Consider the following 72,089-nt stretch of genomic DNA (forward strand, 5'->3'; position numbering starts at 1 on the left):
GAGTTAGAAATCCTGCAGAAAGGACAAGGACCTTTTGAGAAAGCCATCTGTTCTCCTGAGTGCCTCCCCCAGGAAAGATTAGCACAAACCCAGGGTGGTCAGTTTGGGTATGTCACCGAAAGTTGGGAGAAAAACTCCTTAATACCAATGTAGCATTAAGAAGCAGGTATTATTTATTATGGTCACAAATACACTCCCAGATAGCAGCTGAGTGCCAGGGAAAATAGACTGGCCTCATCATGTCTTAAGAAGCTGTGGGACAAAGTAAAGCCAAAGCACAGAGTGTTTTGGAGAGGACTGGATTAGTGTTAAGACTGCATGGCAGAAACCTTCATGTATCCTGAAGGAAACCAGTGGCAGCAAATAGATCAGTCAAGGAGGTCACTCTAACAATTGTTACATTTGCGTGTCATTTTAGCTTTAATTTCACCACAGGTTTTTCAATTCCAGTGGAATATTAGAAATTTAAAATTTCATATAGCAAGGGAAGGTGTTTTCATGAGCACAGATCTACAAAAGTGTGGGAAGTAGATTCATGATTGAGTAACTTGTCAGTGGTCACTGCAGTATTGGTGAGGATGGAGACTGCACATGCTAGTAATTTTGATTAGTGGAGGATTTGGTACTGTCAAGAAGTTTAAAGAGTTTTGGTTTTGTTCCAAGCTCTTCAGACTCAGGATGGATTGAGATAGTCTGAGGCTTTGGCAGTCAGTGATGGGTTTGCACTTGGACCTCATTTCCCCTTTATCTGTAAATGATAAAGTCACCCACACAACATCTATCTTCTGTGTTGATGTCTCCTTGGAAAACAGTATGTTTTAACCAACTGCTGTTTATCTTTGGGCAGGGTGAGGTGTGTCTTAGAGAGCTCAGCCCCACAGCAGTGAGATGGAGGCCATGCTGGTGACTCCTGCTGACCCTGGGAACCACCATGCTGCATCTGTTCCAGGAAGCATTTCAGCCCATTAAGAGGGCTGGCACACCTTGACATCCCAGATGTCCATAAAACTGTTAAGGTAGGTAACATTTTCAGGCACTATTTACCTGTGAAGCTTAAGGCATGTCTTACTTTTATGTGAAAATTGGACTCCTCATGCCAGCATGTGACTTTGGGAGCTGTGATAATAATCAGGGACCTATAATACATGTGCTCTGATCTTGTTACTTTTTAATACGAAAGCCTTGCAGATGTCTATTATGCAGGCATACAATGTTTCACTACAGATTTACAATTACTTTTATTCCTAGTAATAATCAAATTGAAATCAAAGACCAGTAAAAAATTTATTTTGGACTGTCATTCTTGGCCATCTCCAAGCTCATTCAGAAGAAATTAAAAATCATCAGTAAACTAATACTGTATCTTTTCAGAGGACACAGGCTTTTAGTTTCCATGCAAACTGCTTCTGCAGCTGACATTTGCTTATGAAGCCAAATCCATATCTCAGGGCAGACCAGAGGGAATGTGTCTATTCCAGTTCCTGAGAAAAAAAAGCAGACAAGAGCTATTTCTAGTGGCCCTGCAGGTCCAGTGTGGCTGGCTGAGAACTTTGAAGCAAAGTCTGCCCTTTCAAAACTGAACCCAGTGATATGGATTTTGAACAGGGCTCACAGACTTAAACCCATAAAGGAGGAAATTGAGACACTTTGTGATGGAACAAGCAGCTTCTCCGCCTCTTGGAATGAGAATTATCTTCGAGAAATGGGAAAAGAAGTACATAAGAAACTAACTCAGTAGAATGAATCTATATATTAGAGGACACTAGGAAAAATGCCCTGGCTTGTTTTCTTCAAAACATTTCGATAGGCTTCTGGTAAACTAGGAAAAACAAAGAAAAAAGCTGTCAGCATAGGCCAGCAAACAAACGATAAATGCTGTCAGATGTGTGGAATGCTCACTCTCTTACTTTTATTTACAAGGCTATACAATAAAACATCCAGCCAGTGTATGTGACTATGATATGGGAGAGGAGGGAATGAGGGAAGGTGTAGAAGAAGGTTGAAGACTTTTAAACCTGGATACTTAATTCTAGGTCTCTAAATCTGTATTTCTTATACAATTATTTTGAGAGGTGCTTCTACATCTCAGAACTCCCCCCCCCCAAATCATTTAAGGTTGAATTATCTTCTTAAGATGATGTGATCCAATGTTCTTTATTCAGTGAAGGGAAGCACCTATAAACCATTTCTTTTTTGAATGACTCTATTTCTGGATTCTTGCTTCCCCTAAATAAGAAGATCTGAAATGCTTTCTCATGAACATCAGAGGATGCAGGAGTAGAGGGCATGCTGTGTTTTCTAAAAGGCAGTCAAACAATAAGCAGTGATACATCTTAATGCTAAAAATGAAAGCATTTCAAAAACATATCCAGTCTGCAAAGAAAGAGGAAGAAACTGGTAGATATTTCATTTTCTATCAAACACTAGCCATTCATAAATTGTTGAACAATGGAAACTGCATGCAGTGGTAGCGCCTGGACTTCGAGTGAACCATAACATTCCACAAACTTGCAGAGCTAGGCATGAAGCGCTACTATTGGGAGGCTGCATCTGCGAGTATCTGCTCACTTAAACCCCAGGGTAGAGGATAAATTTTCATGGAGCTTATAGTGATTTATCATGGGAAGCATAGGCTTTTTCATAGACATTGTTCTCAGTGACAGTGTAAAGAAAGAGAGCACTAAATCTCTTCTCATCATAACTAATGATTAAGTCAGCAGCTTTTTGGCGAATACAGAATACCCTTCTACAAAAAAACAAAGTATTCTATTGTGATGTATTACATTTAAAACCCCCATAAGTATCCCATAAGGCTATTGCAATATTTTTAACTAGATCTTCCCTCTTTGTCACCATATTGAAATAAATGGAATGTGTCAGACTGAGTAATGCTCTTTCAATAAGTTTTTAGGAGCTCACTTAGAAGTTTGGCAAAATATAAAGAAACGAGGAAAATTTCTCAGGATCCTCTATGGCCTGAATGAAAGATCAGTCCATTAAGGAGAAAAGCTTATGCTGATGCTGACACTAATAAATGGGACAGGGAAAGATATTTCTGCCTAGTTTGGGCTACCTTGCTCTAAGCCTGCTGCCTCAAGTTGCCCTGCGAAATAAATCAGCCAGCTGAAGATGATTCATTGCATTACAAAGTTCCCATCAATATAATGGGGAAATCAGTTTTGTGTGAGTGTTCAAATGTGAACCCAACCTCAGCTATCAGGAGTGACAGGGACAGCAGCTGCTCAAAAATTAACTCCCCTGCACCCACTGTTCAGTCCTGGATTTGAGCTGTGGTACTAGGAATGCCTCTTCTTTCAGAGTGCATTACTGTTATTCAGTCTGGATGCTGAACTTGCCTCAGCATCATATGTTATTTGGAAGAAAATACCATGATTTTGGTCAGCTGTTCCTTCTGCAGTGTTTTAATTTCAGATGCAGTCTCAGCCCTGTTGAAGCCAGCCATCACCAGGGCCAGGCTTTTATTCTCTCTTTTGAACCTTGAGGCAAGTTTTTAGAAGGTGGACCTTCAGAGCTACATCTCGCTTGGATTTTAAGGTTCTCTTATAGGGAATATAAATACATTTTCTTTTAGAAATACACTCCCTAAATATTCCCTAAAATATTTTACACATCAAACCACTTTTAAAAAATAACTCCTCGGTGCTCCTCGGATGGAAAAACCTGCAGTAGAATGGCAATGGGAAAGAGCTGTGTTTAATCATTAATCATTGATGATGGTAAGACTTGAGGTCTCCATTGGTCTCCATGTTACAAGTGCTGTATTTTAACACCATCCATCTTTCATTCTTTAGGAAATAAATAGATTAAGGAGAATCCATTTTCAAGAGTTTCTTCTTTTGTGACGCTTGATCTTACAGTGTGTTCTGATATTAGCTATTTGAAACATTTCTGAAATGTTTGGAAATCTTGCCTTGTAAGTCCTTTTTTATATCTGTGTAACATAGTCTTTCTGAGTAGCACATCTGGAATCCTAGCCACAATTCACAGAATTTATAGTTGGGTAAAGTGGGCCCTCCTCAGACTTGAGAATCTTCCAGTTTTCCTCCCCTTCCCATCCCCCTTTGCCTCACAAAGGTCCTACTCAAGAGTGGGATTAGAAGGAAATCCCATTAAAGCCTAATAGTGCTGCTTCTTTCCAGAGGGAGTCACTACAAAGTAATTTATTTCTCCAGCATGCAACTGGAGGTACTCCTTTGTCAAAGGCTTGTGCATGCTGGTGCTGTGGCCTTCGTTATCCCAGGAACAAGGGACCCAAAGAGTCTATTCCTGCTACCAGGCTAGCCTTGTTTGTTCCTTCCTTACTCCAACATCACATACAAGTGCACAGGAGGTAGGTGGCTATGCTTATAGCTGGAATTTGGAGAGTATGTATAAGGCATAAAAAGCCACAATTCTGCTGCCTTCCCATATTAGCACCAGTAAGAGGCTCTGGGCAGTGTACAGCTATCAGCTGCTTTCATCCCCTGAGCCATAGGCAGCTCTAATTTTCAAACATGCTTTTCTTCTACCCCCCTCTCCCCCTGCTTTTCTTTATTGTTATGTCTTTCCCATCAAGGCAATTCACCCTGAAGTTCAGATGACACACACTTAGGAGATGTGGTGGAGAATCAGCCCTTTGTGAGCGTGTGAAGGATGCTTTCCTTGACCTGTCAGGGAACATATTTTGCTTGATGAGAAAGAATGCTGTCCCAAATTCCTCCCTACTGCAAACAGGCTGCTAGAAGTGGACTTACATTAGGGATGAATATGGCCTACTCCAGCTGGCAGAAGGTCTCCTGAGCAGATGACACTGTTTACAATGTATTGGCTGCTTTCACTGCTCTGTTAAGTGATGGTAGGTGTTTCTACCAAACAATGCAAATACAAAGTAATTTGTTTGTGAGGGCCTAATCCTGAAGATCTTATTTGGTGTTTACAAAAGTTAAAATCAGCATTTACTCAGCTAACCTCCACTTGAGTTCACAAGGAGTTAGCCATGGTGAGGACAAGAAGAGGACTGTGGGAGCATGCTGTTTGTTTTTGGCCATAGCACAAAGATGCTTTACATTAAAAACACATACTGAAGAAAATAGAGGTGCACACAATTACTGCCTATATGCATGCGGCACTATATGTGTGCACACGAACACAATTGCACGCTAATCTAATCAATACATTCATTTCTGATTAGAACATAATTACGCATCCCAGGAGGCTGGAACAGAAAAGTCCCATTAACCCCTCATGCCCTTTTCAGCTTTCCTCTGCCTTTCCATCTAACAGACCTCTGTGTCACTCCACTCATTAGCAGTTACTGTCTATGACATTGTTACATAAATAAGGATGTCGACCTGTCAGAATGGGTCACCCAATTCAAGGGTGATGATAAATATCTGTCCCTATGAATTAGGCTAAAGACACCAGAGTACAGGACAGCTACTGTTGATTATTGGATAGTTAATGTATAGAGGACAAAAGGTGCTGAGGCCTGGTCACTTTTTGGATCATTAATATGGATTTAGGCCTATTGTTAATAAAAAAAGAAGCACACACACACACACAAAACTAGGTTAGCAAGAACATGCAACTTTGATTTGGGACAGGATGCATAGATAGTGGGGAGATTCATGGTATGGAAGGTGTGGCTTTTACATCAACCCAATGATGCTTTTCATAATCAAACAAAATATCTGGGGGTCAGGCTGAAAACAGATTGTGCTGCCCCATGCTTGCAAATGCATGTAATAGGAAGTAAAAGCCACAGTGGATGCCTTTAACTAAGCAGAAATGACTCCAGGAAGGGGAATATGCAAAAAAGCATCATTCAATTCAGGAGCAGCTTGAGAGCTGCTGCTGAGGCTCTTCTCATGGTTTGCACTGAAAACCATCCGTTATTGCCAAGACTCTTAGGAAACCCTGCTTTATTTTCAAAACACCTTCTTTTACTTACACAGGGAAAGGACTGGAGGGTATCACTAACCCCAATTCATTCATTTAGTGATTGCTATCTTTCCACATTAGTGACAGGTTTTTCCTTGCAGGTAGAACCGAAGTGTGATGCAACACATAGCTGTGATTTTAATAGCTGATGATGTAAAAATATCAAGGCAGTCCGTAGACAGAAGCTCTTGCCGTTCTAAATAAGATTGAATTAAGACCATTAAGACTCAGTGCTGTAACTTGCTGAAAATATTAAGTGCTGGGCAGGAACATCTCTTAGGATTTCTTTATCTACAAGTCTAATCACAGCACCCACAACTTTCCTGGAATTCAGTGTCCCACAGGATCAGACTGTCATGCCAGTGTCAAGAATTTATTACGACTTGCTCTGAAGGGCAGATCCAGTCTGGAAGGGAGCTAAATATCCTGTAAAGCAGTCAGTGTAAGTACACCATGTCTTTGTAGAGTCAGGCCCTTCAGTTAGTTTTACTAACTATTGAATTATTGAGTTCTATGATTCTATGATTCTAGCTTTGCCACTGAGCTGCAAGAGATGTGGCTGTAGCACTTTCCTACAGCAAGCTTCTGCCAAGTGATGATACTAGCTCATGTGCCAATTCAGTAGTGCAAGGTAGCTGTACTTCACTCCGTTTTTCCCTTTCTAATTTGCTCTACCCTCAGGGAGCAACTGTTGCAAGGAGTATCCCTGTTTTACTGGCACACCAAACTATGGAAAATTTCTGCTAGTTATTGTAGTCAAAAGTCTCAGCCTCACTGGTGGTGCCAATGACCAAGTCTGCTCAAGTTTGCTGAGACAACACACCACTCCTGAATTGCTGATTTGAGCTGAGACAGTGAGTCCTGGCTTCCTGGAGAGCATTCACAGGTTCAGCTATGCAAAGCTGCAAAAACAAAGCGCAGGCTGATCAGAAATAGTGATGCCTACAGCTTCTGAATTTCTCTTGCTGGAATAAGACTTTGTTCCAGCCCTTTGGAAAAGTGTATTTGTGTTGATTCAGTGTTGGCACACGGGAAATATGAGCAAATGAAGTTGTCTTTTGAGCTCAGTGGGGTCTTCCTTTTCATTTGGCAAAGGTATAGGTCGCTAAAAGGTACAAGGGAGGGAAGGAGCAGGAAGAAACAAGACTGAATATTGTCCCATGAAAGGAACACTAAAAAACATGGAAGAAAGGCACAGTCTACTCACTGGGTAAAGCACCTACTTGCATCTTCAGGTTCAAACTTTAGAGTGTGGAGCTGTCATTTCCCCATCCCAGAGGCCTTTGGATTTCAGTGGTAGAAGAAGTGGAAATTTTCAAGCCCTCTGTGGTGAGAGATGGTCTAATGTACTGCAGTCACACATGCCATTTTATTTAACTGCAGTAGATTCTACTACTTTGTGATTATTATTTGTAAGATTCATACTCCTCCATTAAATCAATTTTTAGAATTAATTTTCCGGAACAGATGTGTCTGTACATGAACCTGCAGATGTGTTTCTGCTGGAATATACAACATTTTTGACTGATGCCTTTGGGGTCTGAAAGTTGTAAAAACCTTAAAGAGTCAGCCTTTTTACCTTTTTGTATCATTATGACAATTAAAATTTGAAGATGCTTTTATCTGGGATTTCCCAATGTGTTTTTTAATATGTGTTGGAGATGTGATGATATAGGAAAGACAATGTTATTGCATATTTGGAAGTGCACAATGTAGCAAGGTTGCTGTTTCTTAAAGGCCCAGTGTTCTGAATGATATCATCAGATATTCTTAGATACCAACACCTATTCCATTATAATAACAGATTTGATAGTCTATGGGAAATATGTAAAAGCTGTAATTCAGAAAAATACGGTTATTCCCTAAGTATTTCACAGGACCAGTGTGACTTTATTAGCTTGATGCCTATCAGAAACCAGAGGCAACCACGTCAAAATATAAGTTAAAAAAGGAAATTATACTTCTTTCCCCTTTAAGGTTGATTGTAAAAAGCCCTTGTGCATACACACACTACATTTATAAAAATAACTCCTAACACCCTCTAAAAAATTCTAATCATAATATCTCAAATATGTGGCCAATATAGATGGGATTATTTTGCAGCAGTGGGTCAAGCATATTGCTGGCAAAGAACTCCAGGATACACTGATATAAATTCACAGAAATAGGGCTTGCTAATGTAGTAAATGACGACAGCTGCTGTGGCTGCTGAACTAAAAAGGAGCTCTGTCCAAGAATAATGAGTATTTCCCATTGCACTGCAGAAGCACTTGCTTTGCACGTGGGAGTTTGGATCATAACTCAGTCAGCCCTATGTAGTATCCCTTCATTTAGTGCATGGTAACATTTAGATGCATTGATTAGAGGTCTGAAGTTCATTGTGCGCATAGTCAGTGTAAGAATTCCAGTAAGCAGCCCCTGGCCATGCCTGTCTCACCCCAGACTGCAGGAGGCAGGAGCACTCTTGCCCTAAACTGCCAGGGCAAGGAATCCATTTGGCTTCTTGTTGCAGTCCCCTAACAATCTGCCTATTAGTGCTGGTAGTTTTTGTGCTGTGACTACCTTTCCAACAGGAACTGGACTGAGATCACTGGCTTATTCCAGTCTAGACACTGAAAGGCTGCCTGTTTATTAAAACCATGCTCTGTGTGAAATGCATCTTTGTCTATGAAATGGCATGGCCATTACATAAGGAGTTTGTGATTTACTGTCGTCAGATAGCGTGTTTGCAGTAGGCAAAGCAGTAGGCCTTGGAGGATCAGGATTTGCTAGCGCAAGGCTGTCCATCTCCAGATACTTTCACGCTTGCTTGCTTTGTTGAAACAATAATTGATGGGACTTATTTTCTTGAGGAGTGAAAGGCGCTCTTTCTACTGCTGTGCAAATCCAAACCAGCAGCTACAGCATAAAAAGCATCAGAGGCCTCTGAAGTACCTGTCAGAGTGATGTGGAAATCTACCTGGGTTACCTCTAGAGCTCAAGCATTGGTAGCAGTCTAACTGTGGTAACATGGAGCACCATGGACGTAAATCTACCCAACTGAAAAGCGCTTGAGGCTGTGGTTCCACAAACATTTCTCTCTGTGGCAATTTTTGGCTCTAGCAGGTCATGCTGCCACTGCCACAGGCTGTTTGAGGCAGCCCCTACACTGCCCTCTTTGTCCTGCTTGGAGGGCTGGCAGGAGTGTGGGAGCAAGAAGCAGCAAGGCACGGTGGGCATCCTTGGCCTGGAGAAATGTGTGTGTAGCCACACCCGAAGGGCAGAATGAATAAGTTTATGTGGAAGCCTGTGACTAAGTCATTCTGGAAAAGAGGCTTTAGGCTCTTTTCAAAAGGTTACCCATTGCTAGTAGGGACTAGATGTCTTAAAGGAAAGGCAAGAGGTCATTTAGTCTAATCCTTTACATGAATAAAAGAAATCACCAGCACAGCTGCTGTTAGCTGGAAGAAGTGAACTTCCTCAGCAAGTAATTGATAGCTGTAAAGATTCCTCTGCCCTCTCTGAAAGGGTTCCTGGTGTTCATCTAATCAGTGGCAAGTACAGTAGCTGTTGATCTGTGCCAAGAACCTCCCTCTTCTGTTAGCAGGACTAAGCCTGTTTCTTGGATGCTAAGGTAGCATTTCATAAGTGTTGAAGCTGAAGCAAAACATGAGAAGGTGAGTGTCTGTTACAGGGAGTGAGGAAAGAGGTTCGTTGTGCTTGTTGTATGAGTTTAACAGAATATTCTGGAGGTGAAACCTTCCTCACTCATTTGATTGGTCTAGTGGAAGGTGTCCCTGCCTGTAGCAGGCAGTTGAGACAGAATGAGCTTCAAGGTCCCTTCCAACCCAAACCAGCCTGTGATTCTGTGATTGTATGACTGTGTGTTGTCAAAGGGTGTGTGTGCGATGCATGAGAACAGCAAACGAAAATAAAGTCTTGTGAGTAAATTACCCACCGTTAATTATGCAACAGCTGCATACCGGTGAAGTTACAAATATTAGTATACATTGGCATGCATGTTACCAGTGTGATATCAGCTGATGTTAAGGTGTGATTCAGTAGATTCATCACAGAATACTAGAATGGTTTGGATTGGAAGGGGCATTAAAGCTCATCCAGTTCCAACCCCCTGTCGTGGGCAGGGACACCTTCTATTAGACCAGGTTGCCCCAAGCCCCGTCCAACCTGGCCTTGAACATTGCCAGGGATGGGGCAGCCACAGCTTCTCTGGGCAACCTGTGCCAGTGCCTCAGCACCCTCGCAGGGAAGAACTTCTGCCTAAGAGCTCATCTCAATCTCCCCTCTGTCAGGTTAAAGCCATTCCCCCTTGTCCTGTCCCTACAGGCTCTTGTCCAAAGCCCCTTCTCCAGGTTTCTTGTAGCCCCTTTAGGCACTGGAAGCTGCTCTAAGGTCTCCCCAGAGCCTTCTCTTCTCCAGGGTGAACAGTGCCTCCAGCCAAGTGGGCCCCATGCTGTGAGCTCATCAGTCATGTGCTAACTCAATGCTGCATGGAGAGCCTTTATAGTGTGAGTTGGGAGCACTGTTGGTAAGTGCCATACTTGCATCTTAATCTGTCTTAAACTCAGTATTAGTGGACACTGTAGGTGCGTACTCCAGTAGCAGTCTTGCTATCAACCTCTTCTGCTGCTGTGGCAATTTTCCATCATTTTTCCAAAACTGCATATGATAATATAATTAATGACTATGTTTCTGGTGGAAGCAAACAAGTGCTGCAAGGTGGATCTCATATCTAACTGTATAGGGCAAGTGTACAGTCAGGAAACAGAAGGACATGATATTCCCCAGCATCAGGCAATCCTCATTTTTTGCTGGGGCTATGGGAAGTGCAATGTGAAAGGGGAAAAGACTAAGTGAGAAGAAAGGGAAGCCGCAGGCATGTGCTGAAGCTGTGGTGAATACAGGGTGAGGACAGAATGACTGATTCTTACTGTAGAAAATGTGTGTGATAGAAGGAAAGCACATCAGCAACTAGAAAGTAAGCAAAAACAAAATCTGAGAAATGACCCTTTTCCAGGCTATAGAGCCAAGTTCAGATTCTTTCAGGACTTGATTCCATTTACATCGATGAGGGAGAAAATTCCTGCTCACAATGAAACAAGTGATTTCCATTGCTGAATTATGGGTTTATGCACTCCAACATATGGCCCATGTCCCCCCGACCCCAACAGAAACACAGTTGCACAGCTTCTGTCATAGCTGGATTGCTGTGTTGGATTGGCAGGATTTCCAGGTTTGGGATAGAAACTTTCTGCTTTATGACCCCACCTTTTTCTCAGCCCTTCTGGTATGTACAGAAGGACATCCCTTCCCTGCACGCATAGCACACCATGAGTGAAATTCTCAGTAATTTAACAAAGAACAGATCAGCCCCTTAGAATCATAGAATGGGTTGGAAGGGACCTTCAAAGGACTTGGGTTTCTCTGTGTTAGGTTTCATGCATACAGCATCCAGCTTTTGGCAGCAGGTATGATATGCAGGCTTGCATTCATTACATACATGGGCTTGTATCCTCTTGTATGAACCTGGTTAAACAGCAGCATTTTAAATTTAGCTTAACTGTCTGTAACACCTTGAACTCAGCTCTTTCACAAGAGTGGTGTACAGCTCGATCCATTAACATCCTTCTGAACTACTGCAGGAATTCTTGAAACAAAAGACATTTTTAAAATTAGTGAAGAATCATAACCCAGTTGTTAAATAATAGCATAATGAATTCAAACTTTATTAATATTTGCTCCAATTGTTCTATACTTCCTCTGTAGAGCCAGATATGTACACATGCATACACACACATGCACAGATTTAGAATCATAGAATCATAGAATAGTTAGGGTTGGAAAGGACCTTAAGATCATCTAGTTCCAAACCCTCACACTAAACCGTGTCACCCAAGGCTCTATCCAGCCTGGCCTTGAACACTGCCAGGGATGGAGCATTCACAATTTCCCTGGGCAACACATTCCAGTGCCTCACCACCCTAACAGTAAAGCATTTCTTCCTTATATCCAATCTAACCTTCCCCTGTTTAAGTTTGAACCCGTTACCCCTTGTCCTGTCACTACAGTCTCTGATGAAGAGTCCTTCCCCAGCATCCCTATAGGCCTCCTTCAGATACTGGAAGGCTGCTATGAGGTCTCCACGCAGCCTTCTCTTCTCCAGGCTCAACAGCCCCAACTTCCTCAGCCTGTTTTCATATGGGAGGTGCTCCAGTCCCCTGATCATCCTCGTGGCCCTCCTCTGGACTTGTTCCAACAGTTCCATGTCCTTCTTATGTTGAGGACACCAGAACTGCACGCAATACTGCAAGTAAGGTCTCATGAGAGCAGAGCAGAGGGGCAGGATCACCTCCTTCGAACTGCTGGTCACACTCCTTTTGATGCAGCCCAGGATACGGTTGGCTTTCTGGGCTGTGAGTGCACACTGAACCCGGCTCATGTTCATTTTCTCATTGACCAACACCCCCAAGTCCTTCTCCGCAGGGCTGCTCTGAATCTCTTCTCTGCCCAGCCTGTAGCTGTGCCTGGGATTGCTCTGACCCAGGTGTAGGACCTTGCACTTGGCATGGTTAAACTTCATGAGTTTGGCATCAGCCCACCTCACAAGCATGTCAAGGTCCCTCTGGATGGCATTCCTTCCCTCCAGCGTATCAACTGAACCACACAGCTTGGTGTCATCGGCAAACTTGCTGAGGGCGCACTCAATCCCACTGTCCATGTCACCAACAAAGATGTTGAACAAGACCGGTCCCAACACCGACCCCTGAGGGACACCACTCGTTACTGGTCTCCAACCGGACATTGAGCCATTGACTACAACTCCTTGCATGCAGCCATCCACCGAGTGGTCCATCCATCAAACTGATGTCTCTCCAATTTAGAGACAAGGATGTTGTGTGGGACAGTGTCGAATGCTTTGCACAAGTCCAGGTAGATGACGTCAACTGCTCTACCCCTGTCCATCAGTTCTGTAGCCCCATCATAGAAGGCCACCATATCGGTCAGGCAGGATTTCCCCTTAGTGAAGCCACGCTGGCTGTCACCAGGCACCGGAGGTGAGACTGACTGGTCTGTAGTTCCCTGGGTCATCCATTTTCCCCTTCTTGAAAATGGGGGTTATATTTTCCTGTTTGCAGTCGTCGGGAACTTCACCTGACTGCCATGATTTTTCAAATATGATGGCCAGCGGCTTAGCAACTTCATTTGCCAGCTCCTTCAGGACCTGCAGATGGATTTTATCAGGTTCCATGGATTTGTGCATGTTCAAGTTCTTAGGATGGTCTCGAACCAGATCCTCTCCTACAGTGGGTGCAAGGTCTTCATTCTCACAGTCCTGTGTCTGCCTTCGACTTGGGTGGTTTGCTCAGGGCCTTTGCCAGTGAAGACAGAGGCAAAGAAGTCTTTAAGATCCTCAGCCTTCTTCAAATCCTGTGTAGCCAGTTCTCCTGATAGCTTCTGGAGAGGGCCTACATTGTCCCTAGTCTGTTTTTTATTTGCAGTGTACCTGTAGAATCACTCCCTGCTATCTCTCACATCCCTGGCCAAGTTTAGTTCTAACTGGGCCTTAGCTTTCCTAACCTGGTCCCTGGCTTCCCAGACAACATCCCTGTACTCTTCCCATGCCACCTGTCCTTGCTTCCACCTCTTATAAGCCTCTTTTTTCATTTGAATTTTCCTCAGCAGCTCCTTATCCACCCAAGGAGGTCTCCTGGCCCTCCTGCTGCACTTCCTTCTAGTTGGCATGCAACACTCCTGAGCTTGTAGCAGGTGATCCTTGAATATCAGCCAACAGTCTTGCCCCCTGCCCTGCCCTCTAGGGCTGTATCCCATGGAACCTTACTAAGCAGGTTCCTAAAGAGGCCAAAGTCTGCTCTTTTGAAGTCCAGGGCAGTGAGCTTGCTGTACGTTCTTCTCACTGTCCTGAGGATCTCGAACTCGACCATCTCGTGATCACTGCAACCAAGGCTGCCCTGGAGCATCACATTTCCAATGAACTCTTCCATGTTGGTGAGCACGAGGTCAAGCATGGCACCTCTCCTTGTTGGCTCCTCTATTACTTGCAGAAGGAAGTTGTCTTCCACACAATCGAGGAACCTCCTGGATTGCCTGTGCTGGGCCATGCCGTACCGTCCCTCCAACAGATATCAGGGTGGTTGTGAAGACAGACTAAGAGACTTGGGCTTGTTCAGCCTGGAGATAAGAAAGTGACAGGGAGAACTTAGAGCAGCTTCCAGTGCCTGAAGAGGCTACAAGGAAGCTGGAGGGAGGCTTTGGAAAACGGTCTGTAGGGACAGTACAAGGGAGAATGGCTTTAACCTGACACAGCGGAGACTGAGATGAGATCTTAGGCAGAGGTTCTTCCCTGTGAGGGTGCTGAGTCACTGGCACAGGTTGCCCAGAGAAGCTGTGGCTGCCCATCCCTGGCAGTGTTCAAGGCCATGTTGGACAGGGCTTGGGGCAACCTGGTCTAGTGGAAGGTGTCCCTGCCCATGGCAGGGAGTTGGATCTGGATGAGCTTTAAGGTTCCTTTCAATTCAAATCAGTCTGGGATTCTATGATGATTCTATATATATGTGTGTGTGTGAATATATATACACACAGGTGTGTGTGTTCCATATTTACACATATGTATGTTTGCCTAGAATGCATATAAAATGATGGCATGTCTGTGCAATGTTCTCTGAGCTGTTTTGGAGTTCATCAGTGATATGTCATTATTGATGATTTATTTGCATTACAGAAGTGCCTACAGAACCTATCTAAAGCTAGTATCCAACTGTGTTGACCAGTCTTCAAATGGTCCCTACTTTGATGTAAATATCTTAGAGAAGAGGTGAAGAGAAAGATGTACAAGCTACAAAGCAGGTTAGTGGTTTAGCTAGAAATAAGTTTTAATGTCTTGACTAATACCTTCTGATTCTCCTTGGCTTCATGTATTGCAGTGTGATGAATCATGTATCAGTAACAGAATTTGTCTGAATTAACATTATCACAGATTGCTCTGATGCTCAGCCGTGTGGGGCTCCAAGCGTTTGATGGCAGCCTCCAGAAACTCCTGCTCTCCTGGATTTCAGAGTCCTCACACTGAATTTACTCTGCTTGTGCTGTAATTAGATCAATCTGTGAACAGGCCTTGCCCTCAGCCCTCAGTCCAAGGTCCCTCTGAAGTTCCAAAGATGTGAGTTGCAGTTTATTCCCAATATTCCTCATTTTCACGTGCTTGTTACCATCCAGGTTCCAGAAGAAGCTTCAAATGGAAGTGCCAGAATCTTATTAGGGCAAGATGTTGTCCTTTTACTCCCTGAGGAGGTCTGGTGAGATTGTAAAGACACAGCAGCAGTCTCCTGCAGAAGGCTGAGAAATGAAGGAAGCAGACAAGATGGAAAAGTTAATAGGAAGAAGGAAAAGTATAAAAGAGGTACAGTGCATGGGAACTTTAAAGTGACCTTTAAATGATTATTTTTATTGCATTTATACTTTTCATCGCTTATTGATGATTCTCAATGTAAGCTTGAAAGAGTTCACATCTTGATTTTTTTTAATATATTTCTTTTTGTTCTGTATCTCAAGATTTTTGTGTACACAAAATTATTGCTAACACATCTAAATTAGTTTAGAGTGATTTTGATATATTAATATACAATCCCTCTCCTACAGACACCCAAAACCTTATCAGCATCTGGGGGACACACTTCAATTGATGCACTCATTTTCAATAGCTCTAGTTTCTGTCCATAAAAAATACTCCAAAAGTGGCAAAGCTCTTAAAATGTCAGGAAGATAGAGAAGAGGGAAGGGGGAGAGAGTGGAATTTTACAGGCAATACTTGCGTGTGCTAAATAAAAAAAGGGGGGGGGGAGGATTTATTTCCCTGCCTCAATTCCCTTTGCAGGACACCTTTAAAGGAAAATATTTTTTAATGCACATGTATTAAACGTGCTCATGTTCAGTTATGATTGTTGTTTAATGAATAGGATATTCATTATATTTAAGTACATTGAGCTCAGAGAAACATCTGGAAAAATATTTTAAGCGTTCATTATACACAAGTGAAGAAACAAGTGTGTATGTGTATGTGTTTATGTGTGTGTGCACATGTTTATTAAACACCATTATCTAAGAGAGGGCCCTTATATGCATATGGAGGACATATATGCATGATGGATTTAAAATAACAGAGTAAGAGGTGAAAATAAATCCAAAGATCAAACAGAAACAGACTAGAAGAGAAAACAGGAACAAACTGAGAGGAAGTTATGCTAAAATCTGGCTATATGCCATACTAGTTATTCACATTTCCAGATTAAGAGAAACCAATTTTGTTATTTCTTCTTTTGTTCTTTAATTGAAACCAGATACACCTTAACTCAAGGAGATGTTTAAACATGTGCTTAACTTTAAGCATATAAGTAATCCTAGTGAAGTTGGTTTACTGAGCATTCAGAAAAGCCGCAATTAATAAAGACATTGGTGTAGTTATAAAGATCAACAAATTCTAGGTTAGTACAGAGGGGACAATAACTATTACATTTATATATATTTAATTATGTAGGTGAAGAAGAGGAAGCTTGTAGCAATACGTATGAGTAAGAAGCTTAAAATTGCAGAAGAATAAGGGAAACATGAGAACAGCCAGATCTGTATTTACCAGGCTCAGGTTTTAATATATTAAGCAGAAAACCTAAACAATACTAATCTTTTTCACTAGCTGAAGATAGTAGAACAATCAGGCAAAAGTGATAGAACTGGCTTTATTTCAGAAAAAAAATCATATTGTGTAACGAGTATAGGGATCATTAAATGCTTTCCTTTCCAATAATAACTTTAATAAAGTTCCAACAGCAGCTTATTAAACACAAACTACTGAAATCAGAGTTAAGATATTCATATTCTAGATAACTTTTATAGAATCCCAGGCTGGTTTCAGTTGGAAGGGACCTTACAGCTCATCCAGCTCCAACCCCCTGCATGGGCAGGGACACCTTCCACTAGACCAGGCTGCTCCAAGCCCCATCCAGCCTGGCCTTGAACACTGCCAGGGATGAGGCAGCCGCAGCTTCTCTGGGCAACATGTGCCAGTGCCTCAGCACCCTTACAGGGAAGAACTTCTTAAGATCTAACCTGAACTTTCCCTGTTAAAGTTTAAACCATCACCCCTTTTATTTGTTTGTTTGTTTAAAATATTCATATATCTGTACCCAGGAATTCTAAAGGAGCTCAGTGGTTTCCTGGAGTAGCAGTGCAACAGGTATCAACTAGAAATAAGCTACCACAAACACTAAGTGGCAGCTACCAAAAGAAAATAATTTCATTGTTTTTTTTTCTTGTTTTTCTCAACTGCACCATCACTTTTTCATAGTAACAATCATAATATGTAGATTACTAATATTTCTTCCCTTGCAAACTTCCGTGAGGCTGAAGGTATTTACATTTGGTCATACATTCAGGGGCTAAAATATTTTTCTCCTTTGTGTTAAAAGGGAGATTGAGCCAAAAGTTGATGGTATCTTCTTTGGTCCTTCCCAAATCTGATAATCTAAACGAGGAATAGATGATGTTTCTCAACTTCTTGCTCACTTCCTTAAATGAAACAGTATTGATTTATAAGCTGCTGAAATGCTTAAGTATTGTCTGGAGACATCAGAAGAATGGGGATCAGACTGTGTAGGTAGAGGACTATAAAACGTGCTTGTTACTGGTTTAGTTGTGTGAATTCAGGGTTCTGAATAGGCTGCTCTTTTCCTCTGGAGAAAGAAAGAAAAGCAAATACATTATAACAAGGAGATAAATTTAAAGGTGGATCAGCAGAGAAAATAAATCTTAGCATTAATTTAGAAGCATCTTTATTGATTCTATGAATTTGGGTTCAAAAGAGAATGTTTGGAAAATCAGAGCTTTCCTTTGTATCTGCATTGCCTGACTGGCTATAGGTTGCCAGATACATTGAGTGGCTCTTTAAAGAGCTGTCTATGGATTTAAACAGCTCACAGCATGTCGGTCCTTAATTTTTCTCAGAATCTACTGTCTGTCAGAAATTCACAAGAGTTAAAAAGCCTGCAAGTAACACAGAGATTCAGTGGAAGAATTACAGTTGGCTGCTTGAGCCTCTAATTGCTCAGTGTCCTTGACAAGAACAAACACAGAGCCATATCATTCGATATCTTGAGCCCTAACCTGCAATAATCCATGCTCCTTAATCCTTCATAGAGCTGTTGATATGTCATCACAATTTATTTTAAAATGGCATTCTTTAGTACTAACCTCATTCCTAATCATTCATATTAATGGTAGCATTAGAGTGAATTAGGACATTATTTGCCTCATATGTGACACTGAAGGACTTGCAAGTAAGTGTGTATCAGAGAAGACAGCATTAAATGTGTATGGCACAGACAATATGAAAAATGGAAGAGACCAATATTAAACTTTTAATAGAAATAACTTGCAGCAAAACTTTCCCACAGGCAATAGAACTGCGGTATTTTTAGCTGGTTGAGGCCCATGTATGTTAAGAATAGCATTCACTGCAGTGGGAAAATACACAATTTCTATTACAGGGCAGTCAGAATAACAGCATACTGATGATACACTGGTATAAAATATGTAATTATCTAGCATGCAAAAGAATAAATCACATAAACTATTTACAGTAGGAATTGTGAAAGGACAATGACACGTTGTCTTCTTTGTGTAGCAAGGATAAAATTTGGCTTATAAAACTGCAAAATCTAATTCATGGTGTTTATGTGATGCTTCCTGCAAGAAGACTCTGATAAGATATTTTTTTTCTTTCTAATAAATTAGGTCAGATATTAGCTTGGTTGAAATGACAGAACTGGGTAAAATTAGAAAGATGTTAGCTTGGATAACATCTTGTGTTTCTTCATGTTGTATCATTAGTGTAAAATTATACAGAATAGTCCTCCTTTCCCATGCAGCTGCAGCTAACAGCAATTTCACTTCCAGAACCATCACTGGATTGGAACTTATAGGGTGTAAAATTCATAACCCTACCAGAAGTGAAGCCAGGCACTTTCAGAGCTATGCATGGAGTGATTATTCTTATTACAGAACTACTAGTCCATCATATTAATAATTATTAATAATGCAGAGAACAAAGGCTTTGCATGTCCTCATCTCTCATCACATGTAAAGCTAGTTTTAATTGATAAGCCCCGTCTGTTCCATGTGCTCTTATTGTATCACTAGAAGTTGTAAAAATAGGGTGAAATCAATATTTGTTATCTGTCCTCCTTGGTAGCAAAGAAAGACCTAAGCTTTAGGATTAGCAGGATTTCTCTTTGAAGAGGATTTCTTTGTGATACAAATCTGTATTAATTGATTTTTCTTGATGTGGATTAATTGCAGTTCTTTCTTAGGAATAATATCACAAATAAACTATAGACAAGTATAGATTGCTAAGCCTAGATTTCAACTGAATGAGGCTAATCAATATCTAAGTCTGTAAATTAAAGCAATTCATTAAAGCCTAAGGAAAAGCTAAGTGAGAAATGCCTCATCTGGAGCCTTACAGGAGTTTTTCCCTAAATGGAATAAATACATTTGTAATATATAATTATTGCAGATTAAGCTTGCTCAAATGCTTTTCACTTGCCATCTATTTTGCTGAGGGTGAGAAGAAGCACCTCTGTTGTGTTACCAACATCCTGATGGGCAAGAGCCCCCCTCTGTGTTCATCATCAGGCTTTCAATCCAGGAGGACAGCTGTCATGTGATGCAACACCTCAAGTAGCTCTTCACCATTTTGGGACTGAAAGCGTTCGTCTTCTCATTGTAATGTAACATCATTCACTCACTGTGGTTTCTGATTGCCTACACTAAACAAGAGAAGTCTACTTCAGTTTTGGCCAGCATGTTTAAGCGCAAATGATAGCCATGGAGCACAGCCTGCAAACTACTGCTCTGCCAACAGGTAGGGAGGAGTGTTTCCTATGGGAACACCAGTCTCTGGCCCAGGCATGAGAGGAAGGGAAAGGGAATTCTTCCTCTAGGGAAGGGTTGACCAGCTAGGGCCCCTCCTGGCTATGCCTTCTGCTGGGAACTTGCAAGCTGCCTTTGGGTGCCAGTTCTTCACTATCACCCCTGTACCTTTGTGCCAGCTTTGGGAGTGCTCAGCACACAACTGGGACTCTTGGAAATACTTGTGCCTAAAATGTAGACTCACATAGGACTAATTTTCATCAGTATTGTATAATAGATACATTTTGTGTCTTGCAGGTCATTAAGAACTTCCCTTGTCTATTTTACATGTAATTAAACAGTAGATCACATACGACTTGAGGTTGAAGTTAGCCTACAGTTAGAAAAAATACCAGGAGAGCTTAGTGCGTGTGTTAATTTACATTTTTCATGTACAGCCATACAATGTGTGTAGTGACGTATGTATTACCATGGCTTTAGACAGAGGTTGGGTATCTATAACAACTTTCAAGCTGTTCGGTCTCTGACTGGGCTCATAACTCTTGCTGTCAGTTCAGTCAAACGTATAGTTCAGGTTCTGATCTTAAGCATCCATTTGAAGCTAAATACATGAGCAAACCTCATTAAAATTGCTACTAATAACCAGCCTTCAGGAAATTATTTTAGTGACCTTTAGTGAGTGTGTATTATGCAAAATGAATTCCAGGGTTCTGTGACTTAAGAGCTTTCATAATATGAACAGTATCATAAAAGAAGGAAAGTGGCTGTAGCACTTAATTAATATGATTGCTATAATACTTGAGACAGATCCTAGGTTTAGAAGCACTAAATGTAAAACCTAGGACAGATAAAACACCTAAGTCAGTGTAACAACAATAAACAAAAAAAGAGATTCATTTCAAAATAATATTATAATGAGTGTATTCTGAAAATACTCTTACATATTTGCATATGTTCATCCTGGACACATGCGTGGATAAGACAGAAACACTCTTCAAGCATGTACCAGTAGTTCTGTCTAGTTCAAACTGTAGCACTTACCAAATTCCTGAACTTTGAAGTTGCGAAGGAGATCTGTTTGCTTTAGTAGTTTCATGAATGTTGCACTTAGAATGTTTCCTTTGTTTTGCTTGAGAAATTTGGGTTTAGAGCTAGAAATTCCAAATTTCTATATATTTCTATATAACTCCCAGCTTTCAGTGTGGCTACAGCAGGAATAAACGCAAACCGTTTCTGCTGGAAAACTGACCACGACTGTCTTTACAGTGGAATAAGCCAGGCAAAACATTCTGTCAGCTCTCCAGTGTGCATGTACTGTTCACCAGTGCTGGTGCCACTCTAAGCTTTGCCCTTTTTTTCCCTTTGCCTAGGCTAGTATCTGCCCTCTGGATACCACCTTGACTTCCAGTGCTGCAGCCTCCATGTTCCTCCTGTGGAGATAGTAGACTTGACTGTCACTGTGAAGATACCATCGGCTGTTAACTCACATGCAGTAAAGATAACCTAACCAGGTATTCAACTTGGTTAAATGACTTGACTTTGACTTCTGATTCTTATAAAAGTAGTTTGTCCTTGTTCTTGTATTGTTTTGACAGCTGAATCATCTAAACCTGACCTAACTAACTACCTCTTCCAGGCAATACTTAGCATGATCTGGGACTGATTTTCTGCATATTAGTAGTCCCTTTACACTACTCTATGGGAAATATTTATACTAAGTATATTTAATTGCTATAGAAATAATGACCTACAGAGGACAGACATTTATTGCTTTTTCTCAGTCATTTATATTTCTTAGACCCTTTCTTAATCCCATGCTGCTTCCATAGCATCACCATAAATCAAAGCCTAAATCTGAACATGTGTGGAAATGGTAGGGCATAAATGCATCCAGGACAGACTGCTCTTGCATTTGACAGCTAACAAAGCCAAGAGAATAAGCATCATAATAAGTCTGTGTGCCCTGTATCTGGCTTAGATTATCTGGAGGCCGTCTGAATAAACTGTCAGCTGAAACAGGAAGCCCTGGGATTAGATCTTTCACATTCCTTTGACTCTCATTTTCCAATTGTTTTAATTTTTCAGTGATGCCATCACTTGTTCATTGATGTTCCATTTTGGCCTTGACTGTGCCAGATCCACCCAGAGAAGTCAGAAGTCAAGAACAAATTTGGCCTAAATTACGAATGGGCTTTCCTTGAGGCATTCTTATACATAAGGTCCTGTAGTAAGATCCAGGCAGTGCTGAGGTTTTGTAGAAGTGATCTTAAGACAGGGTGCTTCAAGTTCATCAAGCTTCTTGAGCAGATAGACATAGTATAAGTGCACAGGCAGATACCCCCTAAATCAAGGATACCAACAACAGATCCATTACTGTGAAAATGCACTAAAAGGTGTCTGTATTTTTTCTTTATTTCCAAACTAGAAAACTATCACAGCTGACTACATAGGGAGAGACTTTGCTCATTTTCTAGTCTCTGATATTAGCCTGGTAGTGCAAAGGAAACATAGTACCACAAAAAAGGTGGCAAGGTGTAACAACATAGCAAGTTCAGCTCCCTTTCCTCTCCTGTTCTCCCCTTTTCCCTCCATTCCCCTCCCCTCCCCTCTCCTCTCCTCCCCTTGTCATCTGACCAAAACTACTTGCTCTTTGGGAACAAGAGAGGGAGTTAAGAAGGCTGGGCTTTCTCAATTTTACATGTGTCCTGTCCATTTTAAGTTTGGGACTGGTTGTCAAGGAAAGCAAACCTATATCCACTCATCTATTTTTCTTGTGCAAAAGATTTCAATTGCCCAGTTTGGCACTCAGCATTAACATCATTGTTTAGAGAGGAAAGGCTGTTCTGGAATGGTCAGACAGAGAAAGTAATCCATGTATTTGCATTTTTGTGCTACTAGCGATGCTGCATTCAGAACAGCTCTCTGGTCTGAGGAGAGATTTGCAGGGTAACTGCATTTTTGTAGTTTTCCTTTGAAACAGAAACCAAACAGAAAAAGCAGCAGCAAACCACAATTTTAAAAATAAGATGCTTTAAGATGCCTCTTGAAAGTCACAGGCTGTCCTTATATCCTTCAATTTTTGGAATTCTTCAGGAGTGAGAACAGAGTTGGTTGTCAACAGAGTGCTGTTCACAGAAACAGGGCAGGGAAATGAAAGAAGGCTAGCTATTGTTTGTTGATGTGGTGTAGGCTGCAAGAATGCCTTGGGAATGCAGTGCCTGCATGGCAGGCAGAGAGGGCTTTGTGCAGAGACACTGAGGCAGAATGTCAATCATATAAATAACTCTTATCTCATTTTATCTTGATCATTGCTATCACACTCCTACAACTGCAGTCCATAAGGATCCTTAGTTATCATTTGTTGGAAAGTAGAACCCTAGAATGGTTTGTGTTGGAAGGGACCTTAAAGCTCATCCAGTTCCAACCACCTGCGTTTGTCAGGGACACCTTCCACTAGACCAGGTTGCTCCAAGCCCCGTCCAGCCTGGCCTTGAGCACTGCCAGGGATGGGGCAGCCACAGCTTCCCTGAGCAACCTGTGCCAGCGCCTCAGCACCCTCACAGGGAAGAACTTCTGCCTAAATATCCCTTCTGTCAACTGGTGCCTAATGGAAGCTGTCCAAATAGTGCATGCAGGGTTGCTGACCTACCATGAAGTGGGGAGCAGTGCATCATACCTCCATGCCTTCTGCTTTGCACCACTTTCTGACATAGTCTTGATCATACTTTATGAGTAGGTAACATACAACCACCCTGCTCTGCTGCCACTTAGAAGTAGCATTGTTTTTCCTAAAATTCAGATGTCTATATCATTCCCCATAAGAACATACATGGCTTGAAATATTCATAATGGGAAAAGGAAAATATTGGCTAATGGAAAGCTCCACACTAATACAAATGTAAAAAAACATGTTTTATCTCACAATGGTTAACATTGTGTCTGAGTGCAGTGATGTAAAGGCACTGTTATGAAATTCTTCAAAGCCCTGCACAAAATAGAGGCAACATGCCTGAAAAGGGTGCATTAGTGATTAAAATAATCTTACTCTTTAAGCAAATTAACGCTCCAAACAGAAGCTTGCAGGGCTGAGAATAACATACCTGTTAGGACCTGAATTCAATTGACCTCCTCTGAAGTCTCACTTCTCACGGCTCAGTGTTACTTTGTGATGCTTAAGGCAGATCTGCCACTGAGGTAACACATCCCTGGTTTGCTTCCCAGGAATGGGAGGAGATCACATACTGGGAAGACCCACCCTGCTGGAAGGCGTTGAGCCAGTATTTCCTTTAGCCTAAACCATGTGCTGTGGAGCAGTCATAAGGGATCTGCTTCAGTGGAGTCACAGAGTCATAGAATCATAGAATCAACAGGGTTGGAAAAGACCTTTAAAGACCTTTAAAGATCGTCAAGTCCAACAATTCCCCAGCACTGCCAAGGCCACCACTAAACCATGGCACTAAGGGCCTCATCTGCATGGTTTGTGAACATGTCCAGGTTAAACCCACCCAGTCTTCTGCCAAATTAATTTTAACCCTGTGTGATTTGGGGGGGGCAGTGGACCATCTAGCTGAATGACAGTGATATTCATGAGAGAGAAGACAGCATGGACAGGAGAAAGAGGCAGTGAGCAGCTTGGAGAAAGCAGGGTACTTGTGCTTCAACTCCATCTCAAGCCAGCACCACCTCTGAACCTCGGTACCTGCTCCAGCACCTGGTAGCTTCAGCTTGTCATCCTGATTCTCATCTGTCTCCTTTGTGGCATCATTTATCCACCATACCTTCTACACTATTTTTCACACTGTACCTCATGTTTGAGAAGGCCTTCTTAAATGATCCTTAGGAATGTGGATTTCAGGGCAAATCCTATTCTTTCACCACAGTTCGTTCAGTTTAGTGAATAAACCATGGGCCATATCAAAACCTCTGTTTAAATCGGTGGAGCTCTCATCAGTTCTGTAAGGCCACGCTGACTTGTACCAGCTGAAGATTTATTTCACCCCCTCAGATTTCTTCTTTGTTTTTATAGCAACTGTAGCTGTATAGCACTTAATAACAGCACGTTATTATGGTAGAGTTTCCATGATTCACTTCAGGAATTAAAAGTGCACATAACCAATTGTACTTACTGCTCAAATGCTTTGCTGAAAATCATATTGATTGTAGAAGCAAATCTCATTTTTGTGCAAAAACGCTGTTTATTTGGCCAAAAGTGGCAATTTCGAAAGTGACCAGAACACAGGAGCCTACAAGGTGGATGTACCCTTGTGAATGGCTCATAACTAAAGAAAGATGTATTGTTTCGCAAGATTTGGAAATAAGTTTTTCAGACTAACCCATGAAAAATATTCAGTTTCATTCTAGAGGATAAAAACCTTCCAAGAAAAATCTTACATCTTTTCTATTTTGGTTACAAAACCAGTAATCTCTCTTTTTTTATTTTTCCCCATTAAAACACAATTCAGAATACTTTAATATGAAATCCTGCAAGATCTTACTGAAGATATGCTGTTTCAGTTCCTTGGCTGTTTCTTTTGCATTTGCCTTGTGGTGTGAGGGCGTAAAGAAGAAAATTTCTTCTAACAGCAATAGTTTAGTCAAAAACTATTTTAAAAAGAAACATGATTTGACAGAGATAGTGGCCAGCTCTTGATTTAGATGTTTTAGCATTTAGTGGCACTGTACAAAGCGAACACTCCAGTTGGGGTTCCAAACTACAACAACCAAAACTCTCTCATGACTAACACTTCCTGGCTGCACTTCATGCTGGCTCAGAAAGAACAAGACTACTTTTTGTCTAAGCCTGTACTAGTGTTATATAAAAGGTTGTGGAAAAGGTCATGTAGGTCCATCCACAACCATCCATCTTTTGCATATATGCTTGTGGTGGTTTTTGCTGGTGCCTTTGGGGAGAGTTAATCTAATGTTTAATTAAATCATGTAGCTTTAGTCGAAGCATACTTCTTTAGCTGACCATTTTTCATGCAGGGATCTGCTGCAGTCCCAAAAGAAGGATGAATAATGTTTCCTAGTTTGACCACAGAGTGATCTGGTTAAGCATAGTGTCAGTGGACATTGCTACTGGCTTCCAGGGAGAAAAACCACCCGTAGTGCACTCTGTCCCTGCCACATGTGGCAGGAGGGGATCCTGCTGGTGGGCAGAGCATGTGATGGCAAGATGGGATGCCCTGATACTGGATCAAGCTGTGTCTCTGGGCCTTAGGTAGTCATTAATTAAAATAAAGGTGATAATATCCATATGTCTTTAAGGTCCCTTCCATTCTATGATTCTGTGTTATGAAAGTTTTTTCTGTGTATTTAGGAGGGTCTTTGATCCTCAAATGAAACTGTCAGATGATGACAAATCAAACATAACAGCTCAAAGTAGATGCAGGACTACTACATCTGATTTTCTGTAGGACTCTGCGCCCACCAACCCATAGATTCAGAAGCATCCTATAAACTCCTCAATGAATAAAGACTAAGGAAGATCTACATGAAAATCCACTTTTCGCTCAGAAGATATTCCGTCTTCCCATTCCTGCTTCCTCCTTCCAGCAGAACAGATCTTTCCTTAATCCCTACTAGCACCCACCCTCATCCCATGTTCTTCCCTCGCTCTCCATTAAGCTCTATATAACATATTTCCAGCCGACACCGAATGGAAATGTAATACTCCCAGCTGCGCTGCCAGCAGCACTCTGCTGGCCTCAGCTGCTGTTATGGTCCAGCTTCCCCAGTTTCTTTTCCACACTGGCAGAAGGCTGGAAATGATGGTAGGCTCCATCTACACCAGCTATACCCAAAGCTCAGGAGAAGGCTGGAAGCAAGGGCTGGAAGAAGTGGACTAGGTCAGAGTTTCCCCCACCTCTGAATTGGTCTCAATATCCTGTGATGAAATACCTTCCCACCTCCCTGCCACAGTACCCTCCCATGAATGCTCACAACCTAGTATTATATGGGGAATTGTACTTGGTAAGAAACCATCTGTTCAGAATTATTCAGCTTCCAGTGGGTATCCTTATAATGACCAGATTTTCAGACGGGTTCAGCATTTTATGTGTATTTGCCAGATACTCTCTTGAAACGTTTGGTTCTAGTAGCCAGAAAGATAAAATGTTATGAATGGAACAAATAACTGTAGAAAAACTTGTTCAGACAGTCACCATCCTGTCCAAAGGGCCAATTCCCATGTGCACTTCAACATCCTTTGAAAAAGTCACTGATGCTTAATGAAACTTATTTTTAACTTTCTTATCAGTTTTACATAGCTGTTTTTCTCCATTGTAGTCTGTCCTTTGTTTGCTATTTGGACATTAAAAGATGGTACCTGCATTTGAAGAGCTTATCTTTGATCCTCACACTGTTGACATCTAACAGTTTTGTGATTCTCTTCAGTCTTTATACTTGAATCCTGTGTTCAGTTCCGGGCTCTTCACTACAAGAGAGACATTGAGGTGCTGGAGGGAGTCCAGACAAGGGCAAGAGAGCTGGTGAAGGGCCTGGAGCACAAGTGTGATGGGGAATGGCTGAGGGAACTAGAGGGTTTAGTCTGGGGAAGAGAAGGCTCAGGGGGGGCCTTATCACTCTCTACAACTACGTGATGGAGCCAGGAGGTGGCTGGTCTCTGCTCCCAAGCAACAAGTGACAGAACAAGAGGAAACTGCCTCAAGCTGCACCAGGGAAGGTTTAGATTGGATATTAGGAACAGTTTCTTCATGGAGAGGGTGTTCAGGCATTGGAACAGGCTGCCCGGGGCAGTGGTGGAGTCACCATCCCTGGAAGTGTTCACAAACTGTGTAGATGAGGCCCTCAGTGCCATGGTTTAGTGGTGGCCTTGGCAGTTCTGGGGAACGGTTGGACTTGATGATCTTAAAGGTCTTTTCCAATCCAGATGATTCTATGATTCTGTGTTTCAGCTAACTGAAAGTTTCTGTAGGCTCCCTTCCTGATTCTCCCTCAGTTTTCCTCCTCTTCTTGGGTTGGACTTCTGGTTAGATGGATTATTCTCAAATCAGAAACTTAGCAGAGTGGTATTAACCGAACAGGCGTTGAATTTCTGCTTTCAGAACCTGCATGATTCAGGCAGGGCTGCACTCCTGGGAGGAGGGGAGAAACACTCCTACCCTCAGCTGGGAACTGAGGCAGGGATTCAGCCTCATGGGACCTGACAGCACTGCCTCTAAACCACAGATCCCCTCGGCCAGAGAAGCCTTCGGACATACATCTTGGGACTATCTTAATCCTTTTGCACCCCAGAATATGCTCAGAATGCTCTAGCAGCGGGTTATGCTACATTTTAGGTACAGCTGTGTGGTGTGTGCCTGTTCCTTGATAGAAAGAAGTTGCTATAAAATGACTGGTCTGTTCTAAAAACATTGCTGGCAAATCCTCGTGAACATGGGAGAGAAACAAGAGTGTTGAGAGCTCTGGGTATCATTGAAATATTTAAATATTATGTATGGTGATGCCTATAATTCAACATTTTCTGTGGTAAACACAGCAAAAATGACTGTAGCATAATGTTATTCCATATTCTAAGCCAGATTCTTGAGGTTTGTTTTATTTGTATCACATGTGGCTGGGAGAAATAATTTTAGGAAGGCTCGTACCATGTATTTTCTTTTCAAGTTGCCAAAATATCTTTAAGAAATCAATGGTTGGGGACTCTTCCGTGTGGCTAAAGATTTATTTTTAACCTCTTGGTGTGCCAAAATCAGGAACAATTATTAATCTGTCCTGAAACTGCTGATACAACCTGTTAGCAACAGATGGTGTAAATGAAAAGCCAGAAGTGGCCATTTTTAATATTCAATAGATTAAAAAAATTCAGTTCTTTAATCTTATGTAACCTCTTGTGACCGAGGGTCTAAGATATTGACTTAAAGACAATATCAATAGCTTTGATTTGAACCTGGATCAGCCAGAGAATTGGATGTTCTGAGATACTGTGTGCCTCTAAATGATGCTTCGTATTCCCCATCTCCATTGACCTCAGTGATGTAGGTTCTGTATGGCTGCACTTCAGGGGTTCTTGTTCAGGTCTGAACTTGCAGGGTAGTTAAGAACCAACTCCTGTCAATGCCTAGGGATGGAAAAGTATTACATTACTAGATATTATCTCAGCCTTGCTGTATTTATACAGCTCAGTTACAAAATCAGGAAGTATTGCCAAGCATCGTTTGGCTACCACTGGCACAACCACACAGACACACAGAGAGAACAGAACAAAACCCCCCCAAAGCTGCAAGGCTGCTTTATTTTGTGATCCAGTTAAGGATAGGAGTTGTGCAGTCTGTGTTGACACTGTGCTTCCAGTGAGACTTGGTTTAGCCCCGTGTGCCACTGACTGTCAGCAGCAGGAACACAGAAATTCAGAGCTTCCTGTGAAAGGTGGATCCAAAGCACAGACCCAACCTCACCTCACCTCTGGGAATGACAGTATCTGAGTTTCAGGTGTGGGATTGCTTGTTATTTCTGGTAACGTTTCTGCAGCCCAGGTTTATTGGTGGGAAACAAGGCAGGAGGGACTCAAAACCCCACCAGCAGCTCATCTGTAAGGGTAGTGCTATTAACATGGGACAGGTGAGAAGTAGCCTGAGGTTTTTGCCAAATCATTTCCAGATCAGGTGTCCTGTCACTTTGTACTTGCCAAGCAAATGCAGCAGAAGTGGACAGATTACAAACCTAGCATGCACGACTCTGGGACAGACAAAATCTTTTGCAAACCAAGGGCTGCAATTTGAGAAGCTGTTATTTTCTGTCTTTTTAATGCCTTTATTGATGCTGGTCGTACAGACCCCCATATCCTGGCAGGCCAGCAGCTCCTTATCCACAGAAACCCATTCTGGTCCCAGCCTCCGTCCTGCAGTTGTGCTGCTCTCCTCAGGCATGGCCCCTCCAGCCCTTTCTGCCTCCACGTCCACACACAGCAACCACGGATCATGGTCAGGCGGTCCCCTGACAATACAGCATGTGGGAAAGCTCTTCTAGGGTGAGCAGCATCCTGTCCAGAGCTCAGCCAGAGAGGAAAGGCCAAAGCGCCATGGGAGAGCATGGGGAGGATGCTGAAGTTTCCTGATGAAGGGAAAATGAGTTCTCCCCTATGGGCTTTTCTTTGGAGGCTCTAAGAGTGATGTTTCTGAATTGGAGGAGTGAAAGAAAAGGGATTAAAAAAAAAAGACCAATGTTAAAAACTAGCCAGTTAGAAAGATGCAACTTTAATTTAGTACATTATTCAGCAATGGCAGGTATGCTGTGAAATGGGGGATGCTGGGGGGCACTAGGAAAAATACACTTCAGTATCAAATCATCTCAGACAGCAAAATGCAGCCCAACACAGTGAGATAAACACGTGAGGAATGAGGGCACAGCTGAATAACCACTGATGTGTCTTATCAGCCTGAGCTGTTGCTGACAGCAGTGGCTCTAGCATCCCTGTCCTAGCAAGTTCATTCCGAACCTGCCTGGATGCATTCCTGTGTAACCTGCTCTCAGTGGCCCTGCCTTGGCAGGGGGTTGTACTGGATGATTTCCAGAGGTCCCTTCCAACTCTGATGGTTCTGTGATTCCTCCTGTGGGGAGCCTGGCGGGATCTGATCCAGTGGTGAACAGGGATCACTCTGCTGACAATATCACTCTTTGGGAGAGCCCTGGTCTACCAAATGGTAGTTAACTGAGGGACTAGAGGTGTGGAGGGAATTTATGGAGAGGCAGCGAGGTGTAAGAGGACTATGCATTTTGTTGGCATTGGGGATTTCTGCTTGAATGAAGGGTCCATATAACCATGGCCTGGGAAGGCTCATCTAATGGTCTTCATTTCTACTTGGGGACAAGAGATGGATTCCCTTCTTAGCTTTGGGTAAGTCTGGCTTGGTCTGAAAATTGGGTTGTGAAGTGATTATTTGGGTTTCTGATAACTTCATTTATAATAGAAAATATTCCAGGTTGGACAGAGCCTTGGGTGACATGGTCTAGTAAAAGGTGTCCCTGCCTGTGGGAGGGGGTTGGAACTGGATGATCTTAACGTCCTTTCCAACCCAAACCAGTCTGTGATTCTATGATTCTGTGATTCTATGAAATGTCTGCCTGTGAAAGCAGCTTTCTGCCAGGCTCTCAGGTGCACTCCTAAATGTTCTGTAGTGTAAATATTCCAGTAATTCCAGATACCCAGGGTGCATGCTGCCAGGCAGGACATAAGGTGTTGAAGGACATTGAACACTGAGAACATAAACCAGAAGTCTCCTGCACACAGGAACCCATGTTTGCTTGTGTAAAAGAAGCTTATTCTTGCTCAGGTAGTATTTTGCCAGCATCAGCATGCAGAAATACTGGGTCAGTTGTTAAAATGGTGAATCTGAACCAGGACAATAACCATAATTTGCAAATTCTACTTAATCTGTTTGGTACAAGTGTGGGAATTGGAACACATAGTGGCAACCACTTCAGATCCTGAGATGGAGATAGGGAAGCGAACTACAATAAAAAAAAAATCGTTCTCCATCATTCCTAAGTTCTCCAAGGTCTAAGGCAGCTTGGGATCTACTGCACACCTTTCTATAGTAACAAAGTGTTTTAATGGGATTTCATATATGTGGAATGACAGTCCCATTTCCCCTTATGGGCAAGATGTTTATCCATTCTTTTTCACACACTCAAATTGTGTACTTAGAGAATATTTATTAGAGAATCTCAACACAGCACGCCCTAACTGTAGAATACAGATGGGTTTATTCATATTTTGAAGTTTATAAGAGGGGTTTCATGCACAACTCCTAGCCCATGGCAGAGACAAGTGCAACCACACCACCACTATGAATATGACTGATGCTACAGTAAGTAAATGTGCTCTGTTGGCAAGAAAAAAGACGATTGTTTCTTGCTGCTGTAAAATAGTCAGGAAATATACTTGGCAATTGAGAATAATGTCCTTTGCAGGATGTTTGTTTATTTTTTGCAGTAATATGTATTCCTGTAAGTATTAATAAGCCTATTTCCAACTGACAAAAAAATTACCTCTTTAGTTTTTATCAGTGAAATATGGTCAGTCATCCAACAATTTGCTTCTTTGACATAGCCTCCACTTGCTATAATCAGGAATAACCCAAGAGTGTATCTCAAGAAATATATGGTTGGAAATAATGCTTTTATGTTTTCCATATTTTGTTATTTTTGCTTCAAATCATAGCTCAGTTCAGCAGGATCTGACATGGCTGAAGTACTGAAACCCCCACTCCTGCAAAACAGTGTTTATTATAGAAACCACAAACTTAACCTAACCTAGAGCAGCTTTTCCAGCAGTGATATAATTACAGTAGTTATTGTTGCAATAAACCAGATGTTCCTGAGCCGGAATGAAAGCGCTTCCCCCCACATTACATTTGTTACTTTGCCTCTTTTCAAGTTTCGTATCAGCTGTTCAGAAAGCTCTTTTTTTTGGTTGAGTGTCACTTACAGATTCTTGCTGCTTGAGTCTTTTAGTGTAAAAAAATGAAATCCTGGTAGGATCCAAATTTTCATTGCTTTCATTAAAACCTCAAACATGACAGTTATCAATGTCACTAATTCTTGCCCTGGTTTAATGACATTTTTTTGTCCTTTAAGATACTTCTATTTGGCTAAAAAACCCTACTTTGAAAAACCTACTTATGCTTGAGATTGAATGAGTACATTGTTCTGTATGAAAACAAACGTTCCGTCCTAGAAGATCAATGAGTTTGCCACAGACTTCAATAAAGTCATCATTTTACCCCAGCATTTTGAGCAACTCAGTTGTTAGGCACCATTGATAGCTTTGGAGAACAGCATCTTTTAACAACCATATTAGCTGTGGTTGCAACTGTGAACCACAGCCAACCATTCAACCTGGACCCCAAATATCTATCATTACTTAAACATTACACAACTTGTAATTTTAACAGTGTCTTAGTCAACACACGTCTAATATTTTTCAGTCCAATCAAGTCCTAACTCTAAAATTATGTTGCCAACAAAGGAATGGGCTGTGTTTAAACTACTAAGACTTTAGACATGAAAGTTGTTGTATATATTTTACTTGTGCAAAAAAAAACCTGTCTAGAAACAAGAAATATGAAAAGTCAAGAAGTTAGAAGATGGCTTTGTTGTCATGTAATAATACAGTAAAGAAGCATATACTTGGCTTTGGATTTGGTTTACATACATGTAAGTTCTCATGAAAACAGGGTAACAATAAGAATGAAATATGAACCCTCTGAAAAAGTCATGGCAATTTTGGAAGAAACCTTTGTCAAGTTCAGTTATACACACTGCTTATTTTTCTAATGGTAAACTCTCAGCCAACCCATCCTTGTGGTAACTGCCATGTAACTTGGAGACAAACCAAGGAGGAATTCACCCACCCCTTGAGCTGCTATATTTACACTTTGTAAAATATAAGTGTTTCTTATAGAAAGAATGTACATGACTCTGAAACACAGTCCAATTTTTCACTGATGTGGTAGGAGATGCAGACATTGTTGGCCTGATATTACAGAAATCTTTGAAAATGGGCCATCAAAATAGCTGAGGAAACCCAAGAGGCACCCACACATTTGGAAGCAGATTATAAGACAGCTCGGTTGCTCTGCCACCACCGCTCCCTGCTTTCAAAAGGCACGGTATCAATTTAACATATTTTTTCTTTCCTAATGGGAATGTGTCAGAGCTGAAATAAATAAATAACAAGGACCCATGTCCAGGAAGCCTCAATGTCTTTCCTATCACAGAATCTGGGAGGCCCCTGTGCTTTCTCCCCTTGGCCATGACATGGCCGGTAAATATTTTCACCACCCACACTTCATTCTTCCCTCTCCTCACCCACTCAGCATTACAGCTGCGCAAAGCATCCGTTACAAACCCTGGAGCCATCTGAAACCTACCTTTGTAATTCTGTTATGTGCTTCACACACAGCTGGGGTTGGTTGGGCTCCTGGTAAATTGGTTTGTGAGACCATGGACCCCAGCTTCATGCAAATTCGGGTGCAGGTGAAGGTGAATGATTTATGGGTTGCAGTTTGAAAATCACTGGGAGAGTTTCAGATCACTGTGTCAGGCTTCGCTGTGGAGATCTCTGTCATAGTCATGGAAATTAAAGAATAGTGGATAGTACACTGCAAAAGGGAATAATAACAGTTAGATCCCAAATGTGCTCCATGTCTGCGAATAGTTCCTGGCCTAAAGGACCTGGGGGAAAAAAAAAAAAAAAGAAAAAGAGTTCTTTTTAACTCTTTAACACTTTCCTGCTTCAAAGTGTAACTAACTCGTAAAGTTTTCATTACAGTCTTTCATTTAGCACATATGCATGCCACTAGCATTTCAATTAGACAGGTGCTCGTGCCAGGAGTTGCCATAATGGTGCTCCCAGACAGGAAGCAGAGGGAAACCCAGACTACAACATTCAGATTCAAAGCTCCATTTTCTGTAATCAAAATGAGAGGTTTATTTAGATGGTGATAAAAGTTTGAATTGCAGAGTTTGGATTTGGATCCTTTTGGCCAGCCCCATTAGCAAAATTAAGCAGAATATTGCTAAATGGAGACTAAGTTAAGCCAGCCTGACTGAGTGACGTCTTCCTCCGTCAGTTTTCACAACTGTCACAATTTGCTGTAAAAATACTGACCAAATTATAGATAAACAAGTTTTTTAAAAAGAATGATTTAGAAAAGAGGATTCAGTAGAAAAGGCTCTGTGGCTTCTTAGTATCCAAAAGAAGGTAATTACACATTCTAATTTTTACAGGAAGCCCAGACTATTTAAGGCAGAAGTACCAAACATGACCCTTAACATCTTAACTCATAAGAACTTAATGGGTTTCAGTTTGTAGTATGACAACTTTTTATCTGAAAAACAATCTTTTCCTTTTTTATTGTGAATGAATCCATGCACAAGATTATAAATGCCTCACCAGACCCTGCTTCCTGCTGATACCAAAACAAGTGAAAGCCAGAGGGATGGGTTTTAGTGTGTGGCAAAAGTTGCTTTGTCATTAGGTGACTTCAGTTATTGTTTGAAATCCTTTAATGATGTGCCCATTTACCAAAATGCCTTCAAGACGAGTGGGGACAGGTTTGAAAAGTTTATCTAAATCCTGAAAATGGCTTGAGGTGGAGTTGTCTTGGACTCCAGGGGCATGAGATTATGGGGAGCAAAGGTAGACATGTGCAGTGTAAGTAACTGTATTTGAGCTTGTCACCATGGTGGGAGGCACAGGTGGGTTGCAATTCATGGTCTTCTAAATGTCTAAGATAGATAGGTAAGATGAAGAATCAAAGCCTACAGGGTCTGGTTCTTCCCATCAGCTATGAAGGGGAATGCAAGTGACCAACTGATGTGTAGTCTGTCTCCCTCCATGTTAGGGGAGGTGAGCTCCATTCCTAGTGTCAGCACCCTCTGTAGCGCAGGATTTGGTGAAACAGGAGGAGAACCAGGTTGAAGATGCAGCACTGTAGAGGTCAGTGCTTTAACCTGTTCTGCTTCCTTGATCATTTAGTAGTATGTAAAGGTCTGGCATGGAAACATTAACAGTAAACAAGACTATGAGAGGTACTCAGTGAAGAAAAGAGTCACAAAAGTGACACAGAAGCAGTCTAGGATTGCAACATCGGAAACTCAGAGTGTGTTTACAACAGGCTTTAATCACCACCTTTGCTGTGTCCATTTGTTACTCGCATTTGATCATCTGCATCTCATATCAACATCAACACATTGTAGGCTCATACCCAGGAAATACAGCAGGGAAGGTTTCATATCACATATGTGTGGATAGCTGTGAATCAAGGAAACAATTGCCTGTAAATAAATGACGTGACACTGGAGAAGTGATAATACAATGCAGGATTTGAGAGCAAAGCCCCATCCTGTTGGAACTGACTTCAGGAAGAGTAAAGAGTGGTGCTGCTAACAGAGCTGCTCAGAGGGGTCAACTGGCGTTTCACCTGCATGATCTTATTCTTGGTGTTGGTATCTCTGTCATTTCAAGTCATATTGAGCTGTAGCTTAGTGTGAAAGATGCTGAAATGATGGGATTTCTTTCTCCCCTCTCTCTATAGCATAAAAAAAATAAAATTTACATTTCATGAACTATTTGCCAAACCTCACATTATAAAAACCTTCTTTTTTAAATGGATAGATAATAAAAAGGAAGACAAAAGGAGACAAACAAATTCAATATTTAAAAGATTTGCTCAAAATACAGTCCTTCCTTTCCACAATACTTTTTTTGTTAAACCATGAGAAATACAAGTCTCATCTAACCATAATCCTACCCAAAAGATACAGGCAATTAGCAACAAATGCTCAAGTAAATGTATCTGTTCCAGAAAAAGGTGTCATAAAAAATGTTAGAAGTAAAATTTATTACCTCTGCAGGCAGTGATAGCATTTCCATTGCCTCCAGCTGGAGGAGGACGTGGTTCCTAGGAAGTTCACTGCAGAGATGTTTATCTTTATATCAGCAAGTCTAGGAGAGAGGGCTCCATAGTCTTCTACGTGAATGCTAAAGGGAATAAAGTGCTATAAATCCCCATTTCTGCAATGATAAGAACTCTGGCCCCAGTTGAAATATATAGCACTAAGGTACAGTTATATAAGTTCGGAAATCCTAACAACATCTCTGAGTATCCACATCTGCAGTCCTACCACAGGTAATCTTCCAAGGCTCTTGTTACAACTGTGGCTTACATAAGCAGCCTGCTTCAGTGTTTGCTATCAGATCGATCAAATATTTCACTTAATATTTATTGACTAAAGAAAGTCTCAGACTCTTTGTTTTGGCTGTAAACAGAACTTACCAAATCCACTGTTGATAATCTTCAAGTAAAGACTGAATTATCTGAGAATTTTCAAATCATTTCATTCAAATCATGACTTTCAATTCATATAAAAACAGACCCATAAGGACTTCCTTAACTTGGCTTTGGTTTGGCCTAATGAATAACTAGTCTTTCAAAACTCTCTAATGGTTAAAGGTAGTGGCAAGGCATCATTTTAAGAATATAGGTGAGCAAATTTGTTGATTCTTCTTTCTCTCTTGTGTGTTTTACTCACAATTTTTTGTTACTTATGACAGTTACAATTGTGCATGGGACTGAAGATATGGCTGTTCACTTTTAAACCACTACTAAGTCAAGCATCCTGACTCACGTAATGGGAGGATTCTTTGTTTGTGTTCCCAAGGTCTTTCCAGCAAACCTGTGACTGAAAGCCCTCTCCCCAAGCTCCTCCCAAAGCTGTGCACCAGAGTGCCTACGGACTGCCTCCCTTTCCTCCCAGTCTGTTCCTGAGCTCCATCTCTGCTGCTCAGTCTGCTCCCTCTCTCCTCCACACATATCCCTGCCCAAAACAAACTCAACCAGGCTCCCCACCCAGACCTTTCACATTCCTGAGCAACCTTACAAACCTTACGTTTGCCTTTGTTTTGGGCAGAGACGTGTGCTGAACGGTCTCCTGGAGCTCAGAAGGGCGGTGGTTACACCTACCATTTTCAACAAGGCTTAACCCAAACTGTAACAAAACCCTCAGTCAGGATGTAACCACTTCACAACTCTGTGTGTGTGTGTGTGTGTGTGTGTGTGTGTGTGTGTGTGGTATGCGGAAAGGAATTTGAAGAAGACATGGCCATCTTTTCCCAAATTTCCAGCTAGACAGGAGCTACCAGCAGGACTAGGTCATAGGCAGTTCAGTTCATCTGAGAGCTGCATGTAAGAAAAATATTTGATTCATAGCATTTTGTTTCTGTTGGGAGGAGAGATGCTGGCACCTTTCTGGTTTCTGCTTCAGACATCAGGGTACATGGCAGATGCAGAGGCAGCCCCAGCTTTTTCATTGTGAGCAGACATCTCCTGAACGCCAGTTTGGGAGCCAGGGAAGACATACTGTGTGTAAGGTCTGGGCATTTAACAGTCTTTTTGCAGACGAGTTTATGTTAAGGTGGGTTGTCACACACAACCAACCTTAATTCCTTTTAAATTCTGTTTATAGCATATCAAGGTCAGAATTATAAATCCTGAAACAAATCACAGGTATAATTAAAAGGAATAATGCCAGTTGTATTTTCTAGTCGTTTCAGTACTTGAAATGTGGTCTCTATACTCAATGGACTTCTCACAGATGAGTAAGATGGTATCTTTGTGAGCTGACAGTAACCTGCTTGTTACAGTTCCTTTGTTTTTACCACTAGCTTGAAATACATACCATTATTAAGCATTGTATATGGCATAACAACCTAGTTAAGTCTTTTTTTTTTTTTTTGGTATGTTCAACAGAGCTTTAGAACTATTTCCAAAAGAAATTTCCAACCTTTATTTACCCTTTGTAGATAAATTCACTTTGCTTTTTTCATGCTCTTTCTGTGGTCAATTTCTAGCAGCCATTCCAGTTCACTAATGAAACTTTCACAGGAATAGAGGATTTTCTCTACATGTCACAGAACATTTCAAAAACCAGAATGTCTTTAATCTTTCTCACATAACTTTGCAACACAAAAACCATTCTGAGAGATAAAGTATTTCCATCAAGTAAAGACAACAAAACAAAATGCGGTACAAAAGTAACACATAATCTTCCTCTTAAAGAGGTAACATCTTCCTATTTAATTGAACGTTGAATTAAATTTAGAATTTTATTTTTTAAATAGACAAGTTAAATAAAAAATCCAGAAGTTCAATGACATGAAAAAGGTTGCAGGTTTAGTATGGTTAACTAGAATATATGTATTGTAGCAGTACAGGCAATTACTGCAATTATCAGCCTGCAGTGCTTAACTAGCAAAAATGCTGCAAAGTCAAAGCATTGGCTTTGTGACAGAACATGCATAAAGCACAGTAAATAGTAATACATGTACAGAAATGTTTAATTCTGTCAATTTCAGAGGTTTATCAAGTCGAGCATATAACCTCAGGCTGGAAAAAATGATAAAGAAACTTAGCAGATAGAGAACGTTTTCCTGACAGGATCCCAAATCATATTAATAAATTGGGATACTTCTGTTTTGTTTTCTATTTTCCACTGAAGGTGCAGGGGGGAAAATAATAGAGAGTTTGCTTTTTACCTCATTATTTGGTGGTCCTTCCTTGAAACTTTCCAAACCAAAGCCATTTCTCGCATCTGGTTGGAACACAGATCTTTAAGACACTCAAGTAATTCAAATCAGATGTAAAAATCTAAGCTATATGAAATTCAAGAACAATATAGTTACGGGGTTAGAAAAGTCTGCAATATGGCACCTCTTTTAATCAATAACAGCCTCGGTTCCAGTTGGTCTGTAAATACAAGACTATAATTAAGAATGATCTACAGCATTAATTATTTCAATACCCAGTGTAGCTAATTACCAGATTAGTGACACTTTACATCTATAATATTAGTAACGATTTCTTATCCCTGTACTCTAGGTGAAGTCCACAGCAATAAGGTCTGTATTAGATTGTAGTTCCAATGGAAAATATTGAAGATCACTAATATCAATAAGTACTTCCTTATCTCAGCCATTTGTAACTGCTTGTATTGACTTCTGTTACATTCCAGCAGTTGTGCTTATAACCCAAATGGTAGTCATTAATTTCCATTAACTAAGTCACAACTCTACCTAATTTAAATTATTTCCAATAACTGTTCAATTAATGCCTGTTATCTGCATTTAATTTCCATTGATTCCAAAAGCTACTGTTGAGGTTAATTGCTGCTGTAAAACCATAGGTGTCATTGGGGGTCTAATCCCAGTGGGCAGCCACAGGGCCTGAATTCTCTCCTCCTGTCAAGCAGTAGGGAGCAGTGCTACACAATCTGCCATGCAAATCAATGCTAAAAATGCAATCAGCTGCAGCTGAAGCTGACCAGAAAACAGTCTTTACCTCATCCATAAGTGAGTGCTCTTCTGGAATACCATTTCAGTTGAACAGAAAATATTCGAAAGATTTCCTCAGGCTTAGCCTGTGAAAATTAATGTGAGCTACCACAGACTGTCCAAAGGAACGCAGTATTGTGGCTTGGTCCACTTCAGTTAAAAAATGTCTTCTGATAAAGACAAGTTCTAGACCAAGAGGAAAATCTGTGCAACTTCTTTAATGTTTCTTTTCCTTATTATAATTTTGTCCATGCAAATACTCCGGATGATCAATTAAAAAAAACCAACAACCTTCTCTGTAGGACCGTTTCAGATATTTTTAGATATTCTGGGTTCTTAGCAACACTTAAAACTCATTGGGATTAGATCACCATGCTAAGATATCATTAGGTATTTTACAATTACAGTCAGACTCTCCAAACCTGCCAATTCTTGAAGACAAAACATCTGCGTAAGTGTGATGTTCCTTTTGAAGAGAAAAGCCAAGGAATCACCCTGCTGAAAATTAGATGTTACTACATTTTTTGGAATGCCATTTTGCATTGCAATTTTTTTCCCCTATTTTCCATGTTATTTCAAATTGAGATCTAGATTTAAAATCTTGCTTTTATTCAAACGAATAATGTTGATTGGCCAACAGTTATTTGTTGGTCATGCTTTGTAATAGTTTTCTGGATTGTTTTAGTGCTTTCATTGGGAGTGGAAATAAAAACCATAAGACATTCACTGAGAAGGAAAAGTCTGAAACTCACTGGGCTTTGATTAGGACATTTTGTCATTAGCTTCTCTTTCTGACTGTGCCCAATGTCTTATCCATAAAGGCCCTCCAACCTAGTCCTGTACAAAAGCTGCCACACATCCCACATTGCAGTATGGTCAAACCTCATATCCAGTATGAAATGACAGTGGGATATGGATTTCCTTGAGTTTTATTATAGCCTGCTGTTCTGTAGCAGTTCTGCATTCACACAGCAAATATAACACATGGTCATTATCTACATTTGGGGCTGGAGAGGCATAAATTATCAGTGGACCTAAGATACCCAAAATTAGAAGACCGTTGGGTAGCTATCATTCCATCTGCATTGCCCAATGCACTCTACAGAAGGTTCAGCTCTGCCCTGGCTTAGAGTGCATCACTGCAGCCACATCTCAAAGTGACAAAGTCTTGGGTAATAGTTACTAACTTCACACCTGAAAGAGAAGTGGTATCTGTAAGAACCAAACTCAGATGCTGCATGTTGTGGGCTAAAGGTTAAGAGGCAAGAGCTGAGCCTTCTGGCAACCCTGACATGCAAACCTGCATAACAAGGACCCAATGCACACACCCTGTAGAGGACTGATGCTGTCAAGAGCTGATACAAAGAACTCTACAAAGGAAACCATTTACAGTGAACAAAAAGAAGGAATTTTATTTGCCTTAGAGAACTTATCTCCTGAAACCTTATCTATTAACTATTTACATAGACATCAGCGGTGATAGATATTATCAGTACTTCCTTTTGATTGCTTCCCTTTCATGCCAACATTACCTCTGCCTGGTCAGACCTGAGACTCTCCAGCTAGTCAGCTAGTCCTCACTCAAGATCTACACATCCTTCACACAGAGCAGAGAGAGGATTTCAGTCTTTCGTTTTCCTGATGGTACAGGTAAGTTTGACCCTATACACAAAAGGCTGGGGAAGAGTATATTGGATAAGTGGAACAAAATGAAAGCAAAAATATGATAGATTAAAGGGAACTCAGTTTGATGTCACAATTACCACTTGCTCCAGTTGGTGAAACTCATCCTGTGCTCTGACATGGCATAGAAAAGCCACGTTTGTAAGATCTCAAGGATTCAACATGCATAGCATTCCTATTAGTATTTGCAGGTCTCAAGCCCATTTTCCTAAATAATTTAACTTTGAAATCACAGACTATGGCCAATGTTTTGTTACACAGCACCTGATAGGTCATAAATGTTTTTCTTTTACTTCCCTTTTCAGAATTCCTCATGTCCTCTGGATATTCAGATTTCCCCTATAAAATAATCATTTTGCTCTGCAACCTCCAGAGGTTTCATCCTCAACAGTTAGACCCTCAGTTATAAAATCTGCAGCTTTTCATGCTCTGCAACCTGGAAGCAAAAGCTGAGGATTAGTTAAGTACTGTGGCTGGTTTAGGAACAGTTGCCAGTTCTTGCAATGCCACAGCTTATGCTGTTTCCCTTTCAGACTCCAATTACCCTGGAAGCCCTGCCCAGTGGGGCAGATGCTCTCAGGAGATAAGCAGCAGCATGAAAAGTTTAGAAACTTATGCCATTGTACAACAAACTTGACATCTAATCTACTGCTTAGGTTTGTAACACACCCAGCAGAGTTAAAGTAATCAGCCACTGCAGTCCATGCACCCCTTTTAACTCTTTCCAGTGATATTCCAGACAGCCTCAATTTGCTGTAACTAAAGATGCTCCATCTATGTGTTTTTTAGTTTTGTGGATGCAGACATTCACTCAGCCCTGGACAATAACCTCAGATGACAGTGGCATCTCCCAGCTGGATTCCTCCAGCAAGGGAACTCCTGGTGTAGAGCTTTTGCAGGAATTTGGTTATACATATGGTATCTCACTACTGAGCTTTATCAAGCCTCAGGTGCCTTTAAGCATGTGCCCTCAAAAGTGTGATATTTTAAAGCTGGGTGTTGTGGTTTAAACCCAGTCAGGCAACTTGTTCACTCACTCGCCCCCTTCTTTCCCTCCCCCTACTCCCGGAGGGACAGAGAAGAGAATCAAAAAGAATGCAACTCCCACGGTTGAGATAAGAACAGTTTAGTAACTAAGATATAACACAAACCACTACTGCTACCACCAATAATAACAATGATAAAGGAAATAACAAGGGAAGAGAATATAACATCTCAGCACCAGCCAACCGATAACTCGCCCCCCAAGCCCGACCAAGCACTGACCGATACCTCCTCCAACCCTGCAGTTTCACAGCCTTTCAGGCTAACTCCCAGTTACATCCCGGGCATGACGTGCTGTGGTATGGAATACCTCTTTGGTCAGTTTGGGTCAGGTATCCTACCTCTGCTTCCTCCCGGCTTCCCCTCCTCCCTGGCAGAGCATGAGGCTCACAAAGTCTGCGACCAAACCAAAACATCATTGTTATCAGCTCTGTTCCCAGGCTGAAAGTCAAAACACAGCACTGCACCAGCTACCAAGAAGGAGAAAAATGACTGCTACTGCTGAACCCAGGACACTGGGGAAAAAGGTTGTATTTACTGTGTTTAAGTACTTTAGCTGAGTGAGGGTTTTCAGGGTTTAGTTTTAGTTTAAAGAAACAGTACTTGAATTTGACTTCTGTACCAACTTCTGTTCCTAAATCTGTTTCCTAACCTAGCCTTCAGTGACTAAGGTATCTGAATGAGTGGCAGAGACTTAAAACAACTACCTTTGGTAATTCTCTAAATTCCTAAATTAAAAGCACTCCTCTGAATACATAAATGGTTTGTCTGTTTCACATAGACCAGGAAATCAGGACCAAAGTCCAATAGAAAAAAATGACATATCAAAACATCAGCTGAAACATAAGGTTCCAGCTGTTTCAAATGCCACTAAAGCACAATGATTATTGCTAACATAAATAAAGCAAAATCTTAATCCAGCTTTATCAAGGAGTTACTAACCATAGTTCTCTGTTCTTCCAGTAGTTTTATGAGAAAGCACATTTTCAGAAGCAAGGAGAAGGGTGGTATATTAGTCACCACTTTCTCTTGTACTGTAAAAACACCCAAACACCTCCAAATGCTTCTAAAAAACAACTGAACTTGGTCAGTTCATACAAAGTAGGAAAAAAGCTGTCAAGCCATCATCTAAAGTATGTCCTTGTTAAGGGGCTTGGCTTGTGGTGGGTTTTTTGATTGGACAATGTCACTTCCTTGTGACCACTACAGATGATAACAGTTGCAACAACTTTATGGTTGCTAAACCAAAGGAATAGCTGGAATTTTTTAAATCTTTACAGCTTCAATACTGGGCTCGGGCTGACGTTTTGTACTTTAAAAGCTATCTTTAAGCAACTAAATAGGTGACAAAGCACTCCAGAGTCTGGCAAGACAGAGTAAAAAGAAATCAAAGCCTGGAAATGCTGAGCCACTGCACTTTTGCTACACTCCATGATTGTGGTGAAGGGTTCAGGTTGCTTCATTTGCAGACTTGTGGCTCCCTTCATTCCAGTAACAAAAAGTGCCAATAGCACACCTAAATTAAACCCAGCATCTTGTACATTCTATTTAGGGCAGCTTTTCCTCTGCCCCACCACATCTTCGAGCACAATGCCAGTTCTCTCATGCCATCTGTGTGAACTTCCCTCCACTATTTCAAAAATGCCTTTTTTCCACTGCTGGGATCCTCCACTCAAGGAGAAAACTTTCAAGGTTTGCTCAGCGAGTAATTATTTTGTTAGCCAAGTGATCACACACAGTTACTCTTTCATTTATTTCTTGTTTCTCACCACAAAGTTGCTGAGAGTACCCTAATTCTAGCTTTTTTACAATACAGTGTGGCAAGCAGGGGAGGAAAAACACTGAAGTTTGATGCTCATGTGTTACTGCAATTCCTTAGCATTCCAAAGACTCATTCCTAATGACTAAAGGAAAATATTTTAAGGACACCAAAGAGAATGTCTGAAGCAGGATGTGGCACAGGGAAACCTGAGCTATCTGGAAGTGAGTTCACTCTTACTGGAGCAGTGGAACCACAGAGCCAGGACTGTTGAAGTCCAGTAGTGTGCTGCCTGGATAAAGATGTTCTGCTTTTGGGATCCAGTGGGATCTCTTCATGGCAGTTAATGAATGTTTTAAATCACAGTAAATTTCACCAGGACTTGTGCTTCTACACCTTTTAGGAGATTTTAAACTCTTGCCTGTAGCTGTTTATCCAACAACTCTGTAGAGTCTGTAATATTCCAGTAGCTACCAGGAACTCCTTGGAACTGGCATGGGGATAAGTTAACAGGGTGCAAAGATTTGAAAATTGAAAAAATTACATTTTTACTGGACCTGCAGAGGGATTTAAGATTATATGTTTCTATTTGAGAAATGGGGATGACTGAGCACTGACAAAGGCTGCCCAGAAAGGTTGTGGATTCTCCATCCTTGGAGATACTCATGAGCTGTCTAGACACATCCTGGGTAACCTGCTGTAGGTGGCCCTGCCTGAGCAGGGAGGTTGGAAAAAATGACCTCCACAGGTCTCATCCAGCCTCATCTTTTGTGTGAATCTGTGAGAAATACCAGAGTTCGACTATTTATTTAAAAAGGATGTGCAACTGGTAGTTCCAGATCTAAAAATCAAGTTTCTGTATAGTCAGGTAGTGACTATAGACGAGGTACTTGGGTAACAAAGTGATGAGCACAACAGGACTGAATTGGAATTAAGCAAAAAGGAGAGGTTCCAGTAGCTCTGTCACTGTTTGTCCAACATAAATTTTTCCTTTGGGGTCCCATGCTAATTCATCTTTCCCCTACTATAAGCTATGTGGTAGATTCACTGTTAAAGTGTATGGAAGGCTGGGTGAACAGCTGGAACACACTGTCTCTATTTCCTCTTTGTAAAATACAATCTCTTGACCTTAGTAAGTTTATTTTACTGTTTTCCTACTGCAAGCAGCCTATATAGAATCATAGAATAGTTAGGGATGTAAAGGACCTTAAGATCACCTAGTTATGTTTGAATGGTAAGGTAGCTTATAGAGAAAAATATCTCCTATAATTGCTCTGCAAACTATATTGTTCTTTAATATGAAGACAACAATGAAGTCATGTCATGAACTTACTGTTACCAATGCAAATAATTACAAAACCATAAGAAAATGAATGCACACAATAACCAAAAGTATAAACTCACCATTACTAAATAGCACTTCATAACACTGGCTCCAAATTATTACTGCCTCACCAACACAGCCACAATATCCAGATTCAAAAAATCCTCCACTCTACAAATTAAAGGAAATAGATAGTTAAGAAAGCCAATGTTTAGTGCACAAAGTGCAACCACCAGTTTCACTACAGCACTAAAGCATGGGAATGAACCCACATTTTAAAACCTGGTAACATTTCCACTCCCTGGCATGCATGATCTGTACCTCCTTGCTCTCTATCCATTTGAAGCTGTGTGTGTTGAGAACACAGAAGCTGGGCAGCTGCTTTGCTCTCCACAACGGCCTCAGATGCTCTGCCAAAAACTTCATGTCTCCATTAGAGAATTTTCAGGGCTGGGATTTTGGCTTCCTACCTATCTGCAAGACACTTTATTGCTAACAATAAATAGAAAATTACAGATTAACAGTAGAAATCTTGGTGAATAAAAAAGAAACAAAACCATGGCACATGGAGGTCTTGTGTTAGGACCTGTCTGGCAGGGCTTATTACAGAGAGGGGCTAAGACAGCAGCGGATGTTCACAGCAGCTCTTCTCTATGGCATCATCTCCTGTGCCACAGGTAGAGGAGCAGGCCTTGATGGAGCAGCAGCTGTGCTTGTCTCTGAAGGTCTGGCAGAGGGGAGATAACCAAACTTACAGGCCTGACCCCACCGAGGTCACCCATGCCCCCCAGCCCTCTCTGCTAGCCTAGAGAAAGGAGGCAAAGAACAGGAATGCAATGAGATACTGGGGGGGTGGGGTGCAGTGCAGTGATACAGCTTCCCATTTTTGCAGGGGGTTGCATGTGAGTGTTTGTACCTCTCTGAGATTTAAGCAGTGCTCATGCATCCCTGTGGCTGGGCAGGCTGGGCATGAAATGCTCTCCTAGTAGAAAACAGAGGTGAGGGAGGAGGAGAGAGGATATTCCTTTTTAATTCCATTCTTCCAAGCCTTGCATCATCTTTCGGCTGTCACCCTCTTGGACTGTTCCAAATTTTAATTCATGAACATACCTTGCCAGCCAACAGTGCTCTAGGCCTCTGAGGATTGCCATTAGCTGTCCTTTCCTCTGAGCAGCTCTGTCACTGCCACCCCTGTAACTGAAGATAGATCCTCCCTTTCCTCTGTGTTTTCTTTCCATGTGCCAAGAGATACCTGTTATAACTTCCAAAGTATGTTGGCTGTATAGCATTCCCTGATTACCTTCCTGTTGTTGTATTAACTCTATAAATAGGACAAAACCACACCTATATAGATGATGTAAGAGAATTACATGTGTATGTTTTGCTCTGAACAGCATCTCCAGAATGAACAGCTGCTGATACTTTGCTGGTTTCATTTTCCTTGTAAAGTTTCCTCATTTCCCAACACAAGGGTTTTTGCACTGTATGCAGATGGCCAGGTGTTATTATCATTCCACCCACATGCCCCAGCCCAGGAACAGTCCTGCTTCTGGCAAAATTCAATCTTTTCTCATCTCTCAACCCATGTTCATCTTTGTATTGGTTTTTAATTAATCTATGGTTAGCTGAGGTTCCTGCCATAAATCAATGATTTGCTTTCAATTCTTGTTAAAGATTTTTCCTTTTCCTAGATTTGCAGAGTGTTGCTCAGGAGCTGCTAACAGCACACTTTTCTCTCATTATCAAATCAGAGAGGAATGGACTCAATGAAGCAAAAAACATAAACCCAGCACTGAGGACCTTCAGGCCTAAAGGCTTTTCTATCTGCCCCAGACATGCTGCAAATGAAAACATGGGGTTTTGCCACTTTGAATGCTAAAGGTCAGATCCTCTCTCGGTGTAAAGCACCACAGCTCAGTTTTGGGATGCAAGCAAGATGTCCTGATTTACACTGATTATTTATTACTTATTTTACATCCTGATTTATTACTATATATTTGGCACTATATATTTCTAAATGCAAGTTTTCCATAACTTTTTATTTTGGTAAGGAGTATATTGAATTCTTCAGGGATCTCATTGTGGATGTCTCTTTGTGCCTTCCTGAGCCACTGTGCTCAGCATCTCTTAGCACCATTATTGAATAAAGTTCTAAGCATCATGGGGTTAAATTTATAAGCCCTTTTCAAACAGAAAACAGTCTTAAAAATCCCCAAATTTCCTAATTGTGTTTATTTTAAAAAGGTGAACAAAAGAGTGATGAGCATACCTATTTGTTCTCTTAAGAGGAGACTCAATATTTATTCAAGGAAGGAAAATCAAGCTATAACACTTTTTAACGTGGTTTATCAGGGTGACCATGGGCACAGAAAGATCTGTGAACTGCATGCACCAGAACTGGGCCCAGTTATGGCATCCTTTATGGCTTAAGCCCATGCTCACTGTACATGTGTATTACATTAAACTTTTTCCTCCTCCTTTTCTCTAGTTACCCTTCTGTGCATTTTGGTCTCTATTTTCAGAAAACTGAATGCACAGTTCTTACGATTATGCGTGTAATCAATTAGTTATTTAGGTATACAACTACTGTGACCAGGTATGCAAATCTCCAAGTAGCTTTTGCCATTTTTCAATAATTTAGCCCTTTGTCATTTATACATCCACTTTTGTTCAAAACTCTAAGTTCATGGAAATCTACCTCATTTGAAACATATGTGTCGATACATATGAATTGCCCAAAAGTGTCACAAAGAGAAAGGATAACCTTGTTGTCAAGGCAGGAGAGCATGAAATCTGGATTCCATTCTGAGTTCTGCCATACATTTCCTATGTAACCTTGAGCAAGTCATGAACTGTAACGTATCTCAGAGTAGCTGACCTACGTGTAAAGCAGACAGAGCCATCCTTGCTTTGCAAGGTTATTGAGATGTTTCGTTTGTTATTGCATATGCAAAGCATAGAAAAAGCTAAGTGGAAGGTGCTAGAGGAGTATAAGATATCAGTAATGGTATATATAGTCACAGTAATAAACATGATATATATTAGATGATAGATGATCATAAAACTGTGAGTAAAGGGGCAAAAATGGCCATTGAGAAGGAAGAAAAGGGAACGGCAAACAAATTCAAGCAGGGGGATGAATGAGAACCAAACAGGAATGGTGAGCATGAGCAGGCATGTGAATAATTAACCTCTATATGGCAATTTTTACTGTCCAACCTGGTCTTGTCCTTTTACTAAGGGCCATGGTGTCAGAAACGTTTGAGAAGAACTGAGCTGGTTAATATGGCACCACCCACCTCACAGTCTGTCCGATGGGCATGAAGTATTCTTCATTTTTCAGGATAAACCTAACAGCAATATTCATGCCAGGTATTGGCCAAAAGCTGGTGGAGAACATTGTGTTATTGAAGTAATTCACATAGCTCTCAAAACACATAGCAATTCACGTGTTCAGTTAAAAAAGTACTAATATTTGGGGGTATGGTCTTAAGGGAGCCCTATAAATCATGATGTATTCTGAATACAGTTCCTTTTAAATATTAGCTAATTTTGTCGCTGACCTATATATGGCATTCACATTATTCACATCATCAGGAGTCTAGAGCAGACTGATTGCGGTATGTGGCCCAAACTTATGACTTAATACAGCAAAATGTTCAGCATCTCGACTGTTTAAATGTTATGTCTTGGGCCCCATGTAGCAAATTTCCATTTTTATTAACAAACTCTTTCCTCCTGAGAAATGAAGCAAAGCTTTTGAAAATATATTAAAGATTAAACATTATTAAAGAGAGAAAATACTATTAAATAAATACATTTAAAGATTGTATCTCTTTGCCTCTGCAGAACAAATTGATGAGTATGTCACATGTGATATTCCTTGGGATGATTTCGAAATCAGAATTAAAAATGAACATAAAACAAACAAACAAAATTCTGGTACAGTGAGGCTTCTGAGCTTTGGGCAAATAAACCTTTATACATACCTCTAAAGGAGATGGTCACCCTGTGAGTCTGGGGACAGTGGAGCCTCCTGCTTCATTGCACCCACCTTCAGTGCTGTTCTGGTCCTTCAAAGCAGCATCCTGCATGGAAAAAGCACATTGATTCCCACCAACAGCTTGCAAATGAGGAAGCTGTGATGAGCCACAGTGAGCTGCTGCAGCATGCCGGCCTCCTGAGTCCCCTGGAATTCATCCCTGTTTGAATCAGAGCATGTCTTTTGGAAACAGATATCATCTTGATTTAAAATATTCCGGTGAGGGAAAATATACTATAAATTTTGGGACATTATTTCAATGGCTAATAAAACTCAATTAAAATTCAGTGATGATCAGAATGGAGCTTCACAGGGGTCCTTATCACCTACAGAGGAGGTGAGATATACTATTTTTATATGTGAATTGCGCCTGTATGACATTAAGAATTTTTAATTACTGACTGCAATACAAAAACATTGGCTAAAAACCCAGCCAGCAGAATGATTAGAAGAATTACTATTCCCTTCCACATCTTGTGATGTGTTTTTTAAACCTATTAGACATAATCTGAAAAATGGAGATAACAGACATGTGCTGTGGAAGTGGTTCCATGACACTTTAGCTGGTCTTTATTAGTCTAGATGAGCAAAGTCAGTGGAAAAAAACAGGCACTTCTATGACATGATTCACTGGCTATTAGGCATATGCCTACCTTAGATTTAGATGGATGAATCATAGTAGTAGTATGTGTGGCAGTTAAGAAAATTTGGGCTGTGGCCCTAGCTCTTAGCAACCAAGAGAAGGCCAGATGAAACAGTTCTACCTGATGGGAAATGATCTACAAGACAGCAGAGTGGAGGGAGTCAATCTTCAGCTCAGAGCCATGGTGTTCAATTGCTGGTGTCTGCAGTGCTGCAGGGAAGTGTGCTGAAGCCATGTCACCACTAGCAAGTACTGACTCCTGAAAGAAGCAGATTTGTCCAGCAAAAATGTTGGAGCCAAGGTCCCAGCCTCCATGCTTCCAGTGCTTTAGGGATTTTACTTTGGACCAGAATTAGTCTAGTCCCACTGGTATGTAAGTTTAGTTCACTCCTGGAGCTGGAATCAACCTCAAGTGGTTTGGATGGATCTGAAAGGAATCAAGACCATGTGCTCTGCAATGTGAACCAAAGCACAGCAAGAGGAAAAACCAGAAGATTCACTGCAGAGCCAAACTCCAGGTGCACACTAGATTAGTGTAGAGACATCCCTTTGTGACAATAACTGTGTGGAGCTGTGCACAACGCTTGAGGCTAGATTAGTGGTCATTATCTTCTCCATCATAGACCATAAGATGCTAGATGTTACATGTCCCCAGAGCCAAAGCAGGTAGTCTGCTGCTTTTTCTGTCTTGATATGCGTGGTTGCTGATTCCTGGCAAGTACAGGTAGTAAGTTCAGAACTGCAGTGCTCACCAGCTTTGGATCAAAGTGCTCAGGGAGCTACTCTAACACCCAGTGCCTCTAGTGAGGTGTCTGCCTGGATTTCAAACTATGGTTTAGAAACTGCATTCTGAGCGAGCATTTAATTGTCTGTGTTTCACTCTATCCTGAATCCCTGATCAAGCTTACAGATCAGATTGGCTTGGTCAAAACCATATGTTCAGCAAAACTAGGCACTGCAATCCTTTCTTCATTCATAGCACAACATAAATACCTACTTCCCTCTCTGCTTGTGCTTTTGTGACTTTACAGGCTTTAGCGGCATGTGTCGCTTTACACTTTGATCTTGAACAGAATTTCTTCCAGCACTAACGGAGGTAAAACTGCAAGCTCTTCAAATGAGAAGTCTGCCTTTCATTTTTCTGTAAGTGTTGTACTCTATAAAGCTAATAATAACAAATAATACAGAGTTACACAGGTGGAAACTTAAAAAAGAAGAAGTCAAATGAGAAACACAACTTTCATCAATGTCTGGGGTCATCACTGGAATGCTAAGAGATCTTTTCATTTGTAGAAGACTCAGTAATTGCAGGAAGAATATTGTCTACCCCCTTCTTCACTCTCCAGAGAAATTACCTAATAGTTTCCAATTGAGATGGCTTTCAAAAGAATTTGCTTTTGATTCAGTCAGCATCTCAGAATAAGGAAAAGGATTTTACTCTTAAGTTGTAACTTTCAGTAGTTGTCTAACGCCAGGTGAAATTCACACCATTCCTCTACTAACATATGCTTCTTAAATTTTCTCTCCCTTTGATATACATCTAATATAATAAATAGGTGAAAATAATAATCTGCTGCACTTCTAACCCAAGATCCAAAAAGTTTCTTAAGAAACTGGATTTAGTTTCCAGAGATGGAAGCTGAGGCAGAGGGAGCTCTCAGGCTTTGGCTGGGATCACACAAGCCAGGAATTGACCTGGGATTAAAACCCAGGTGTGCTGTTCAATTTCTGCATACCATCCTCTAACCAATACTACCACCCAATTCCTCTCTCTTCAGCTACACCTGATTTATAGCAGTGCTGGGAAAGTGTTATTTTTGTGCAAGGTTCCAAAGCAAAGCAAGTTGTCTTCCTTAAACCTGTTGAATTTTGAAATGCTGCATTATTTTGCTTTTAGGGATGAGAAAATGTTTATTCCATCTGCCAGCTCCTATCACAGAAATGATACTCTGATAAATCTCAGTGCTTAGGATGTCTGCTGTCAAAAGATAAGGTCATTAAAAAGAAGAAAAATGCAGTTTGAAATGGAAAAAACGCTCAGTTATTTATCTGACAAATACAGCTGAGGGAGATGGTCTTCCTCTGATGAAGTTTTTTTAATGTGAGTTGTTAACTTGAGAGTGGCTTGTTGGTGTAGGCATGCAAAAGTCATATTCAGAGTAGTTGTGTGACCTAAGTAGGAAGGGCCTGTTTCTTTTAACAAGGCAAAGCCCAGCTCCAAAGAAGTGATAATAGAGATGCCATTGACGACAGGGATGCACGCAGAAGCCACAGAGAGTCCTCCTTTTGTCTCCAGGCACATCACAAGGACCATAATTCTTTCACACACAGAAAGAAACAATTTCCGGGCACTTGAAGGAAGTTCAGTTGAGTCCCAGATAGTGTAAAAGTGTAAACTAAGAACATTTTTGTTCATACAGAATAAAAATACACTGGTTGCAAGTCTCCATGTATGTGGATATCAAGTTTTGGGGATTTTTTAAACAGAAGTAGAGAAAATCTTTCTCTGCTTCCTCCCCCAAAATGCCTTGGGAACTTGCTGCAGATCCCAACTGTCAAGTTATAACCTTTTTGGTTCGGTCTAAAATACATCTATATTTTTCTCCTTCCCAATTAGATAATCTTTGTATTTTATTCACCTCAGGTCTAGCTGCATCACTTTGACCTCTCTGTGAGGCCTGGGTCAATCCTGAAGATGCTGGGCCACAATTCTTAAGAAGGAAACTTCAAGTTCTTTCTGCTTCACTTCCCCTTCACATGTCTGAGGCAGTTAACGTTGCTGCCCCATAGTCTGCATGGCAGGATCTGTGTGCTAGCTGTGGCACCTATTGTCTGCATTTTTCCTCTCGTTAGTCTCCTTGACCTTTTATTGTCTTACTCCTGCAGTGTCAGGTCAGACTTAGTGTAGGTCTCCCTTCACTAAGGACCCCTTTCCTTTCGTGGATCACTAAGCAGGACAATTGCTCTATCCATCTTTTCAGGGTCTATTGTCAAGCGCCCCCTGAGCTGAGAAAGGTTTGATTCACTGAGAAACCATTTTGGTCAAAGGGAAACCTGACTATGTGTCCTTTTAGGAACTCTGTCTTAATCACTGACTTTTTTATCTGGGATATGAAGAGGATTCAGGAGATCAAAAGGTTTGGGAGTACATGGGTTTGACCACATTTTTCCTGGAAATAATGGGAAACCTCCACTGAAAAATGAGCTCCGTTACAATGGGCAAACAAGAAGGAAAGCCACATAGTGTTCCCACAGCATTTTGAATCATCAGACCTTCAATAGCTTCCATAGAGAAGGGAAAAAGTAAACAGAAAATGTAAATGGAATGTAATAATTAATGGACCTAAAGAAACGGACTCATTTGATTTGCGCATAATTGGAGCCTTAAAAAAAAAAGGTAGAAAGAAATCGATGGAGAAGGCTGAAGAATGGAAGTTCAGTGTGGCTGAGTACACGATGGACGTGTGTGGTTACTCAGGACTAGTAGCTCACCTCACCTTTACAACTGAATTTACATTCAACAGCCCCATGCATTTTCCAGGAACCTTACAGAGATCTTGCTGGAGCACCACAGTGGAACTATTTTGGGTTTGAAGGCCCTGACTTAGTATTCAGCCAGATTCTTCTAATGCCTTGAAGACTTCTTCCTGAATTGAAACCCTGACCATTATTTACTATTACAAGGCCTTATGTAAGATAATCATGAAACTTGAGTTGACGAACTTCCAAGGAAGTTAACCAGCAGCAACCATTCCCAACCTGGCAATTTCTTGAAACAGAGATGTAGATGCTTCTTCAGGTGCACAAATTTCAAATCATTTGGTTCTGGGTCCTAACAAAAACCAAGAAGAATTATGATGTCTTTTTTTTCCTGTAATCTAACTAGAAACCTTTACCTACTGGTGTGTCAGAATGCTTTTTTAAATGAACGAACATTTCAGTCTTCCTTCAACTAGCCATTACCTCTGCACAGAGTCAGCTCAAGCCTTTGCAAAAGCAGAGTTGAATATTGCTTTGTAAGGATAAAAGAGAGGAAAGGGACTAGTCTTGGGGTAGGAGGAAAGCAAAGGGAGGAACTTGGACCTAAAGTCTTGGAGAGCTGGACTTGTATTCCTGCTATCAATAAGATGAAAGGAAAAAAAAATGTAAGCAGAAGCCAGTGCCTCAACTTTTTCCTTTGACCTAGTCAGAATCAAGAGGGAGCCAGGCTGTTTTGCCTTCCTCCAGCAACCTACTTTTCCTAGGTGTTATCTGACCCTTTCCTTACTCCTTTAATGCTTTTAACATTGATAATTAAGGATTCTGCTTTAGAAAGTACCCCAGTTTAGGCAGTAAACTTCAGTACATCTTTACTTGAGCTGAAGAGTCATCTGGACATAGTGAGCACCTCTGCCCTGGTTTTTGGATGAGGAGCTACACTGGCTTCAAACAAGGTCAAACTTTCAGATTAATCATTCTTCTCCAGTAAGAAGGGAAAAAAAGCCTCTTTTAAAAATAGAAAACTCAGATTAAAAGAGAAAGTCTTTCCAGCCATGAAGAGTAAAAAATGACACCATCCACATCTTTGATGTTTCAGGTAAAGTTAAGTGTAGAATTGAATGAGATGTGAACCATTCCTGTTTTCTACAGTGAAATTGTTAAGCCTGATGTTTCTTGGTTGGGAAACAGACATAATCTTTGTGATATTTACTTCAAGTATGATAAGAAGAATTATTTTTTTCCTTTACTGTCATATATTATCACTGAACAATTGTTGAAGGAACAAAAATATATACAGTAACTTCTGTGCACCTTAATTTGCTCCTGCTGTTTGACTTCCCAGTGTCAACCCATCACTTAATGTCAGCAGCATTACTTTCTTGTCCACATTACCAAGTCCAAGTGTCCGGGATATTAAATATGCTTGCAATTATATGTAAGAGGAAGGGAAAAAGTGATCCAAGCATTTCCTGTACTGTAGAAACACCTGAATATTGTTTCAGCTGAACTGTGTCTGACTTGTTGACAAAGTTCCCCTCCAAAACAGTCCTTAGTCCTGATCCTTAATGAAATACCATTTTTTTTGTTAATGATTCTGAGTTTTACGAACCCTTTCAGCTTCATTAAGAGAGCTTTTCTGGATAGGTCTAAGGATGTAACCACCCCAGACTCTGAGCATGCAGCAATGCCACCAGCTTTCACCTGGTACTGTACTACAGAAGTTACTTTCTCACTTTCTCATGGTTCTAAGGGAGGGATCTGATCCCAAGCTTGCAACTGTGGTGCATCTTGAATGGTTAAAAAACTCTGGTCAAGACATTCCCCAGAGGAAATACCTTTAAGAGAGAATAAGGAATTGTTTTCCATTTCCCTGGTGCCTAACAATAAAGCTGTTGATAGAGGTTTCCCTCTGGATCCCTCTCAGTTGTTTGCCACCCACCTCTAATGTTACTCCTGCAGCTGACCTGTTGAGAGATTCCTGTGAGGATTCCTAATATGTTCTGGGCAAAACCATAGAATCAAAGAATCATAGAATGATTCATAGAAAGGACCTCAAAATAGTTTAATTTCAACCCCCTGCCATGGGCAGGGACACCTTCCACTAGACCAAGTTGCTCAAGCCCTGTCCAGCCTGGCTTTCAACACTGCCAGGCATGGGGTGGCCACAGCTTCTCTTGGCAACCTGTGCCAGGGCCTCACCATTCTCACATCAAAGAACTCCTTCCTTATATCTAACCTAAAATTCCCCTGTTTAACAAACCCATTACCCCTTGTCCTATCACTACAGTCCCTGATGAAGAGTCCCTCTCCAGAGTCCTTGTAGGCCCCCTTCAGATACTGGAAGGCTGCTGTGAGGTCTCTACGCAGCCTTCTCTTCTCCAGACTCAAGAGCCCCAATTTTCTCAGCCTGTCTTCATATGGGAGGTGCTCCAGCCCCCTGATCATCCTCGTGGCTTCCCCTGGACTTTCTCCAGCAGCTCCATGGCCTTCTTATGTTGAGGACACCAGAACTGCACACAGTGCTGCAAGTGGGGTTTCACAGGAGCAGAGTAAACTGTTTCAAATCCTAGCCTGCATTAAATGGCAGATCCCAGGTAAATTATGTGTACATCTTCTAATTGTCCTACATGTGTCACATTTCCTGCATTTTGTGGGAGATCCCATATTGCTCACTATCCTATGAGTTTCACACCATAGCTAACAGAGAATTAGATTGAGAATTTAACTTAGCACAATTCATTTGTCCCACATAATTTGGAAGGTCTCATACTTCCTTCTCTGTAAGCAGATTGGTGAGGGCAGGACATCCCAGCAAACTAATGGTAAAATGGTAGGGTCACCTCTTCCATTAACACATCTGAATCTGGAAGAGGATGATTTACTATTCCCACCCCAAGCTCCTGTTGAAATGAACAATCCCATTCCTCACAAAGGACTAGTAGCTCTGCTGCATATTTAACTGGAATGGTAATATCACCAGTTGCATAGTTGAAGATGTAAGAATTATCATATAATTGAGCTAATTGCTTCCAGAGGGAAAGAAACAGAAAGAAGCTCCAAAAAGGTATTTGAAAATCAGACTTTACCTCTAAGTAACACCGTTTGCAGAGCTTTCAATGTCAGGTGGAACATAAATTATTGATTATTCTTTCTTGTAAGCATGTATATTTTCTGTCTTCTGTTAAATCTTTTCTCCCATCTATTGGGTCATGCTAACAGCTTCTATAATAAAATGTAGTACATACAGGTGACCAAAATGACTGTGTATTCTGAAGAATTAGCTGCAGTTAGTAACTGTTGATGCTGCATTCAGCGTTGCATTTTTCTAGTCCTGAGACACTGAGTAAGTGCAAAGCTGTGTTAACTCTTTTGTGATAGCTGGACCAGTAGCTGGTTAAAGTCAAAGGAAAGATCCCCATTAACTTCAGTTGTCTGTGAATGAAGATCTTGATATATATAGAAAGCCCCTGAAAGCAAAGTTTTGTTTTTTTAATGTATTGTCTCATTTGTTGAATAGCATGGCTTACTGCCCAGTGTTACGGCAGTGCACAATGACTATTCTTCCCACCCATTCTCCTTCTCTTCTTTCCTCATTAATCAGTGATGGATCACATTCAAATGTTTTGGAAGTTCTGTCTGGTTTTGATGTGATGGTACATAAAAATATCTACCAAGTAGTTATTAGGGTGCTTGGTGTGGCTGCATTTGTCCTGGGGAAACCTTCCCCTCCTATCTGAGAGCAGCAGCACATTTTGTGGGAAGGTTGGCAGCTCTACAAGGTCTTCTTTGAGGGGGGCTCCACTCCCTCTGCCCCAGTGGTACATCCATCATTTTTTGGTTTTCCTTTCCAAAATGCTTTTCACAAAAGTCACTTCCTTGTTTCACATTACTCCATGCTTTGTGAATTCAGACTGAAACATGCTGTGAAACAGATCCGTATCTGGTGTAAATCAGCATCATCCTGTTGCTGCTCTCAGCAGCAGAATGATGCTGATTTTTGGAGCTACAAATTCTGTACCCATGGAGAGAGAATCTTGCCCATGGACTTCTGCACAAAGGGGCAGTTTTGGTGGAATAAAAAAGGATTCATGTGTTTTGGGAAGAGATGTTAGCAGGAACAGCAAAAGGAAAATACCACCTACACAAGGTTTCACTTCATGGATATTAACATCTCTGTTCTGCCTAATACAATAATTCTGGATGATTTTTTTTTTTTCTTTTTTTGCTGTGACAACCCTCATATTGTTCACTTCTGGGTACTAGAAATTGGTGCCAAGCAAAAACAGGCCCAGGCTGCTAACTGTAGAAGAGAGCTCAATTAGTATCATAAAATAACCATATATAAATGTCTCTTTTGCACTCCCATTCCTTATATAACTCACCACCCCAAGCACCTTTTGAAAAAGTGGCTCAAAGTTTATTCAAGGATGCATTTGGTTAGATTTATAATATTTGTCACTTGTTGGCCAAAAGTGACATAAGGGATTTCAATGTGCTGCTTTTAACGTGGTGACACTGCCTTTAATTTAGCATTAGTGATTATATATGTTTGACTGTCAAATCACTGTATGTAGCTTTTGTGGTTGGAGGCTTGTTTTATCTAAGAATTCTGCTGAAGCTCTTCCAAACCAGAGCTCTCATGTGTATAATTATATTGTATTTTCATTATATAAACTTTATTTTTAAGACTGAAAACATATGAAATGATTATGGAAATGTGCATTCTATAAAACACCACCATGTATTTGTGGGTAGAGAAGCTTATAACAGAAATCAAATGTTGTCATTAATACATAGGTACAAGATTCATCCATGTGACCCATAAAACTAATGATGGAAGAGAGGGATCTGAAAAAGCATACAACTGCTCTTCAGATTGAAAGATATTTGTAGCACCCTTTTCTATGCATTAAATGGCACCTACTTGAGACTCTGTGGAAGTAGATGTCATAGCCTGCTGTTGAACAGTACTTGTAGATCCAAGTTAGGTGTTTCCAAAATACCTTTCAAAGTGACACTTCAAAAAAATAATAATTACTTCATTAATATGTTTGATTGGTGCAAATACAGCTCTGTTAGAGACCTATTTTGTTGCGAGACAACTATTTTGGTTGTTTGTCCTACAACTGTACACTGGGATGATGTCCTTAGATTAATTTCATTGTCTTCTGTCACAACCCAATGAGGACCTATTTCCATTTTGAATAGGTGCCACACAGTCCAACATTTTAAAAGATCTGCAAGAGAATATTGTTTAAGGCAGAAGCAAATATTATATCCAACAGCAAGATCTGGCTGGGAGGGATAAACTGTGCAAGTTCTGAGGAAGCTGTCATCACCATCATGTCTACAGTCTGTATCCATTCATAGATTTTTTTTTTTATTAATAAGGCTGTCAAGCGTTGTGCCTATGTTATAAATGGGGAACTGAATCACCATGTAAATTAAGCAATTTACAAGAACATACTAAGCATGTCCATATAATTTAGCATTTGAATCCAATTCTCCTTTTGCACCTTTACTCCATTTCGCTATGTAATAAGCTGTCCTTTATTTCAAACATCTTTGGTAGCTCCCTATGTAATCCAAGATTTTTTTCCTCTCTGCCTCATTAAGTTTTGCTTGATTAATAGTGACTCTTTAAAAAAAATCCACAAATGAAATAAAGACTCTAAAGGGGGTGCCATGAAAGCAAACCATTGCTTATATATATATGTGTATATATGCACATACAAACATAGCACAGAGAGCAAGACAGATACACACATTCATACACAGAGCAAACTAGTGGATACAGCCATCATCAGAACAATCTATGAATCATCTAAGATAAATGCTAACTCTTTCAAGGCAATCCTATACAATAGATCAATAAACAGTATCTTCACTTTGAAGCTGGGAATTCAGACCCAGTCATTTGCAAGCTAAAAAATAGGTCAAGGAATAATGGTGATAATTTGCCTTATCACCAAGCAGTGTGTGTGACCCTTGTCATCTGTAAACTGCTGACAAGCCCACTCATGTGGGCTGATTCTTCTGTAGGGGTCCTTGATGTTACAGTGCTGTAAATCCGAGTGGAAAATCAGGGCCAGAGTTTAAAAAATCCCTCTATGCATAACTTAAAAGTTAAGATATAATAAACTTTCAAAAAGACAACAAATGCAGAAAAATACCTGAGTCATTCCTAATCACCAGAGAAGTCACCTTAAGATAGTTTTGTGGGTTTATGTAGCAAATTTCTGCACAGCATTCTCAAAGTCCACAGCCTGAGTCACTCTAAGGTGAACTGCTCTGGGGCAGCCTGGAAACTGATGAATCTCTGTTGAGCAGTATGTATGTTTTCATAATCTTCACTTTAAGGTATGCCCATTCAACATCTAAGCTTCTGACCATTGGATAAGGAGATGGAAGCAGATGGAATGTGATTTCAGCATTTGGAAACACTCTGTGATTAATCTCTTCTTTAAGTGTGCTTATGTTTGAGGGACTTTGCATGCAGGCTGTCTCCTCAATGGTATGTTAAACTCTCTGGTCCAAAGAGTGCAAGAGGCAATGTGGTGGAGAAGAGGAATCCAAAAGGATGGAAAAACTGCAAAATACATTTCTTTAGAAGCACTGAAAAGGAATTTTAAAGGTTTGAAGAGCCTTTCTCATTTAAAGGAAAAATAATAAACTCTGATAATTTATCCAAACTCACCACATATAATTAAACGTTTAGGGGTCTGGAGTTGCAAAACAAGAGATGGTGGTTTCCACTATCTCCACAACGTATTTAATTTGCCAGTACATCATGGGTTCAAACACTGACATCTCTCAAAATGTTTGCAGATGATTTTTGTAGATTTTCAAAGCTCTACTAATTGCACCCTTCACTCATTCCACATCTCCATGTGTGTCCTGTCACTGGTGTCTTTTAAAATTTGTCTTTTGCAGTCTCAGCACTGGTTTTTGGTATAAGGGAGGAGTTTGCAAGCATACTGTATTTTAGCGTGGCATTTAGGCTTAGCTTCCATTGTGTGTGTATTTCCACTGAAGACAATTGGTTCATATTAGGTATTCTGCAGATCCAGTACTGAGTTTCTTACCATTTCTGGAGAGCAGAAGAGAGTAGAGCTAGAAACCTAATAACTGGTTTGAAGTCAATACAGAATTATCCTCAGCTTTTCTCCCAAACTTCTGTAAACAACTTCCCCACTCCCAAAATAACTTGCAAACTGTCTTTCCTCCTCATCATACTTATATATTCCTCTGCACTTCCTGATCTTGGCAGGGATATTTCAGAAATAGCTATTACAATGGTGTTTCCACTCTGAAAGAGGAAACACTGGATGGGAGGAGTTATGAAAGGAACAGAGGAAGCAAAGCTGTTTTCATACCATCTCAAGCTCCACTTTTATAGCAGAGGTAGAAATGCGTCTGGGTGAAGCATGCCACTGAGCCATAGGAGCCCCATCACACACAGCACAAGGCCAAAAGTGAATATGCATAAACCAGAGCGTGTGTGGCTCCTTTCATCATTCAGCACAGCTGATGCTGACAGGCAGCTCTAAAGTGTTGAACAAACTGAATGAATCAAGGTCAGCCCAGAGTCAGCAGCAAGCTTCCCTCCCTCCACGATTCACTGATACATGAAAGGTACTGACTGGATGGCTCTTCTGTGCAGCTTTGTGCAGAGCAGTCATACAGTAGAAGCTGCTCTGTCACATGTTTGTTAGCAATCCAAGATTTTAATTCTGAACTCTTCCATGAAACCAATAGCTATATTTTCTGGCTCTGGCCTGCCCGAGTACTTGGCCAGGGCTATGGGAATGAAATGTCAAAGCAGGCTGCCTATGAACTGAGATTGCTTTCATGCGTCTCCACCTGCTGGCTGGCATTTCACTAATTGCAACAGACCAGAGAGATGACAGCGTGCTTCCCAAGGTAACGAGCTTCCATGGAAAATCAGCTCTGTTCCACAAGAAGATAAGCAAATAAGCCTGATGGGAAAGATTATTTTCTATCTTGATAAAGAGCAACATCCTGCATAGCAGCTGACAGGTAGAAGGCCGCTGAGATTTTTCAATTCAAGCTTTTAAACTTCTGAAGCCTCAGTTGAGAAGACAAGCAGTAAGAAAGATAGAATCATAGAATAGTTAGGGTTGGAAAGGACCTTAAGATCATCAAGTTCCAAACCCTCTGCCATGGGCAGGGACACCTCATGCTAAACCATGTCACCCAAGGCTCTGTCTAGCCTGGCCTTGAACACCACCAGGGATGGAGCATTCACAACTTCTCTGGGCAACCCATTCCAGTGCCTCACCACCCTCACAGTAAAGAATTTATGTTGGCTTTCTGGGCTGCGAGCACATGCTGCTGGCTCAGGTTCAGTTTCTCATTGACCAACACCCCCAAGTCCTTCTCTGCAGGGCTGCTCTGAATCTCTTCTCTGCCCAACCTGTAGCTGTGCCTGGGATTGCTCCAACCCAGGTGTAGGACCTTGCACTTGGCATGGTTAAACTTCATGAGGTTGGCATCAGCCCACCTCACAAGCATGTCAAGGTCCCTCTGGATGGCATTCCTTCCCTCCAGGGTATCAACTGAACCACACAGCTTGGTGTCATCGGCAAACTTGCTGAGGGCGCACTCAATCCCACTGTCCATGTCAGCGACAAAGATGTTGAACAAGACTGGTCTCTACTTGTTACTGGTCTCCAGCCGGACATTGAGCCATTAACCACAAATCTCTGCATGCAGCCATCCAGTCAGTTCTTTATCCACCGAGTGGTCCACCCATCAAATTGATGTCTCTCCAATTTAGAGACAAGGATGTCATACAGGACAGTGCCAAACGCTTTGCACAAGTCCACGTAGATGACATCAGCTGCTCTACCCCTGTCCATCAGTTCCGTAGCCTCATCATAGAAGACCACCAAATTGGTCAGGCAGGATTTCCCCTTAGTGAAGCCATGCTGGCTGTCACCAACCACCTTGTTGTTTTTCATGTGCCTTAGCATGCCTTCCAGGAGAATCTGCACCAAGATTTTGCCAGGCACGGAGGTGAGACTGACTGGTCTGTAGTTCCCTGGGTCATCCATTTTCCCCTTTTGAAAATGGGGGTTATATTTCCCTTTTTGCCGTCGTCGGGAACTTCACCTGACTGCCATGAGTTTTCAAATATGATGGCCAGTGGCTTCGCAACTTCATTTGCCAGCTCCTTCAGGACCTGCAGATGGATTTTATCAGGTTCCATGGATTTGTGCATGTTCAGGTTCTTAGGATGGTCTCAAACCAGATCCTCTCCTACAGTGGGCCTAAGGTCTTCATTCTCACAGTCCTGTGTCTGCATTCCAAGACTTGGGTGGTGTGGTCAGAGCATTTGCCAGTGAAGGCTGAGGCAAAGAAGTCATTCAGAACCTCAGCCTTCTCCGAATCTAGGGTAGCCAGTTCTCCTGATAGCTTCTGGAGAGGGCCCACATTGTCCCTAGTCTGTCTTTTATTTGCAGTGTACCTATAGAATCACTCCCTGTTATCTTTCACACCCCTAGCCAAGTTTAATTCTAACTGGGCCTTAGCTTTACTAACCTGGTCCCTAGCTTCCAAGACAACATCCCTGTATTCTTCCCAGGCTGCCTGGCCTTGCTTCCACCAAGATTTTTGGAAGGAATTCAGAAAGTGTGGAAACATGGGAGTTTTATTTTACTACCAAAACCAGATGCTAAGAATGTTAACGTGCTCTCATTGACACAGTGAAAGAGGGAAATTGTTTATTAATATGTGGAAGCATGAGCATTCTGGGGCCCACAGCTTAGTTTCTGTGTGGTTGGAAAAGCAGTTACTTAGCAAATGCAGGCAAGCAGCTGTTTCAAATGGAAAGGAATAGAAATGATTAATGACTTCTATGCTTTAAAGAAATGAACCCACAGGATTTCTTTCTTCTACTGTGCTGTCCCATTCGGCCATTTCTGTCATGTGCCCTGGGACTTTATTTGGAAGTTTTCAATGATCTGTCATGAGCTACTCTTTAGAAACTTACTGGACCAGATCTGGAGCCAGACAGATGCCAGCTGTGGATGGGACCCACTTGTACATACATTTACAGACTCCAAGAACAGATTATCAGCACTTGATATTCTATGAACTTTGTACTGCAACAGCAATAGTATATCTTGTCTCAGACACTGAAGGGATGAGCACAGTAGTAAATACTATTTAGAGTAGGATCAGTGTTATCTTTTTCCTTTTGTAGCCACATTTTATTCAGGCTATATTATACAATGTAGAAGGCTTGGTGTGCTCCGAGGAACTGAAACAATAAGAGGAACAAACCCTTCCCTAAAGCCATGTTAGATATCAATACAGATTATCGGTATTTTATCAGCTTCTGCACTTCCAGCAATGGTTCGTTTTATCCTGCCCAAAATCCTAATTCTATCATCTGTTTCTCACGTATGCTTTCATTTAGGTTTTTAGGTTTTCCATGCATAGCATTGGAAGGTGGGAAAGGTTAAAAAGAGGATGAGGAAGAGAAAGAGGGATATGGAGAAAAGAAGAAGGAAGGCTATACAAAATACAGATAACGTTTTCTCTGAACTGTTCACAGCGAATCATCCAGCCAGTTTTATTAAAGTAGTATTTACCAGGGAGAGTAAATTCTCCTCTGACTTAACTTCACAAAATTAATTTGAATTTACTTCTATTCAAAAGGGTACATAATTTGATCCACTGAATGTTCTTTTGCTGTGTTTCTGATGATGTGAACTCAAAACCACCAAGTAATTTTGAAGAGTTTAATGCATCCTGAATGTGTCTAATACTTTAGCTAAGCACAGGCATCCAGCTAAAGAGAGTTCTCCTAGATTACTTCAAGACACAGCAGGACTGGAAGATGATATTTTGTTTTCTACAAGTATATCACTCTCAAGTCATCATTTCAACACAGGAAGTTATCTGTGACCTGGGACCACAATGTGCACTTGGACACAGCCTGCTGTCTGATGATATTTAAGAATCAACCACATAAGGCTTTCTTACAAAGTTGTCAAAAAGGCTCGGCTGATTATTTTGACTAAGCCTATTTAAAAATACCTGAATAAACTGATGCAAAATGAAAGCAACTTTTGCACATTTGAACTGCACCCTTCCTTTATATTCCTTATTTCCAGCATAGCAATAAAGATCAGCTCAAATGAATAGTGTTTCTATATCTCTCTGTAGATCTGCATCAGGTACTCAGGTGAATTAGTACTGATGCCATTCAAAGCTCAAAGCATGAGGATGAACATTACATGTCAGGGCACAAAATCACACATGGAGGTATAAATTCAGCTCTATGTTCAGCCCACTTTACTGAAAGCAGAAGTTGGTCCAATAGCCTGAATCTTCTTTCACAGGCTATTTTTGAAACTGATATAACTAAGGCAGGAAGTGTAAGTGTGTATGTATGTCTGTCTGTTGCTGCTCAACACCATATGAAGGCCAGATCTATTTTATGAAGTTGATTTTTATCCCTTTCTTTGTTGTTTTTTTTTTTGTTTTGGTTTTTTTTTTTTTTGTATTGCAAGATACTTCCTGAAAGCTTCTCCCTGGTAATCCTGTAGAGTATAGTAACAAGTACTGAGGTTTTATTCATACCTGGATTGTCTAGCTGATGTGCATGTGGATGAATTCCTCTCTGTTTTCCTGACCCTTTTTATCTTTCAGGCTCAGTGCATCACATAAGTATTTAGCATATGCTCTCATTTGACACTGTCTCAGTTAACATAGTATTTTACTGTCGTATTATAAATTCTTTTAAAATGGTGCTCAGTTGGAGGTCTCCATGTAGTACAATGAAGGTCTCTGTGTACTACAATATTTCTGCTCTGCTGTCCATCCATGAAAAAGCATAATTTAAAAAAATCAAGGCTGTGAATTTTCCATTTTTTTATCCCAAAGCATGTTAATGCTGAGCAGAATGTCAGGAAGTTGAACAGCCATGTGCATTATCTGCAAATAGATCATACATCAGCTGGTGTTCTCAGGCCCTTTACTGGTAGAGTTGCACTACCAGTGATGAAATACTCATTTTGAACACTTCACTATGAATACCCTTCTTAGTGTTCCTGCTTTGGCAAGAGAGTTATTGCCTGCAAATCCTTTGCCAGTCACCGAGTATAACAAACTATTACTATGGAAAATAAAAGTCAGTGGGAAACTGATTATCTGAGAGGCAATTCAGAAGTGTCTGGAGAGCTGTACATTAGCCTGGTAGTGACTACGTCTTATTGAATGAAAGACTATGAAAATTAAGCAAGGGAATCAGCATGATATAACAATTTCTGTAGGAAAGAAACAGTGTAAAGCTGTCCAATAGTTTGTGAATTGCTCTTGGTGTTAAAAGACGCCTGATAAGATAGGCAGCCATGTACATCTCTGCAAAGTGACTAGAAAGCCAGTATAAAGGGGTGGCTATGAGGTGACTGTTACAGTGAAACCCCACATGGTGCTACAGCAGCCCCTGCCTCACTTGGGCCACTGAGGTGTCAAAGGCAGCAAAACACCCTTTCCCAGGTTAGTGACGCCTTGGTTCTGGCACAGGCCCTTATCCCTCTTCTTTCTATTCTGTAAGCTGAGGCTTGTAAGCTCAAGGAATAGAAGTAAGCTTTAGTCTAGCAGCACAAATACTGAAGCAACTTACTTCTGGCTGGAACAAGGAGGAACTGTGGAAGGAATTGCAGCTCTCTGAGTCATACTACCTCCTTGGAGTTTCTTTTGGAGTAGTGCAGCTCTGCACCATGCCTTAGGCTGACTCTAGAGTTAAGCTCAGCCATCTTCTTATCCACAAAGTGATAAAGAAGGCAAGACAGTGGATTATCATAGCCTCAAATCTCCCGATTGTAGCTCTAAATATAGCCAAACAAGTAAAAATCTGTTTCTGGACACAGTACAACTATTTAGCTCTCAACCCTTCAGAAAACATACATGAGAAAAACAAAAACCAAAATACCCCAAACAGTTGTCTCCTAAGCAAGAATCTGTATGTGGAACCATGTTAAGCACATTCTGATCTCCAGCCAGAAAGTGAAAAATTCCCAACCGCCACACCTATCCAGGGTGTGACTAGAGACTATCAACTAGTTTATATTTGCACTTTGATATATAGCACATGCTTAACATCATATGGTGTATCCTTTGAAAAAAAAATAGCAACAAGTTTCAACATAGAAATTGTGTTAGATTAGGAGGCCAGAATAAATAAGAGCCAATGAGTTGTAGAATGACTTGAGATAGCATATAAGATCTCATCTTAAAAAGTAACATGAAGGCAGTGCACTGTAGATGAAATACATAATGAAAAAAACATTCCAAACTTCTCATTTAAGAAAAGATTACAAATAAAATAGGCTCGGGCATGCCAAGTGTAAAATCTTTGATATGGAAATGCAGTAATGGTTAAATGAAATGGGCTGAAAATCTATTTATCAACAGTCTGTAATGCCTAGCTGGATCATCCCATCAGAAAAGCAAGTAAGGAGTAGTAGGAGAATATGCAGGCAGCGTTCAAAAGTTTACATACCTCCTGCTTTCTTACTTCAAGATATAGTCCTTCACCTTAACTAGAGATTTGGAGAAGTTAAAAAGCTGCTATGAAAGCACACCTCAAATGATTACAGAAACATGCCCTGAAACCCAGATTTTCAGGAGTCATCTTGTATGTTCAGCCTGAGAAATACTAAAGGGACCTGGTCCCTAGACTGTGAAAAGGAGCCCCTGTAAGCATCATGGATTGATATTACCAAACAGTGCTACTCATTTTTGGAAACCTCAGCCCAAGCTGAGGGTACTCCATGAGGTATGTATTCATGGAAATGCTGCTGTGAGAAAGATTGTGCTCCGTGTGACACTGCCCAACTTCAATGAGTTCCGCGCATCCAACTGAATGCGGAATTCGGGCTGTTTCTATTACCTTGATTCATTTCTCTTTTTATTCACACTAGCCTTCTATTACATTATTGCCAATGGGCATGTAAGTCATGACTGCGCCTTACATGTGAATCACAAACGCAAGTGCCATGGAAATTGAACTTCTTGACCTGCTTGCATTTTTCTCTTTGATGTCAGTCTGAATAGGCATTTTTGACTGGAACACATTTTTAATTTCGAGACCTGGCAAGACAACCACAATGTTTTCTGTAAGGAAGTTCATCGAAGAATTCTTTGTTGTTCTTCCCAAATTACTTTCCTAAAGAAAGAGTGTCAGCAAATAACATTACAGAAGGCCCAGGTCATATTTCCACTGTGTTCAAATGCAGGAAACAGAAAAATCAGTTACTGTGTTCCTGTTCACCTGGCAAATACACAGTCTGAACTATATCAGCCTGAGCAAGTTGCAAATTTACCATTAATTTGACACAGAGCTGAAAATGGAAGATAGTTTTCATTCAGTGGAAGATATTTTCATTATTGAGGACATCACAGTGGCAATCTGGATTCAGGGTTATCATGCAATCCATGGGGCAGAGGCGTGCTTTAGGAACTCAGGGAATGTGGGAGAGGCGAACTGAGATGAAGGCCCCTAACTCCAACCCTGCACTCAGGGCCCAGGCTTGAGCACTGAATTGGTCTCCTGGGAACCAGAGCTCTGGTCTCTTCCATGCTACCTGCTTACTGCTATAGATCAGGGTGACTGGCAAAAGGCTAGGAAATTTGCAAGGGATCCAGGGCCAATATAAGATTTCCATTTGAAATAATGCAATGTTTTGCTCAATGTTTTGTAGAGATGTTTGTTTTGAAATCTACAATTTCCCATCTCATTACTGATGACCTGTTTAAAATAATAAAACCAGAAAGCTTTACAAGATGAATGACACTTGGGGCAGGGATCAAAACCTCACTTGTGTTTCTAGAGGCTCTTTCAATGCTTGGAAACCTGGTTCTTGCACCCATCAAACACAGAGGACACTTTTTTTCACATTCTCAAACAGGAAGCTTCAAAAAGAGATGTCCAGGTCATCTATTACGTTGTTAATCTTCATTTCAGTTCACAATATGGTTCTTAAAGCTGCAGGGTTTCAGGTAAATAAATATTCTAGAACTAGAAAATAAGTATCTATTCAAATTATACATCCATGCTATTTGAAGGAAGATTTTGTTTCAGACATGTGGCTTTCTGGGAAAAATTATTGTTTGATATACTGTTCTGTAATTTGTTATTTAGGCCTTTCCTAGAACTATCAATCTTGCAAAGAGGCAGCAAATAATGTTATGGCTGGGAAGATGGCACGGATGTTGACTTGTGGGAGTTCCAGATGGACTCAAGGACTCACATAAAGTCACATTTTATAGCTAAGCTGATGGAAAAGGAAATTTTCATTACCAAATCATTACAAGTAACTCCATAGTTAAGCTTATAAGAACAGGGTATTTACTTCAAGCCAATGTTTCAAACCTCCTCAAATCCACAAGTAGAGCTGATTAACTACAAAATGAATCTATCAAAGCCTGGAACACAAATTTGAGGTTGTTTGGTAAAGATGTAGGAACAGTACTTTTGAAACCTCATGATTTTCAGCTTTCTTCTGAGATTTACTTTTTTTTTTTTTTTCCTGCAGAGAAAGGGAGAAAGAAACTTTGAAACTATGCACTAGTTACATTACTGCACTGCTTTTCTGGAGAGAGAATATGAAATTGTAGATGAATTTAAAGCCATAACCATTTTACCACTGATTTTGGAAGAACCAAGGTTGACAGAAAGTAGGGAAAGGCCAAAGCAGGCATCTTGAATTTAGGTCTGTAAGGCTTGAAGATGCCACTGCAAGGTGTCTCTTTTAAAACAGACTCAAGTCACCTTGCACTGTATACCCTGTATTTCTGGTTTGGGGTTTTATTTTCCAGCAGATAGTAGGAGTCAACAAGCAGCACCGTTTCTGCTTGTATAGGTGCAACTACGGAATGCAGAGGAAACTAATCAAGAAAGGCTAAAGGTGACAAAAGTAACTTAGCCAAGGTATTTGCTACGTAAGTAAGTTTTTGAGACTTATTTCCAAAAGATGAAGCTATAACTGTCAGTTGTTTTGACCTAAAAGAATGGGCTATTTCTGGATGCATTTGCAGTGCTTGGTATGGATAGCTCTCAGTCTCAGATACACAATGGTATAACAAAAATAACTAACTGAGAAAGTGTATTTGTTTCGTTAATTTAATAACTTCAACCAGGATAACGGATCTAATTTTAGCTTTGTGTAAGTCAGTTCATACTTGTTGACTGGTCTGTTCTTTCTAAGCATATTGCTTGTGACAATACTGGTTCACAAGCAGGATACCAACATGCACATGGTGATTTCTATTGTTTGGTTTGGTTTTTTTTTTCTGTGAATTGTGCAGGTGAGGATGCCTTACTGCCTGGACAATAACTGACTTAAAATGTATTTTAAATATACCTAATGCCTATTAATTTGTAAAGATGTAGAAGAATATAATACAACTAAACAACTTCAGGAAGAGTGCCTTCATTACTAAAAGGTATGTTGAACATGTGCTGAATCACCTTCACAGAGGCATCCTCCTATGCCTTATCTCACTCTCACAATGCCTTTATCTTACTGGCACAAAACCATATTTTATTTTCCTGGAGAAAATTGTGTCAAAGTGTACAATAACAATAGAGCACTCACTGAGGCCAAGCAGAATTATTTCTTTGATGACAAGAAACAGTGATTTTGAAGACCCTTCCTGTGACTGCTGAGCACTTTCTCTCAAGTCCTGAGCATCCTCATACTCAGTTTTCATATTGTAAGATGTACTTCGCACCTCACAGCTTTCAATCCTTCAGTAATATATGGATCTCTTCTGCTTAGTTCAGAAGGATCACCAAAATGTTTAATTAGAGGGTGCTACCATTTTCCAGAATGCTGTCTGGTATGCTGAAAGAATACAGCAACTAATCTTTGTGAGTAAATTACTGTTATGTTTAACAGAAGATTTATCACATGGTTTCCAGTAGCATCCCAGTTTGGTGCTGCATCAAACTTACCGTTTCTTTTTTTATTAAATAATTCAATAGCATTTCCTCTCCAGCAGTGTTCATCAACCTACAAGTCCCACAGAGACATCAGAAGTCTTTAATGCAGGTTTTCAGAGTAAATGAAACCTTTTTTCGGTGTGGTTGCCTTTGTAATAACAGTCTTCTTATTTGTTGGATACTTACGTAACGTAAGATGAAAAGACATTTTATAGCCTTCTGGCAAGAGGACTTAAAATTAACAGCATACCTGTGGCTGCCCTAAGCCAGGGAGGGAGTCATTTTCAGGCCATGGGAAAACTGCAGTTTTGCATCCTTTGCTTCTTCTGACTTGCTGGTGTTCAGTATTTCCATAGACTTGTTTTTCATTAAAGCATCACCATCATCATGCACAAAAAGAAAAAATTAACTAATTGATTCTGATGAAAGAACAAGAGACCAAGGTGGTAAGTGATAACTGTCCCCCATCAGCATTTCCCCAGAGAATGTGGTGGTTTAACTTATTTCATTTTATGTTTTCATGCCTGGCTAGGCTCTCACATTGCACACACTCAGTTGGCTCTCTATGCAAACGCTATTAACTGTATGATTACCTCTGGCAGCAGAACCAAACAGATGCAGTGCACATCTAGAGGTATGAATCTTCAGCCTCCAGGTAGCTTTATGGGCCATATCCTGCCAACCATCTACAGGCAGGCAGACTCCCACTGAATTTAAAGGCTGTTTTACAAAACAATCAATGGCCCTTCACACTGACTCCCTCTCAATATGCAAAAAGGAAAAACACAAAAAGATAATGATCTGGGTTTTGATCTCACCCATACTGGGCTGACAGAAGGGTAATCCCATTGACTTTAGCTAATTTATTTCATCAGTCAAAAGACTTTCACAGGCTTTGGGCTAGGCCTTTAAACAAATGTAAACTTGATCAGAACCAAGCCCAATAGTATTCATGCTCATTCTTGCTTTGAATAGTTGTCTTCCATAGCAGGTTTCCATCTGGAACCCTATTGACCTCAGCACAAAGTTTTGGTATTTGAAATTAAGTTGACAACTATTTTCAAACAAGGTAATTACTCCCCATTGTAAATGCAGACTGCTTTTAATCCTTAAAGAAGCAAGTTGGAGGTAGTTTCCTACTCATCCCCATTGATTACCAACAAACAAACAGATATGTCACTGCTCAAGTCCCCACAGTAATGCAGCTCCTAAAGACATGCCTGAGCCGGTCTGCTCGGATATTGCTGTCTGCAGCATGGAGCATAGTGTGACCATCAAAACCACACAGGCCCCTGGGTAAATACCTGGGCTACTAGCCTGTCCTGAGCATTGGCCTGCTGCAGTCATGCTGCTGTTAAATACTTGTGCTAGCTAGTTGGGAGGCAGGTCTGGGG

The 72,089-nt window shown here is 40.9% G+C and overlaps 1 long non-coding RNA gene across 1 annotated transcript; it reads right to left on the minus strand.

Moving 5' to 3' along the window:
• Nucleotides 1-28,552: 28,552 nt before the first annotated feature.
• On the minus strand, nt 28,553-60,274 carry LOC133269133 (uncharacterized). Its single transcript, XR_009743328.1, has 4 exons — nt 59,888-60,274; nt 38,945-39,000; nt 35,540-35,939; nt 28,553-28,963 (listed from the first exon to the last, which is right to left on the minus strand). It is a non-coding gene; the product is annotated as an uncharacterized LOC133269133 (long non-coding RNA).
• Between the last annotated feature and the right edge of the window lie 11,815 nt (nt 60,275-72,089).

This window comes from Pezoporus flaviventris, unplaced genomic scaffold (assembly GCF_033815535.1).
Source record: "Pezoporus flaviventris isolate CSIRO_AGI_PZ_B2104156 unplaced genomic scaffold, CSIRO_AGI_Pfla_v1 ptg000014l, whole genome shotgun sequence".
NCBI classification, from domain to species: Eukaryota; Metazoa; Chordata; class Aves; order Psittaciformes; family Psittacidae; genus Pezoporus; species Pezoporus flaviventris.